A 72089-nucleotide genomic window follows, 5' to 3' on the forward strand; every position below is an offset into this window, starting at 1 on the left:
GAACGAGGGACTACATGCTCGTGTATGGAGATAAGGATTTGATCCTTACAGGATACACAGACTCTGATTTTCAGACCGATAGAGATTCTCGTAAGTCGACATCGGGGTCAGTGTTCACTCTGAATAGGGGGTTGTAATGTGACGAAGATCGCGTCGGAGCACAATGTTGCTGATCCATTTACAAAGGCTCTCAAGGCTAAAGTGTTCGAGGGTCGCCTGGAGAGTCTAGGTCTGCGGGACATGCGGCATTTTGTCTAGCGCAAGTGGGAAATGATACTGGGGTATGCTCTAGTTTATTGTATATTGTACTTGTCTTTATCTTGTATTGTACATTAGTCTCCGGAGGCATTAGAACAAGTGGAAAATTGTTGGGATTGGTGTTCTAATTCTCCCGGAGTCTCATAGTTTGTAATCTCTATACATTGTTATGAATAAAATAAGAGCTATTTTATCTGGTATTTACTCATATCCAATAAACAAAGCTCCATGGTTATTGTATGTAAACTTAAGCATGTATATGAGATATACAAGTGGATCATGCCTTAAGTGATAACCTAAATAGGTCTGCAGTATAAGGATAGGAGGGATACTCTGCAGTATAAGGATAGGAGGGATACCTAATCCTTGTGACACTACGGATACGGTCCGCTTTGTAGAGATTTGTAAATGTTGTGAACTACTACAGATGGTAGATCCTGACCATTCATGTGGAGACATGCAAGCGGGGATGTCCTATACAAAGAGTTTGTATAAGGCCAGACCATGAGATAATTCGTCTCTATATATAACGTCGTTGATACTGGAGACTTACATCTCACCTAAACGACCATAGGTGACATGACCTCAATCCTGAGTGTTTTGGGATCTTCTGCCTTTAAAGGCGGTTCTTTGATTAGTATGGGTGAGAGTGGCCAGATTGCCAACTCTACATGCCTACCATTTTAAGAATTTATCTGATTTGGGAGCTGGGAACTCAGTTACACAAGGTGGAATTCACTCCTTCCCCGAAGCAGGGGTAAGTAGATAGATTGCTCCCTTAAGGGTTGATTTCGGGTCTTGAACATAGTGGCCATAACTTCTCTTTGGAAGAGAGGACTCAGTCATAGTAAGACTATGACTTAGGTTCATTAAAGGTATTAGTGGTACTTAAGGAGTTAGATGTAACTACAGAGGCATAACGGTTATTGGCCCAATTGTACTTACGAGTGATCTATGAAGGGTTATCGCACTGTTGATTGGTTGATATGGACATATAATATATTTGTAGTAAGGAGAGATCAGTTGCCGGTCTTTAGTGGAGTGCCTGGCAGTTAACAGATGGTGGATCCCGTGACTAAAGAGTTTAGTCAGTTGTTCAAGTACCGTTGGAGCTTCGAGCTACAGGTCCATAAGGTCCCCTTGGTAGCTCAATGGATTCAAGTTGAGAATCAATTCTTGGTGTTGATTTGAAAATTTCAAATTGACAAGAGTTAATTTGATTATATATGACATGATCGGTGTGATGTATGAGATACATCAAGTAGGAGATTAATGTAAATGAGATTTATATTAAGTACCATGAAATAGATAAAGAGCTATGGTTTATATGTTTCATGAGATAAAATATTAAAACTATAGGTTATAAATATAATATGGTAAGTTGGTTATCATATATATTTATAATAATATTAATTATTGGATAATTATCTCTTTTTCTCTAATAACCAATTGAGTGGGAGGTTATTGGTAGTTTCATGGTAACCATGAGATAAAAGAAAAAATGTTTTCCTAATTTTAGTAACATTTGAGAAACAATTTCTATTCTTGGAAGTTCTCACGGAAAGGCTGTCAAGTGAATAGGATTCACTAAACGATAGCTAAAGAGAGACTAGACGATTATGGAGTGACACTACAGGATAGTTCATTCAGCTGGCCTTTAGCTAAACGATCACATAGCATTTGCTAAACGATCGCAGAGCTGTCACACCCCGCCCCAGGCTACCCTCCGAGCCTGGAAAAGGTCATGACTGACAGCAGTTATCAACCATTTCATTGACACTTACTGCCTAAAAACTCTTTGCGGAAATAACTATGATACCAATGTACAAATTGAACAGTCAATTGATTAAGTAGACCCATTTTATTACAACAATGTAACATTTATACAACTCCAAGACTTAATTACAAGTGTACAACAACAACTGTAAAAACTTCTGGAAGTGTAACTGTGGCACGTGGCAGACCTTGACCATAGCAGCACCTTGGAACTTCTCACCTTTTGCTACCTGAAGGGGGGGGGGGGGGGGGGGAGGAGAACATAAAAATGGAAAACACGAGCTATAAAACCCAGTGAGTGGTGCCTTTAAATAAACAAATAACTTTATCAACAGAAATATACTTTTGGGAAAGCAATGCATAGTCAATAAGAACATTTCCACAAGTTCAATATTATTTCCCAGCCAAACCGCTGGACAATCCCCAGCTTTACTATTAGTTATCTCTGGCATGATCCTACATTTTCCCCAGTACTTTCACACGTACACTAAAACAACAACAATTCCTGTGGAAACTTTCCCTATACCCTATTATCCCGCCAATGTGCACATCGACTATTTTCTTGCTAGCTATGCTTAGGTAACTTGACTATATTTTCTGTCGGTCGTCACCGACTATCATTTTCCGCCGACCGAAGCTGACAATATTTTCCTGCCAAGTACCCATTTTCAAGCATGCTAACTATATATCTCGGGTACAATTTCAGTTTCCAAAACATACATACAAGCAATATCTCAACAAGCATAGTAATCAGATAAACATATTTTCCTGATCATGCCAATTTAACATTATCCCCTATATATATTTACCTATTATATCAACAATACAACACACAATGACAACTCACCTTGATCGTTTAGGAACCTTTCTCTTTAGAAGTCTTTGGTCACCTCGGGCTCCCTTTTGAACCCTACCATCCAGATTCAATTTAAAACTCAGATTACTTATAGTTCTAGGCTTTATCTAGAGATACTTATAATTCTAGGCTTTATCCAAATTCAACTCACCTCTGAAATGTCTTATGAAGATTACCTCAAAATCTTAGCTCATAAATTCTCGTGGTTTGGCCGGAATCATCAAAACATCAAGACTGGCCCAGCTTACCTGACAGTTTGATCCCTCTGTCTTTTCCTCATTATCCAGCTCGATTCCTTGGAGCTTCTTCTCTGATAGCCCCACCATGAAAACTAGACTCTTTTATCTTTCAGATGGCTTTAAAATCACATCAAACACACGAGTATTTTGGGAGAACTTCTCGTTTCAAATTGATGCTACTTCCTGTCTTTTCTGCCCAACAGCATCTCCCCTCTTGGAACTTCTTGACCAAAGCATGGTCTTGCTACCAACGCATGGTCTTCTCCCAATTAGTCCTCACACACTCTTCTTTATGTCTTTTGAAGAGAATTTGAGTTCTCATCTAAAGTCCTTGGCTCTATTTATAGGTGTCCAAGATTTCTCCACGGTCGATACCTCCTTCTTGGCTGCATGTCCAAGTGTCTTTTCTTCACACTATCAACGCATTCTTACATCAGCGTAAGCCAAAGTGTCTTCTTATCCTTTCATCAACGTATAGTCCTCATCCTTTACATGTCTTCTTATGCATCCACCTAATTTGCTTAAGGTTTAAGAATTCCTCCTAACAAGCCACATGTCCGGATGACGTCCTCCATATGCTCATCCTTCCTATGCATTCACAAACCCTTGGATGTTCAACGCAAAGTATGCCATCAACACATAGTAGGCCATCAATGCATAACAACCTTTGGTTCCCCTTGTTTTTCAACACGGCACCATCGCAACCCAACTTACTCAATCATCGCAAGCCTTAACCAACGCAAGGGCCAACTACAGTGTGTCCAACCTAGCCCATCGTATGGCCTTTGTCCAACGCATCCATCGTGCAAGCCATCGTCAACCTTTAACGCATAGCAAGGTCATACAGCCTCAACGTATAGGATGGTTGCTTGGCATCAATCACATCGCTCGCATGGGTCACTTGGCATGGGCGATTGGCCAGCAGCTTAGCATCGATGCATCGCTTGGCATGGCAGCTTGGCATCGACGCATCGCTTGGCATGGCAGCTTAGCATCGCTTGCAAGGCTCGCTCGGCTACTCGATGCATGGGCACTTAGCATCGCTCGCACACCCTTGTGTCCGCATGCCCTTTGCACCGACGACCCTCGTGCCATCCCAACCTTCCAACGCATCACTTTCAACTTTCTTCCTTCAGTCGTATGAACGTATACCACCCATCCAACTCATCCATATCCAACGCATCCATTCAGCCTAATGCATTGGTCTAATCTCCAAGGCATGCGTCACTCCCACTTCAACTTCTCCCTTGGCCCAAATAATCACTCCAAGATCTTATGGCCAACGCATGGCAATGCCTAGTCCAATACTTAGTCAATTTTTCATCAATTAAAGCTTAACTCAAAGCTACTCAAGGAAAATCTATTCAACACTTAGAAATTTCCTTCTTTTCAACATAGATTTTAACTTTCACTTAGTTAATTTCCTTAACCATCTGCTTAAGTAGGAAAAATGGAAATCCGGGTTTCACAAGAGCTTTTTCTAAACGATTGGGCATCGTCTATACGATAGACTTTGTCATCTCCCACTTGCTCAATCGTTTACACAATTGTTATTCCTCCAGTCTCTTCCTCTAACCAAGTCCACACAGAGCTCACACTTCTGGATTCTCACACCAAGAATACCAAAGTAGCCATTGTGGTGGTGTTGTACTCAACCTCGACATAGTTCAAGGTTTTTTGAGGTCGTTCACTTTTTTCGTGATCTTGGAGATTGCTGTGTTCAAGTTCGCTATTGATCGTGTTGTTTTGCGGTCGAAGTGTTCGAGCGTTTGTGTGTTGCTGGCTTGGAGTCGGAACGAGCATTCATGATTGAGGGATTTTGAAGATGAGTCTTCAAAGGTATGTATAATTCTTCCCTTGATCTTTGTAAAGCATGTTGTAATTTCGTATTGTGCATGACCTGTAAGTTTTCGTTTCTTGATTGTAATTGTGTATGTTTATATATGAATGGAATTTGGAACGATCATTTCGCTGCTCATGAAAATCCTCATATCCGATTTCCTTCATGTTGATGATTCAACTTTCATTATTTTCTTTCCTTTTCCCTTGTTTCCTTTGCTTGTTGATGATTTGACTTTTACCACTTTGTATTTTTTTCTTACCATCTATTTACATAACATTAGGTTTAATAAGGTTTAATATGTACGATTAAATAGACGATGAGATGAAATGAAAAGAAAAGAGAATGATTATAACCTTGAAAAGTTAATTTGATGATAGATTGTAACTTCAGTTCAAAGGATTGCAAGAACTAACTGAAGGAAATTTTCTCAAAACACCCTTTAAGCGGAAGCAAAGATCGATCCAAATTCTATTTTCCATTGAATATAAGTTTTACAGTAAATAAGAACAAGATATGCATTACTTAAAATTACAACATGCTTTAAATAAATTGCATAGGGTTTCAGAAACACTTACATTTGAAGAAACCCTTTCTTCGAGAATTACATTGTACAAGCCACGAACGGAACTCCTTCTCCACGTGGATCTCCTTCTTCAAGAACGGACACCACCACTTGAGAATCCTCTATATTCTCTTGGGATAAAGGATTCAAGCAAGATTTGTGGCCTTTGCTTGAATCCTTGGAAGAGGAAGAGAGGGAATTTTCTATAGAGAACTTTTCTCTTAGAGAGAACTCTTCTCACAGAGTGAATTGAGGAAGAAAAAAAAAAGTCTCCAACCACCTTAAATCCCACGTATAATAATTGAGAGAATGAGGGAAAGGAGTTGTAACTCTTTCCCTTTAATTACTTTCAATTAAATTAATATTAATTATATATATATATACATTATATGTTATATCAAATATAACATATAGCTTATAGTTTTATATTGCATCAAATACAATATAAACAATAGATTTTATTTTCTCTCAACAACACATGACTTTTAATATAAATCACATTTATATTACATCCACTTATATGAATCTCATCCATATAATTGATATTTGAATCATATCCAAATATTTAATTCCTCTCAATATAAATCATATTTATATTTAATTACATGAATCTCATTCATATAATTGGTATTTGAATCATATTCAAATTCCTCTCTATTACCTTAAATTATAATGTATCAAATACATTAAAATTAATTAGATCATATATAATTAGTTCCCCCAATTAATTTTAACACTTCAAATTAATCCTCGATTAAATCCCTGTTGAGCTATAGAGGAGACCTTATGGACCTGTAGATTGAAGCTCCAACGGTACTCGAATAATCAATTAAACTCTTTCATTAAATTATCCAACATCCGTTAATTGTCGGTCACTCCACTAAAGACCGACAGCTGCACTCTTTGCACTACAGATAAATTTCTATGTCCATTGGATATAACCAATCAACAGTGCGATGATCCTTCACAAATTGCTTGTAAGTACAGTTGGGCCAAAATACCGTTTTGATCCTGTAGTTACTTCTAACTCCTTAAGTACCATTGATTCCTCTAATGAACAATAAATCATAGTGCTACTATGACCAAGTCCCTCTCGGGCCAGGAAAGGGTGTGGCCACTATATTCAAGAATCAGCTCTTAAGGGAGCAATTTATCTACTTGCCTCTACATCGAGGAATGAGTGAATTCCGTCTTGTGTAGCAGTGTTCCCAGCTCTCTAGTCAGACGAATACTCAAAATGGTAGGCTTGTTGAGTTAGCAATCTAACCACTCTCACCCATACAAATCAAAGGACTGCCTTCATGAGCAGGAGTTCACAACTCACTTAGGATTTAGGTCATGTCACCTATGGCCATCCTAGTAAAATGTAAGTCTCTATTATTAACGGCGTTATATAAAGAGACTAATCATTTCGTGGTCCGATTTTATACAAACTCTTTGTATAGGATACCCCCACTCACATGTCTCCACATGAATGATCAGGATCAGATTATCTGTAGCACTTTACAAATTTGTAACACTTACAAAGCGAGTCGTATCCTTAGTGTCACCAGGATAAGATACCCAGACTTATCCATCTATTACAGATCGTTTAGGTTATTCTTTAAATAAGATCCGCTTGTATGTCTCTACATATTTGTTTAAATTACATGAAATAACCTCGGATCTTAGTTAGGATTGAGTATATGCTTATAAAATAATACTTATTTTATTAACAACAATATGTTTATACAAAGTTTACAAAGATATTTAGGACACCATTCCCAACAATCTTCCACTTGTCCTAAAGCTTAAGGAGCTTAACGTACAATACAAATAAAGTACAAAAATACAAAAAAGTAGGGCATACATTATACCCCAGTAACATCTCCCACTTGCCCTGGACAATGGGTTGCATATCTCGTAGACCTAAACTTTCTAGATGACCCTCAAACACTTTAGCCGTAAGAGCCTTTGTAAATGGATCAGCAATGTTGTGCTCCAAAGAAATCTTCGTGACAATCATATCACCTTGAAGCACAATCTCCCGAATCAAATGATATTTCCATCCAATGGACACAAAAATATATCTGTAATGTGAAGAGTGCAACTGTCGGTCTTTAGTGGATTGTCTAACAGTTAACGGATGGTGGATATCATGATTAAAGAGTTTAGTCAGTTATTCACGTACTGTTAGAGCTTCAAGCTACAAGTCCATAAGGTCCCCTTGGTAGCTCAATAAATTCATGTTGAGAATAAGTTTTTGGGTTAGTTTGCAATGTTAAAAATAACAAGAGAGAATTTTATTATATATGACATAATTAAATCAGTTATATGTGATATAATTGATTTAATGTATCATTAATTGGTGGAATTAATATAAATATGATTTATATTAAATGCAATAAAGGAGAAAAATAACTAAGGCTTAAATATTACATATGATGTGATATTAAAATTATAGGTTATAAATATAATATGATAAATTAGTTATTATATTTATTTATAACAAAAACAATTATAAGATAATTATGGTTAGTTATTTTTCTCTATTAACCGATTGTGTGTGAGGTTTTAATCAGTTTTAATAACGGGTGAATAAAATGAAAATCGTTTTCATTTTTAAAAGATGCAACACATTCGATCGGGCAAAAGAAAATAGCTATACGATAGCCTTTGAGAGAGTAAAACGATCAAGCATCGAGTTTTCTAAACGATAGCTCCTCGCTACTCAATGATCGAGTACCCAGTCTATACGATAGACTTTCTCACTCTCCCACTTACTCGATCGTATAGTTCCTCCTTCCCTCTACCAAATCCATATAGAGCCCATACCTCCTGGATTCTCACACTGAGAATACCAAGGTAACCGAGTGGTGGTGTCGAGTTTCTTATTTGAGGGTCGAGGATCGAGTTTTACTCAATTATGTTCGAGTATCTACCAATTCGAGTTTGCTAGGTTTGTTCGTTGTGTTCGTGCACTTGATCGAGTTTGCTTGGATGCTTGGCTGATTGTTCAAGGGAATACTTGAAGAAAAGTTCTTCAAAGGTAGGTCTTACTTGATCCCTTTATTTTAGTTTGAAGCATGTTGTAATTTACTTGATGCATAACTATTATTGTTTTGATTGTAAATGTCTTGTTCTTTCACAATGGGGTTTGGAATATTCTGCTTCCGCTCATTGGTTCTCTTTGTTTAAGATTCCTTCACAAGGCTCATTAACATTCTGATCAAAGCCATAAGATTTGATCGTAGTATCAAATTTAATCTTCCAAGATCGAGATGCTTGTTTCAGTCCATAAATGGACCAATTAAGCGTGCAAACCTTTTGCTCTTAATCTTGTTCAATGAATCCTTCTGGTTGATTCATGTAGATGGTCTCTTCAAGATTACCATTCAAAAAGGCAGTCTTGATGTCCATTTGCCATATCTCATACTCATAATATGTGGCTATGGACAAAGAGAATCCTGATAGACTTTAACATGACAACAGGTGCAAAAGTTTCTTCATAGTCCACTCCCTCAACTTAGGTATAACTAGCTATAAAGGTCTGTACATTTCCATCTACACCTCTTTTTCCCTTGTAGATCTATTTACAACCACTAAGTTTTACCCCATCAAGTTGATCTATAAGCTCTCAGACAGAATTGAAGTACATAGACTCCATTTCTTGATTCATGGCTTTAATCCAATCAGCCTTATTAACATCTTCCATTGCTTGTTTATAAGACAATGGATCCTCAACTCCATCATCAGTTATGATGTTTTGGGCTTCTGTTAAACCCATGTAGCATACAGGTGGGTTCACAACCCTCCCACTACGTCGAGGCAATCTCAACTCTTGAGATGGATGACTAGATGAACTGACATCAACAACTCTTGTTGATCTATCAGTTTGTTCAACAACTCTTGTTGAAGTCTCAGCAATCTCATTAGAAATCTCACTTAAAACAAGTTTACTTCATGGTTTATGATCCCTCATGTGGTCTTCTTCCAAGAATGTAGCATTTGTCGATACAAACACTTTATTCTCACTTGGATCATAGAAGTATCCACCTCTCCTTTCCTTGGGGTAACCTACAAATAGGCACACTTTTGAACGAGGTTCCAACTTTTTGGGGTTTTCCATTAGCACATGGGCTGGACATCCCCAAATTCTGTAATATTTTTATCTTTTTACCTAACAAGTTTTCAACTTCAGTCTTGTACTCCTTGAACTTTTCAAGAGCTTCAGACTTATGTTGCATTAGGTATAAATACCCAAATCTAGAATAATCATCTATGAAAGAGATTAAATATTCATATCCACCTCGTGCTCTTACATTCATCGGACCACAGAGGTCTGAATGTATAAGCTTCAAGGTTTCTTTGGCTCCACAACCTTTTTCAGTAAAAAGTCATTTGGTCATTTTGCCTTCAAGGCATGACTCACTGATGCGTTGTAAATGTGATGAAATAATGGTGTATAATTGCGATGATGATTTATGAATTGCACATGCAAGTTTTCCTAATAAAACCCAAGTATAAATCTCACTAGGTTTCCTGTAAGTCTAGGGTCGAACACATGGACTACTGAGTTACTATGCGACAGTAAAATTGATTCCTTTGCAGTGGCAAAAACAAATAAGTTGGTTGGTGTTTTGTTTAAGTACAAATCTTATGCGACGGATTCGAGTAAAGAGTTGATGAAATCGAGAAATACAATGAGTATACGGTGAACGCGTTAAGAAGGGATTTAGCTAACACTTCCTAAGATTGCATTCAAGTTATGCGATCATGCTACACACACAACAACAACATGTCATCTCTCAATGCAAATGCCATAGTTCCTATTTATAGGACGCATGCAATGTATATGATAATGTCGATAGGACTTATGTCTAAGCCTCTATTCTTGTCTATGTGATGATGAATGATGCACACATACACAAGGTGACCACATACTATCATATCCTATTTCTAAGGTGCATGCGATGCGTAATAGCAAACAGAACTTATGTCTAAGTTTCCATCTCTTGCTTATGCGGTTCTAATCTGACTCTCTCAAGCCTAGATTCTAACCTGACTTTCTCAAGTCTAGGTTCTTTCTTTAGACTACTCTCTCAAGTATATCTAAAGGGTGAATGACGCATACATAAGACAAGATGATCGCATAAAGTGAAAATCTAAGGTCATGCTAGCTAAGTACTTCTCAACCCATTCAGAAATTTAGATACTCATGCGAAATGGGAAGAGATTGAACAAATGTTGAGATGAGAATTTCATTTTCTATAAATAATTATTTTCTATAAATATAATGGCTATCTATTCTGTGTATGATATATCTTCTATATGGCGAACTTCTCTAACGATGTGGCCTTCTATATTTATAGAGCTCAAGGTGAAGAAGCTTTTCTCTCTAATGATTGCAATGATTGGTGGTCATTAAATCTTCTGCTCTGTTGCGCCAATTAATGGTCACCGAAAAGTTGAGTGTATTTGCTATAGTGTGTCGTTAACGGCTTGTCAACTAAATTCGGATTCGACCGTCATCAGCTTTCCGTCCCATCATGATTTATTATGCTTTCATCTTGATGCGCCGTCTTTATGTGACCACCTTCTTGAGAAAATTCTTGCGAGGGCATATGATCGCAATCTTTCCATGCACGTGGACACCGAATTCCTTGGATCGCAATTTTACTTACGCTAACGCATTTTTCCTGCACAAAATAAGTAAATTAGTTGCTTTTATGTGATGGGCACATGCGATTGCAATATTCTCAGTTTAACGCTTTTGGACATGATTTTGTATATTTTTACGATCGCATTCCCTCATTGTTTTACTTATTTACGCTGTAATAACGTGCATTTCTACCCATTATCACACCCCCAAATTTAAAACAATGTTCGTCCTCAAGCATAAACTAAATATTTTCTTTAGAGAGTCAGCTGCCTTTTCCTTACCTAGATTTCTTGAGGTGCCTCATTCAATTCTTATGAACCAAAATCTTCTTAATTTCTATCCTGGTCTCTTCCTAACATATTTTTAAAACTTAGGGACCGCAAGTTTAACCTTCAAAAAGATTTTACATGTTTCTAGAACATTGCATGATTTATTTCAAAACCTTTTTTAACCGAGGTGTTTCCAAAATTATTTTTATCCTTGCGCGGTTTAGATATTCTTTTTATGACTTTGCACTGATCCAAGTGCCTCGCCTTCGTTTTGGCTTGCCCCCACGAGTGTCATGCGAGTATTCAACTACGAGCAAGAGGCTCTTTCTCAGTCTAAACTCATGCCCATTTGGCAGCGGAGTTGCAATCACTTGATTTATGCATTGATCACGATTCCTACCTTCGTTTTGGCTTGCCCCAACGGGTGTCATGCAAACATCCAACTACGAGTAGGATCCAATCTCAACGTTATGTTTTTTTTTTTAGATGTCTAAAAGTAGCAAGGTTGAAAAGAAATACTGGCACCCCTAAATTTAAACGCAGGAATGTCCTTATTGCTGATAGACTGAAATGATTCATGCGATGCTCTTAGGAAGTTTTGTAAATATCATTTTGAAAGAAAGCTGGTGGACCACTAACTTCTAGAAATATTTCATGAATTGACCGTCCTTAAATTAAGTTGATTCTAGTACATGCGATGAGAAATAAAGGCATGCATTTCATCATTGAAATCATAATTGGTACGGAAAAATGCGGTGACTGATTAAAGTAATCTAAATTCAATGATTGTGCCAACTAAAGAGGATGCGATGATAAAATTAGCAATGTTAAAATGAGATGCGAGAGTGCAAAATTTGGAATAAGAAAGTCAAAGAAAGATGCAACCCCCAAATTAGCTCTGTTGCCCGCATCATCTGTGATCGCATCCTTCTTTGCGACGGATTGATTTCTCGATTGCGATGGTCTGAACAAACTAGTCATATTTTTCGATTATCGTGTAGCTCCACCGTAATAGTTTACTACAATCGTTGCTAAAAAATCAAGAGGTTCAAACATATGAAAGACATCGTTGATAATTTTAAAGAGTAGAGTTTGTTCAAAAAAAGGTAGAGTAAGTTCCTGAAATAAAGATATAAAAAGGATACTTCAAAAATATGCGTCCCTGATGAGTTTATATCACATATTATCGCAGGGACTGCTCATTTTTTCTTCAGTCAGGAAGTCCTCAGGTCCACGGAGGTTTTCTCGCGATGCAAGTCTTCTCCGTGATACATCTTGACTCTTTGCCCGTTGACCTTGAATGCATTGGTCCCTTCTTCATTGGTTAACTCAACCGCACCATGCGGGAATACCTCTTTGGTTATAAATGGTCCAGACCAACGTGACTTTAGTTTTCCGGGAAAAAGTCGTAGCCGAGAATTGTATAACAAGACCTTCTGTCCAACCTGGAGATTCTTCTCGCACAGTCATTTGTCATGCCAACGTTTTGCGCGGTCCTTGTAGATTTTGGCATTTTCATATGCTTGAATTCTCCATTCGTCTAGCTCGATCAGCTGAAGTTTTCTCGCTTCCCCTTGCAGTCTTTAAATCAAAATTGAGTTTCTTCACTGCCCATAGTGCTTTGTGCTTCAATTCAAGCAGTAAGTGGCATGCCTTTCCAAACACCAGCGTATACGGGGACATGCCTATAGGTGTTTTATAGGCAGTCATGTATGCCCACAAGGCATCATCCAACTTCATGGCTCAATCTTTGCATGAAAGATTCACCACCTTCTCTAGAATCAGTTTGATTTCCCTGTTAAACACTTCGGCCTAGCCGTTTGTCTGTGGATGATATGCGCTGGCGACCTTATGGTGGATATTATATTTGAGCAATAATTTGTTGATGACGCCATTGACAAAGTGGGAGCCTTCATCACTTATTATGGCACGTGGGGTGCCAAGTGAAGATATTTTTCCGCAAGAATTTGGAGACTATTGTCGCATCGCTTGCGACGCACGATACCACTTCAACCCATTTGGAAACATAATCGACGGCCAACAGAATGTATTTGTGACCATTTGATGGTGGAAATGGTCCCATGAAGTCTATGCCCCATACGTCGAATAGCTCCAATTCTCAGATAATATTCATTGGCATCACATTCTTCCATGAAATATTTCCCGCGCGTTGGCACCTGTCGCATCTCATAGAATAGTCTCTTGCATCCTTGAATAGAGTCGGCCAAAAATACCCGCTTTGTAATACTTATGTTGCTGTGCGTTGACCTCCAAAATGTCCACCATACGACGAGTCATGGCATTGGGATAGTATGCGCTGGTGAGCAGCTTCTGGTACACATAGACATAAGATCTGGTCTGACCCCTTCTTGTAAAGATTCGACTCGTCCCAATAATAGGATTTACATTCGTGCATAAGCCGCCTCTTTTGGTGGACTGTGTAATGTTCCGGAAATTGTTCACAGACCAGATAATTGACCATATTTGTGTGCCATGGTAATTCTTCAATTTTGAACAGCTACTCATCCGGAAAGGATACGTTCACCTCCGACTGGTTGCGGTCAACTTTCAGATTTTCTAATCTTGATAGGTGGTCTGCAACCTTGTTCTTTATCCCCTTGTGGTCAATGATTTCCATGTTGAATTCTTGGAGAAGAAGAACCCATCGAATGAACCTCGGTTTTGCATCTTTCTTGGTCATTAAATATTTGATTGTCGAGTGGTCGGTGTGAACGATCACTTTGGATCCCAGAGAGTAAGCTCTAAATTTCTCCAATGCAAAGATCACCGCAAGAAGTTCTTTTTCAGTGGTAGTGTAATTTGTTTGAGCAGGGTTCAAGGTTCTACTCGCATATGCGATGGGGTGTAGCATTGTTTTTTCTTTTGTGCTAGCACTGCCCCCATCGCATAACCGCTAGCATCGCACATTAGCTCAAATGGCTTTGTCTAATCAGGTGCGATCAACATAGGTGCAGTTATCAATGCGTTCTTCAGTATCTTGAATGCGTTGAGAAACTGTGTACCAAAGTCAAACGCTCTATCGGCCTCCAGCAATGCATTCAATGGTCGAGCAATCTTCGAAAAGTCCTTCATAAAATGACGATAAAATCCTGCATGTCCCATGAAACTCTGACAGCCTTCAGATTTGCTAGAGGTGGAAGCTTTTCAATGGCCCCAATCTTCGCCTTATCCACCTTCAGCCCATCCTTGGAAACTTTTTTGCCTGAGCACAATACCTTCATGCACCATGAAGTGACACTTCTCCCAGTTCAGCACAAGATTTTTCTCTTTACATCTCCTCAATATCTTCTCCAGATTGTTCAGACAGACTTCATACGTTTTCCTATAATCCGAGAAGTCGTCCATAAAAATTTTCACTGAATCTTCAAGATACTCAGAGAAAATGACCATCATGCACCTCTGGAACGTGCTCGGCACATTGCATAATCCAAACGGCATGCAGCGAAAAGCAAACGTTTCGTAAGGGTAGGTGAATGTGGTTTTCTCTTGGTCTTCAGGAGCAATCATTATTTGGTTGTAGCTCACATACCCGTATAGAAAACAAAAGTAATCATTTTCTGCTAGGCCGTCTAGCATCTGGTCAATAAAAGGCATGGGGAAATGGTCCTTCTTCGTCACCGCATTGAGTTTGCGGTAGTCCATGCAGATTCGCCAGCCAATGACAATTCTCATTGGTATTAATTCATTGTTAACATTTGGGACTACCGTCATTCCTCCCTTCTTGGGCATATATTGCACGGTGCTAACCCACGTGCTGTCGGCGATTGGGTATATAATGCTTGTGTCCAACCATTTAATTATCTTCTTTTTCACAACCTCCTTCATCGCAGGGTTCAGTCTGCATTGAGGTTTGATAGACCCTTTTTGGTTTTCTTCGAGATGTATCCTGTGCATGCAATATGCGGGGTTCATTCCTCTTATATCTGCTAGTGTCCACCCTATTGCTTTTATGTACTTCTTCAGGATGCTAAGCAGCGCATTTTCTTGTTCTTCTTGAAGCATAGAGGAAATTATCACTGGCAGAGTTTCATTTTACCCCAGGAAAACATACTACAGATGGCTTGGCAGGGTTTTTAATTCCACAGTGGGTGGTTATTCCAAGAAGGGTTGTTGTGCTTTTCTCTCTTCATTCAATGTCAATTTTTCTTCTTTTTTTGCTGTTTCCATGATCACATTTCAGGTTACTACGGATGCAGTCGCATCCTCTCTTTCATCTTTTTCTTCGGACTCTTCTTCTTCATTATAACTAGGTTCATTGTCGGAATCGGATAGGTCTTTATCTTCCGAATACTTCATGGCTTTAATAATGTCAAACCTGAGCTTCTTCCTATTGACACTCAACGTGATCTCTCCCTTGTACACATATATTTGAGCTCGACCAGTGGATAAAAATGGTCGTCCCAATATGATGGGTACATATTTGTCCGCTTCGTAGTCGAGAATGATGAAGTCTGCCGGTAAAATAAATTTGTCAATTGAGACCAGGACATCCTTCAACTTTCCCTCAGGGTGAACTAGGGACTTGTCCGCCAGCTGGAGAGTCACCGTCGTGGGCATAAGCTGCCCCACATTCAACTGTTTGAAAATTGAAAGAGGCATTAAGTTTATACCGGCCCCAAGATCGCAAAGCGCTTGACCTATATATATCCCACCAATTGAGCAGGGTATCGTGAAACTTTTAGGGTCGTGCATCTTCGGTGGAATTATGGTGTTTTACTTTTGCGTTAATGCCACCGTTGCGAACTTTCTTATGCTTGTTTTCTTTGTCACCATGTCCTTCAAAAACTTTAAATATTTTAGCATTTGTTCAATCGCTTCAGTGAAAGGGATGTTGATGTGTAGCTGTTTTAACATATCCATGAAGCGATGATACTACACTTCATCCTTTTGCTTTTTCTTAAGTCTTTACGGGAATGGTGGTAGTTGTATATTCACGGTTCCCTGTTTCATAGGCTGAGAAGTGGACGCAACTTCTGGTTCCACCTTCTCATGTTCTTCTGGTTAATCTTGTGTCAACGAGGTCCTGGATTCCATCACAACTGGATTAGTCCTACTTGGTTCCGTCTTCTCTTTCGCTATTATCTTTCTGCTTTGCAAAGTCACGACTTGACGTTGCTCCTTTCCTGTATTCCCCAGGTTGCAGGGTAGCTCAGTTGAACTTGGCAACGCCCCTTGCGGTCTGTTTTTCAGTTCGCCCGCAATCTTTTCCATTTGGATCTCTAGATTGCGAATTGAAGTCGCCTGATTCTGGAGCACCGTTTCATTCTTTTCTACGTACTGCTTTAATAAGCTCTCCAGGGAAGAAGATGGCAGCGCTTGCGAGCTGCTAGCTTGATTTTGCGATTGACTGTTTGTTCGCAGGAAAAATCCTTGCAGCCCTTTTTTTTGCGCCATAGGTTGATAACTCTGTTGATTATTTTTCCATGCGAAATTGGGGTGGTTTCTCCACCCAGGGTTGTAAGTGTTAGATAAAGGATTGTTCTTTACGAAGTATACTGATTACAGGTTCCTTGGACATTCTTCCATCGGATGTGAATCTCCACAAATAGCACAACTTGTGCTTGTCTGCTTGATTGTGTTGATCTACCCTTTTTGTGTTCCCGGGCTATTGATTGCGATGCCTTGTATGAGATTCATCATCGCATTCATTTGATTTTGTAGGAGTGCGATGGCCCTATTGTTTGTGTCACCTTCTCGAATTTTTAATCGTTGATCTTTGATATGCAATCAAGAATATTTTTAGCCTCATCATACGTTTTGTCAAGCAGACCTCCAGCTGCTGCCGTATTGGCAGCTGTCTGTGATGTAGGGTTCAAACCATGATAAAAGATCTCCATCTGAAAACAGTCAGGCAAGCCATTGTGCGAACAATCTCGCACTAGTCTCTTAAACCTCGCCCAAGCATCGCTGAGCGATTCGTCAATTTCTTGTTCAAAATTTGTAATCAACTTCCTCCTTCTTGCGTTCTCCATAGGGGGAAGTATTTCTTCATGAACTTCTCTAGCGATTCGTCAATTACTTATTCCCACAAGGTTATCTCCCCTAGTTCGAGAGAATGGGAACAACGTTAGTCGAAATTCTTAAGCTGAGATGTTTGGGAACACAAAAGTATTGCAGATTTCGATGAAACTCCAGAGATAGGCGTGCGGATCTTCGACACGCATTCCACCAAACTGTCCGACTGTCTGAATCATCTGCAACATAACCGGCTTCATCTCAAACCTCGATCCGTCCAAGGATGGCTTCATGATTCCTAGGGAGAAATCATAGAGGTTGGGCGACGCATAGTCCCGGATGGGTCTATTGCGGTCATTCGCCAAGAGAATGGAGTTTTCCATGATGTTGTTCGCGTTTGTTGCTCGTTCTTCCGGTTGTTTCGCCATTCTAGGATTTCTCTCTTGTTGTTGTCAGCGGTTGTCTCGTTGTCTTCTTCGGAACGTTCTTTCAATCTCTGGGTTGTAGTTGGGCTTAGGAACGTGTCTTTCACTCATACGACACCCGCTTCTTCCCTAACCAAGGGAATGGCAGTGCACAGAGGTCGAAAGCTACAGAGAAAATCAAAAAGTTACTGTTAGCGTAATATGTAATGTCGTAGTCCCCAGCAACGACACCAAAAACTTGATGCGTTGTAAATGAGATGAAATAATGGTGTATAATGCGATGATGATTTATGCGTTGCACATGCAAGTTTTCCTAGTAAAACCCAAGTATAAATCTCACTAGGTTTCCTGGCAAGTCCAGGGTCGAACACAGGGACTACTGAGTTACTATGCGACAGTAAAATTGATTCCTTTGCAGTGGAAAAAACAAATAAGTTGGTTGGTGTTTTGTTTAAGTATAAATCCTATGTGATGGATTCGAGTAAAGAGTTGATGAAATCGAGAATTACAATGAGTATGCGGTGAAGGGGTTGAGAAGAGATTTAGCTAACACTTCCTAAGATTGCGTTCAAGTTATGCGATCATGCTACACACACACAACAACATGTCATCTCTCAATACAAATGCCATAGTTCCTATTTATAGGACGCATGCAATGTATATGATAATGTCGATAGGACTTATGTCTAAGCCTCTATTCTTGTCTATGTGATGATGAATGATGCACACATACACAAGGTGACCGCATACTATCATATCCTATTTCTAAGGTGCATGTGATGCGTAATAGCAAACAGAACTTATGTCTAAGTTTCCATCTCTTGCTTATGCGGTTCTAATCTGACTCTCTCAAGCCTAAATTCTAACCTGACTCTCTCAAGTCTAGGTTCTTTCTTTAGACTACTCTCTCAAGTATCTCTAAAGGGTGAATGACGCATACATAAGACAAGATGATCGCATAAAGTGAAAATCTAAGGTCATGCTAGCTAAATACTTCTCAACCCATTTAGAAATTTAGATACTCATGCGAAATGGGAAGAGATTGAACAGATGTTGAGATGAGAATTTCATTTTCTATAAATAAAGTCAGAATACCAAACAACAATGGAAAGTGTGGATAAGAAGCCTGATAGCAATGTTTTGCTTCCCATGGCTTTTACACTGTCTTTTCACTCCAATTCTGCCCAGAAGAATATCTTTGCTTTCGCAAGTGTCGACCCTCTCTCCGTTTATAGCACTTCCCGGTAGTCTTTCGAGCTATCCAGGAATGATCTCTCGATGTCTTCTTCTCTTCGCTTGTCTCTGCCTTCTAAGTATAAGAATAACTACAGACTAACAACTATCTATTTTGTGTATGATCTATCTTCTATATGGCGAACTTCTCTAACGATGGTGGCCTTCGGTATTTATAGAGTTCAAGGTGAAGGATCTTTTCTCTCAAATGATTGCAATGATGGACGGTCATTAAATCTTCTACTCTTATGCGCCGATTAATGGTCACTGAAAAATTGAGTGTACTTGCTACAGTGTGTCGTTAACAACTTGTCAACTAAATTCGGATTCGACCGTCAGCAGCTTTCCGTCGCATCATGATTTATTATGCTTTCACCTTGATGCGCCGTCTTTATGCGGCCACCTTCTTGAGCAAATTCTTGCGAGCACATACGATCGCATGGCTTTTCAATCACAATCTTTCCATGTGCACGGACAATGAATTCCTTGGATCGCAATTTTACTTGCGCCAACGCATTTTTTCTACACAAAATAAGTAAATTAGTTGCTTTTATGCGATCGCAATATTCTCGTTTAACGCTTTTGGAAATGATTTTGTATATTTTTACTGTCACATTCCCTCATTGTTTATTTATTTGTGCTATAATAACGTGCATTTCTGCCCGTTATCACTCACATACTGGTAAAGAGTTTTCTTCTAACCATTTAGAAGTCCACTTTTCACCTACTTCTCAATCCTATTGAGATTGATTTGACTTAACCTTAGATGCCAAAGATGGACATTTTCTTTAGGAGAAATTCTTGTCTTTTTGCAGTTGTTGCTGTTTTGAACATTTCAGTATTGGGCACAGTTTTTATGACTAAAAGCCTTAGTACATATAACTTATTTTCCATTGAATTAAAACCTAACTTTATTCCATTCTATATATATATATATATATATATATATATATATATATATATATATATATATATATATATATATATATATATATATATATATCTCGAAGAAGGATATGGAATAATTTTGTTCAATCAGACAGGAAATAGAAATTAGGTTCCTCTTGATATGAGGAACTACATATACGTCATTTAATAACATATATCGTTTATTGTCCAAAAATAACTTAAGTTTACCAACAGTAACAGTTGAAACGGCCTCACCAATACTGACTCTAAGAGTCATCCTTCTAGTTTCCAACTGTTTTCAGGAACTAAATCCTTAATGGGAAGAACACACGTGGTTAGTAGCTCCTGAATCAACTATCCAAGCAGAATCATCGTTCTCTACTAAGCACGTCTCAAGAACAAATAAATCATATTTATTTTCTTTGGAGTTCTTCCTTTTCTAGAGAATAATGGGATCAGCTCCAAAACCCAAATCATAAACTCCAAGTTTCATTTCAAAGGACAATACTCATCGAGGAACTTCATCAGAGTTGGCAACAATTGCTTTCTCTGTTAGTCCCTTGACATTCAATATGGATTGGAGATTATCTTGGGAATTAACACTACTGGTTTCATTGTCATCGATCCCCTTTTGCTTGAATATTGAGAACGTACGTTCAAAAAATTCTCGCATTAATTCCATGATCTCATGGCAATGACCATGTTCTCGAACCTTTTGGCCAACGCATCGGTATGCTTGCCAAAATGTGAACTCGGGCCCTCGAATTACCTTCATTCACACCTCATATGCATTACGAACATTTCGTGGTACATCCGGGTTTGGGACTACAGGATAATCCTCATTCATGACAATTTCGAGGTCGTTACCACGAAAAACGTTTTAATAGATTCTTTCCACGTCATATAATTGAAAACGGTCAAACTAGAAAAGGCAACTAACGAAAAATCTCTATTTGACATATTTGTTGAAAAATTAACACATTGATCTACATTAGATTTTAGCATAACTCTTTAAAAAAATCCAATCAGTTTTAGCAAAATCTAAACGAACCCCATTAAATATCTAATTTTGCAATGACACTTCAGTGATTTAGGACAAAAGCCACCGAAGGGTAGTCAGTTATTCCTTCACTGAATTAAGACACTTTCAACCAATCATTATACCATAATAACTCTTATTCCTATAACGATCAATCATCATTTATTCAGTCAATAAATCATTAACTTGCTCAATAATTTCCCGTAAGTGTGACCCTCCATTTTAGATCCTAGAGTTTCACCCCAATGAGCCAACTGAAGGGAAAAACTGATTGGAGCAAAAACTAAAGAGATCCCATCCATTTCTGGAGTTCGCCTTGATATTGTCCTACTGCACAAACCATTCGAAGGGGGATGCTCCCAGGGCACCTCGAGGCCATGCAAGAAGGTCTCATGGTGTAAACCAATAAAAGAGACCGTAGGACATGTTGACACACACCCCTCTCCCATTTACTATAAATACTCTCTCCATTCACCTTGATATTGACCCATGCAAACACCATCCGAAGGGAGACGCTCCTAGGGTGCCTTAAGGCCAAGCATGAGTCTCATGGTGTGAATATTAAGGGAGAAACATGAGTGAAAAAATGAAATATCATATATATCTTTTCTTCCCACTAAGTATTTTAACAACCTACGGTTTAATTTACGTAGGAAAAATACGACTAATTATTTTTACTAAGTGATTGTTTAAGTTTGCCCAAAAGTAATACTTACTTTGGAAAGTTAAATAATTTTGATTAATGTTCGTTAAACACTTTAACAAATATTAATCAATAATTGCATGCTTGTAGCAAATTTATCTAATTCACCTTTTCAGGTAGGTTCCCAGGTAGGGGTGTTCCGTTTCCATCAGCTTAAGTACCCCAGTCTAGCTAGAACCCGTCTTAGACAAAAGGTCTCTTATAGATATATTTGCTATAAATTTTATCTTTTATTGAAATCAATTTAATCCTATTAAACCAATTTAAAAGATTAATATAATTTCTAATCACATTAGAAATTTGTGAACTTAGGTCTATCTCAATCATACTTTAAAACTATTTTTAAAAAATTGATTTTACCTAAGTTTGCATGCAACTCTTAGTTATTGATTTTAATTTCTAATTTCATTTATTTATAACTCTTATAAAGTTAAATGAAACAAATTAAAACATACATTACAATGATTGACATGCTTTATAAAATTATAATGTTTATAAGATTACCTAAAGTAATGCCATGCATCATGCAATTTTCATTTCGTTATTACATATATATAACACTTATATATATATATCAAAGTAATGAAATTAAATAACATACATCACATGCATACATTCAAACAATATATTATAACGATTATAATATAAATTATGCATGGCTATGTTATTTATGCATGCAAGCATATAGTATAACACTTATATTATATGATGCATGAGCATACTATAAAATTAAATCATGCATATACATATATTATAACACTTATAATATAAATGATGCATGAAATTAAATGCATAACCTATGGTAGATTTTCAAACTATATGACATATATTATGACATATAATTTTAAACATATATCGCATGTACATTTACACTAACAGTTAATGGACCTGGATAGGACCTCTAAAAAGGAGAAAACAAAAGGCTATCTATTACAAAATTTGAGTCAATCGGCTCGGAACAGGTGAACCATGTCTTGAACCGCTCGAACCGAACCGCCTTTCAAAGAACCACCTTGCAGCTGATCGTGTAGCAAAAAATCTCCAACCACCTTCAATCCCACATATAATAATTGAGAGAATGAGGGAAGGGAGTTGTAACTCCTTCCCTTTAATTAATTTCAATTAAATTATTATTAATGAAATATATATATATATATACACTATATGTTATATCAAATATAACATATAACCTATAGTTTTATATTGCATCAAATACAACATAAACTATAGATTTTATTTTCTCTCAACAACACATGGTATTTAATATAAATCACATTTATATTAAATCCACTTATATGAATCTCATTCATATAATTGATATTTGGATCATATCCAAATATTTAATTCCTCTCAATATAAATCATATTTATATTTAATTACATGAATCTTATTCATATAATTGGTATTTGAATCATATTCAAATTCCTTTCATATTATCTTAAATTATAATGTATCAAATACATTAAAATTAATTATATCATATATAATTAATTCTCTCAATTAATTTGAACACTTCAAATTAATCCTCAATTAAATCCCTATTGAGTTGGGGACCTTATGGACCTGTAGATTGAAGCTCCAATTGTACTCGGATAATTAATTAAACTCTTTAATTAAATTACCCAACATTCGTTAACTGCCGATCACTCCACTAAAGACCGAAGCTGCACTCTTCGCACTACAGATAAATTTCTATGTCCATTGGATATAACTAATCAACAGTACGATGACCCTTCACAAATTGCTCGTAAGTATGGGTCAAAATACCATTTTGCCACTGTAATTACATCTAACTCCTCAAGTACCATTGATTCCTTTACTGAGCAATAAGTCATAGTCTCACTATGACCAAGTCCCTCTCGAACCAGGAGAGGGTGTGGCCACTATGTTCAAGACCCAGAATCACCCTTAAGGGAGCAATTTATCTACTTGCCTCTGCATCGGGGAAGGAGTGAATTCCGTCTTGTGTAACTGTGTTTCCAGCTCCCCAGTCAGACGAATCCTAAAATTGTAGGCTTATTGAGTTGCCAATATAGCTACTCTCACCCATACAAATTAAAGAACTACTTTCGTGAGTAGTTCACAACTCACTCAGGATTCAGGTCATGTCACCTATGATTATTCTAGTTAAAAATGATATAACAATATAATAATATAATGTGGGAATCCATTGGATGCTGAAAGGGAGGCTAGGACACAATAAGAGATAAAGTATGATAAGAATATACACAAAAATTGAAAAAAAAATGAAAAAAAAAATAAAACTGAATCTAGTAACAATATATATAAAATAATGAAAAAAGTTTAGATACAAATGAATCTATAACAAACATTTAAACAAATTGAAAGTTAGAAAAAATCATATTTGAGAATAAAAGATAATTCGAATGTAAATGAGAAAGAAAAATCAGAAAATTTTTGTTTATTGTGATTAATTCGAAAAGTAGTTAGATAAAATCTAATTTGATAATAAAATATAAATTCAAATATAATTCAGGGAAGAAAAATCAGGAAGGGAGCTCGTCAAGAAAAATAAAAGAGGGAGCTCGTCTATTTATTTATTATTATTATTTTTTTTTTTTTTTGGAATCGTTGGGCCATAATTTGATAACTGAAGCTTGGGGAATTACACTGTATTCATAATTTCATTCTCATTTAAGCTTCAACAATTACACTTTATTTATAACTCTATCGACCACAAAACCTATGAATCCATAAAAGTAAAAACAACAAGTCTAAGTCATTGTAGAGTCCTAGCAAATAATTTTGTTGAGATACTGATTTATCAAAATGTATGTCAAAAGTTTTAAAATGATATAATAATATAATAAGATGATAAGTGATAAAACGTGATCAAAATTGAAAATTCAAGAAATTTTAGTCATTCGTGAGGGATTATTGGGAATGACTAGTCAATTAGTCATTTGTTGAAGTGACTTATCATAAAATTAGTCAAAGATTTATAAATGTATTTTCATATTTAATTTAATTTGAAAATGGTTTTCTATTCCTATTTAATTTAGATATGAAACATTTTTGTATTTAATTTCGATGTGAAATATTTTCTATATTTAATTTAGAAAAAAAAAACGTTTTTGTTGGATTCTTATAAAAAGAAAATATAATTGTCAAGAAATTTGAGTTTTGGCTTATTTCTCTCTATTTTAATTATTTAGTTCTGAGCAAAATTTTCATTCAATTCAATCTTTCTTCGACGAGTGTACGTCTGAGAAAGGTGTTGTGTTAGCAACCGACTTCTGGCGATTTAGCATCGAGGTCGCATCGATTTTACTTCGAAGGCAGTTTCCATGGTACAATAATCGAGATTTAGAATTGGTTTTTTTATTTTTTTGACACTCCATTTATAACATTTGTTTGTTTTTAGATTTAAGACCTCACTATAATTGAGAGAGGACAATGTAGTTCATAATATTTTGATACTAAACCAACCTCAAGGTTTGGCGATTTAAATTTCTATCCTTTCCTTTTTTTGTAATTTAGAAATTCCATCACTTAATTATGTCTAATGTGATAAAATTGATCCTTGATGAAAAAATAGATACAACAGTTAAAAAATAAAATGGATTTTTTTCCCAACCTTTTTTAATAATCCAAAAAAATCAACCTAAAAACATGTCTTTTTTACAATAAATTGATTTTTAACAAATCTCTAGTAAATCTATTGGTGATTTAAATGTTTATAAAGTTTCCTTCTATATCATATTTATTTTTGGCATTTAAAGTTCGATGTTCCATATTTTGAAAAATATTAAATATATATATATATTATTATTATTTAAGTAATCTTTTGGAGAAAAATATATATATATATATAACAAACTCAAAGTAATTTTAATCTTTTTTGCAACATAAAAAAATAAATAATAATAAATTCTGATTTTCTTTCCTTTTCAGTGACGGAAATGGGAATCAATTATTGTTCGAATTGGAAATTTTCACCGTCCCTTCGCGGTATTACCTTTAATTTGTCTGTCCACTGCCCATTCTTCCGATCTCAAATTTACACTTTATTGTATTGCTGCTGTATACATAAAATATGGATGTTTTGAAAGACGTTGTATTAGAGAATTGAGCCGATTTTCTCTTGAAAAAGTTCAAAAAAATACTAACTCTTTCGAAATTTCACGTCAAAACTAGCTGGAGCTCTTATTGCACAACATCATCGTAGATCTTTCTTAGTTGGCTTCCTCCAAAATCTCGAATGCAAAAAACGTTTATTCTTTATTTCTCCACAACCCAACTCTTTCTCGTTAGATTTGTCGTTTCCTCCCAAAACGTGATGTTTGAATTGGAGTTGTTACTCCCAATGGTCTTCTTTTATGTGAAACCTACACCCAATCCGTCATAGGCAATGGTTTTACACTATTTGTGAATTTTCTACAAAATAATGGAAGGGTCTTCCAATTCCGAGGACCCGTTACTTCACGAAAAATATTGCTATGCATGTCCTATATTCCAACACTCCATTTCAAAATCCTTTGTTTATCCAAAGATCAAATTCCCTCAAAATGCCCTTTGCCATATTTATACGGTTGGATTTTATGTCCTAAAAACTCGCAATTTGTAAAATGATAAACATTTTCTATTATCAATATACTTGTTATTGATCTTATAAATTGTATGAAAGTCTAAATCTAATAAACTAAGACTCATGACTATTGTATAAGTACTTGAACTTTATGTGGAGACTTAAGAGTGGATCGGGTTCGAGTAAATAGTCAAAATGATCTATGGTACATGAATGATGTTGGCTACCTTATTCTGGTAACACTATTGGATGCGGCCTACTCTGTAGTTGTTACAAAGAGTTGTAAGGTGCTATATATGATGTGATCCTAATTCTTACATGTTATGACATGAGGAGTGAGGGCGTCCTATGTAATGAGTTTGTATAAGATCCAGACCAAGAAATAAGTCACTCTTAACGCTGTTTACTGTTTAAGACTGGCTATTTCACCTAGATGACCTAGGTAACTCGATTTTAATCCTGAGCTAACTACGAACTCCTGTTTATTCGGGATTGCCTTTAGATTTGCATAGTTGAGGGTTGGTTCAACAGCGCCAGCTCAATAAGACTCTCATTTCAGGGGTAAGATCGGATAGATAGCTGGGGACATAAGGTGCAAAATGGAGTTCACGCCTACCCGATTTAGGGAGAGGAGAAATGTTGTTCTCTCAAGTACTGAATCCAAGTCTTGAACAAGGGGCTCACCCTCTCACTGGGCTGAGAGAGTTTGGTTTGGTGATTGGATCACAAACCAGTATCAGAAAAACTTGAGGAATAAGACATAATCTCGGGGGTAAAACAGATATTTGACCCAGCCATTATTACAAACAACCTTTGAAGAATCGACTTGTTGGTTAAATCATGTGGACATAATATATCTACAGTGAGGGGAGTGCAACTATGGACTTTAGTAGAATGACTCATTAGTTAACAAATGGAGATTAATCTGGTCTAATGAGTTTAGCCAATTAATCTCGGATCGTTGGAGCCCTAGGTCTACGAAGTCCCCCTACTAGCTCGTAATAGACTAGCTCTAGAATAGCGTGATAAGTTAATTTGAAACGTTCAAATTAGAATTAAGGAAATTAGTAATTATATGAGATATAATTATGTTTAATTTTAAAATTAAACGTTATAGAAGAATTTATATATTTAAATATGATTTAAATATATAAATATGGATATATATTAAAATTAATTTAATATTTGATATTAAATTAATTAAGTTTTATTATTAATTAATTAATTTATGAAAATAATTAATTTATGAAATTAATTATTTTTTTTTCATTTTTAAAATCAAATAGATTTATTAAATAAAATTTTGATTTTTAGATAAAATTGAAAAAGAAAACAAAAACACATTTAAATGGAAAAATTCATTTTTCCATTATCCATCACTTAACTGAGCACTCATGAAGCAACCATTTGGCCTTGTCTTCTCCAAGCATGAGCTGCAACACATGCAGTTCTTCTCTTTACATGTTGATCTGCAATATAATGAGAAGATTTGAGCGAAAATCGGGCATGCAATTAAAAGGTTTTTTAGAGAAAAACTGGTTTGAAGAAAGGTTCTTCAACCTTGTTGCAATAGTGAGCTTTTCTCCTCCATCCCTTGATTCAAGCTTGTTTTGAGTCTTACAACTCAATCTAGAGCACCAAGAGAATAGTGGGGAAGATCTTAAGGTGGTCTACAACAAGATATGGAGAAGATTGCAACTGAAAATGGAGCTTTGAAGAAGTTTCTTGAAACCCATTTTTCTGCAGAAGCATGCTTTATATTATGTCAAAATTAGTGAATTTGAATGTTTAGATGATCCTTGTTCTTCCGCTGTGATTGATACAATCCTACACATACACCATATGCGAGCTTTTTTATTCTAAAACTTGGCGGTGGAAGCTACTAGACGACATGAAGAATTATTCAACTTTATCATTTTCCTGTTGTTTTTGCTTTCAGATCGACTCATTGGGAAATGGGTGATGGAAGGTCTATATATGCTTTCGACTTTTACTCTAAACCGTGGTCTAAAATTGACATATCAAACATGAGAAATAATGAAAAGGCTATCTGGAACATTAAACTTGTGAAGTATGAGGGTAAATTAGGAATAATGTAAGAGTTTAACAAACATGAATATTCAATAGAGTTATGGGTGATGGAAAATTACTCCCATAAATTTTGGACAAAAAAAAATAGTGATTACTTGGGGTCCATGCCTATAACTTTGTATGGATTAGAGGTTTCGATGACATGGCTACATTATAGTAAAATGGTGTTTTCTAACTTAGATACGAGTGATTGCAATTACAAGGAGTCAAAACAAATCTATTTGGGAACACCAATGGTATTTCCATTCTTCTCGGATTTTGAACCGTGGAATTTTGACCCCTGATGCATACAATCAAGCCGAAGGCCATGATCAAGATTGTTCGTAAACGTTTAATGGACATCAAAATAACGTCCATATTTTGATCTTTTTATTTTTAATTTTGCTCATTATAGTCACTACTCGTATACCATCCTAATTGTGATTATGAATTATGCGCTTCAAACTTCTTAGTTGAACTATATGATTCTTCATATTATAAGATGTATTGTGTACATAACTATTTTAATTAACCAAATTATGTTTGAAGCTCGACTATGATCTTCTCCGTATTCTACCAATAATACTTCTTGTCATTGATTATTGTAATTATATGTTGAAGAAATGTTATTAGCTTTATTATTTAGGGCATAAATTATCTTATTGATAGAGTTTTTAAATTTTTAATCAAAATTTTAAAATCGAGGAATGAATATCTTTGGAAACTAAACTCTATTTTGTTTGTTTGTTATTCTTAAATAGAATTCAAAACATATATTAAATTGGAAAAAGGTTCAAAAAAGCATGTAAATAGTGTTCATGGATTAGATGATGTAATTTAAAGTTTAAAATAAATAAAAAGATAAACATAACTTGAGATCTGGATAAATCTTATCAAATCACCATTAATTTTTAAACATGAAATTAATTAATGTAAAAGTTTAGGGCTCGTATGATTTTAACCTTTCAAGTGTTTAATTTCGAAAATAAGTCATTTTGAAGAAAAAAAAGTGAAGTGTTTGGTAATCATTTATAAAAAATTGTATGTGTATTTTAACTAGTTTTTATCAAAAAAAAATTTAAATAAAAACGAACTTTTTGATAGTCAATCCAAACATGTCTTTAACCAAGGGAGGGAAATAACTATACAAGAAATATCATGGTTTTTATGGGAGATAGAGGAGGAGGAGAATGAAAAGAAAAATGATAAAAAAAAATAGGGAGACAAACAAAGAGAGAAGGATTTTAAAATAAATAAATAAACAAATGATGAACAATAAATATATGGAAGAAAAATGAGATGAGTGATGGAGACAAAAATGGAAAAGGAAACAAAAAAACGAAAGCAATGGGGATGAGAAGTTTTTCTAGTACTACCATACTCTTCTTGTTCACACCATAAATTTGACTTTATAAATTTTCATGGACCCCACATTAACATCATCTACCTATTTATATAAGCACATTGACGTGACAGATAATGAATGGATGTAGTATGAAAAATTATTCATACAACTCTAGAGAAAAAATGATATAAAATAAGGGGCCATTCAATTTCCTTTACATTGAAGTAGATGGATTTTAATTCATTATTGTTATTATTGAAGAGATATTTTTTTTTAGTTTTATTGGACAAATCGATTCATATAGTTATTATTTGCTATACATTTTTTTTTTTTTGTTTAAATACTACTTTAGTCAATATACTTTGCCTTTGTTCAGTTTGGTGTGTGTACTTTTAAAATATTCGATTTAATAATGACGGTTTCAAAATATCTATATTGGACCTATAATTCCAAAAATAACTAATTTAGTCTATATTCGCTAGAATTAACATAAAATTTAAAAGAGAGATAAAAATGAAAATCAAAAGAACAAAATAACAACTTTTTTAAAGGTATAAGGATAAAAATATACAGTTTCCAACGACTTTGGTTTTAAATACTCCATCATCACATAACTAGTTTGAATAAGAGCAGACTCACATGATATCATAAAATCAACTAAAAAAAAAGTAAACCTTCGAATTGAACAAAATCATTGGATACACACCTAAGGAACTTGAACACTTCCCTTGCAAAGGGTTAGTCTATTGAAATTGTAGAAGCTATAGCCACTCATTTGTTCTTCAGCTAACTTGAAACTCATCAAGCCATTAGTGATAGCTCCTTGAATAAAAATAACATAAACCAAAACAGTAAACAGTCGCAATCATACACTAAAAAGTTCACAGATATATCAAAGGAACGGTCGTACTATTGAATTGTTAAGGATAAAAGGGAAGAAAGCTAAGTTTTTTCCACTCAAATGTAGAGCCATTGCATCAATGAAGCAGTAAGTTTGGTTTAATGCCATACACAATTGATTAAGAACCAGAGGAAGAGCTCTTAACATTGATCTAGTATCATATTCTAAACTTTATGAATGAAGAATGGATTCAAAAAGACTTAAACAGTAAGAGTGGCAACAATTTCCATTCCAAATATTCATTTCCTGAAAACAAAAAATGGCAACAATTTCCTTGACAAAAGACTAGCAGAGTGAAGAACATCTAAGTGACTGATCTAATGCTATATTCTTCTCCATAACTAGTATCACAGTAAGCAGAATAAACAACTTATGCTATTCATTATTTCACTTTTGAAATTTGGAATGAGGATGCTATTAGCATAACTCACTCAATACTTTTATATCAAGGATTGAGAAAAAAACAATTCTCTCTAACCTGTTTTTACTTTTCTGTTGAAAATAGCTATCATCATCATCATCATCATCATACTCTTACAGGCTTCTGTAAAACAGCAGACAGATAAACCTCAGATTTGCCTGATTCAGATTTCTCCCCAATGACCCACTTCAGTTTTTTAAATCCAAACCGCTCAATCAAGCGTGTCAAAGCTTTTTTCTTCTCATCATTAGCACAATAGAAGTTATCCAGCCAAAGCAATCCACCTGCTCTTAAGATCCGATCGATATCGAACATAAGGAACTCTAGTTTTTCAGGCTTACCACCAATATCCAATCCACTTGAAGCATGAACCAAATCAAACACATTGTCATAGAAAGGGAATCTATGATCTAAACTCAAAAAGAGAGGAAACAACCCTCTTGCAGCAATGAATTCACTGAATGGGGCATCAATATTCAGAGTAGAGGTTATGACAGTAACATTTTTCTCAGCCATTCTGGCAGCAAAAGTTCCAGACCCTCCACCAATATCAAAACCTATCCTGATTCCACCACTAGTTAAAGCTAAAACATCATCAATTGGAAAATCATTCTTCCCTCTAGCCTTAACAAATCTCTGATTCTCAAATCCATTAACCAAATCAAAGCAACCAACACAATCCCTGCCTAATTTCTTACTATTCAGACACTGAAAATTTTTACATCCAAGCCCACTCCACATAACAATCTTATCACTAACAGGATTCCATAGAGACTTGGGGAAAGGTTGTAAACCCACCTTTGGCACAGATTTGGCCAAACACCTCCGCCTCGGCAACGGCTCGCATCCACGCAGAATCAGCTTCTGAGCAAGGCTCCAATCGTCAGGACAAGGTCCAGAGACCTTGTAATTCATATACTGCGACAAAAGATCCATGGATTTCTCACACGAATGCCCCACAGATGCAACCATTTCAGTTATTCCACTTTTCGAATCCTTACCAAGAGGAAGCGGATGACGCTGGAGAAAGAGTTTAAGCTCATTTGCGACACTGGATCTGGAGAGATCGATGCTTTCATATCCAAGAATTTCCTTCTCCATCTGAGCAAGCTTCTTCTGAGAAACATCGATCTCTCTGAGAATTAAAGAAACCTGCTCCGATATGAGAGAAATATTCTTGTGTGTTCGATTAAGCGAATGAATTTCGCGATCTTTGGGAGAGTAAGTGAAGGCATATAGTGCGAAAAGATTTGTGGTGATTACGGAAATGAGCATGAGAATGTTGAGAGCTGAAGAACAAAGAGTTGCTCTCTTGAATCTTGCGGTTCCATCTCCGATTTTCAGAGAAACGGAACCCATTGAAGCTCAAATGTTAGCTCTGCTACTGCTTCTGCTGAATTGAGTGAGATTCGTAGTGTTGAAGACAGCGGGGAGGGCAGATTTGGTAATTGGGAATAAATCTGAGGGCATTTTGGGATTTTAGCGTTTTTTTTCCTTTAATTTGATTATGAGTATATTTGAACTAGGACTTTTGGCAATAAATATTGACAATTTGGGGTTTGTACATAAGATTAAAAATATAAATTTAATTTGATTTTTAATGTATTTTGTAATTATTATTTTGTGTTCCAAAAGTGGGAAAATGGAAAAAAGAAAATGTTAGGATTTATTTTTGCTTTCAAAATTGTCCCTTAAGTTTAGCAAACATGTAATAATGTTTCTGAATGAGAGATTCTCAAGTTTGACGTTGTTGGGACTTATATTTATGGAAAGGCAAAATAATGATAATAATATAATGAACAACTTATTGAAAAAAGTGGAATTTTTTGTATTTTGTCTTGAAAAAAAAAAGTCTTTAATTTTCATTTTCATTTTAAAACAATGAAATTCTTATTTATTAATTTTAACATTTTGTGTATTTTTATACTTCTAAAAAAATCCTAAAATATCTATAGACATCGACATTTTAATTATCAACCTCATGTTTGGTAAGTCCGTGTATTTCTCTAACATGTTGAATAAGTTAAGGACCTCAAAGATTTAATAGTCACAAAATTTAAAGTTCATAATTAAAGTTATCGTTGAACTTTAAATTAATAATAAGAAATTTGATTTAAACAAATAATGTGAATATAACTCAACTAATATATGTACCTTCAACCAAAAGTTTAGAAGTTTGAAACTACAACCTACATATTTTTAACTAAAAAAATAATAATTTGAAGATACTTAAAATCATGGGTTGTTTTCAAAGGGAAAATTAAAAGGATATTGTCCTTTTAGAAACTATTTAGGAAAATATTGTTGTTTTCAAACTATTTGTAAAAATATTGTTGTTTTTTTTTTTTTTTTTTAAATAAGTCGAGGGTTCAAAATCCAACCTCGACCTTCCTTTCACTTGTACATCGAACTTTGAACCATCGACCTTGCCCTTCCTAACATTATTATCGAGTCTGTTTAATTATCATTCCTGAGACCTTCCTCTATCAAAAGATCGTATTTCTAAATTTTCATAAGGTCCCCCTGAAATTTCTTCCAAAACTTGTTGAATAATTTTCACGGATTCTGTCATCTCAGCAAGTCTGATTAAATAACGAGCTAATGAATCTCCTTCTTTTTTCCACTAAACTTCCCAATCAAATTTGAGAGCGAGGTTATGAGAGAGAGCGAGATTTTGAGAGCGAGAGCGAGAGCGAGATTTTGAGCGTAAGCGTGAGCGAGAGCGAGAGCGTGAGGGAGAGCAAGAGCGAGGGCAAGAGCGAAATAGCGAGATTTTGATAGAAAGCGAGAATACCGTACAAATTTCTCTTTTTTTTCCTTTTTAATTATTACACATTCCACCTTCTTCTTTCTAATCTTTTTTTTTTTAATTTTTCATTTTATAAAAATAATTTCTAAAAATATTTTATTATTTTATTTAAACTATAAAAAAAAATAAAATAAAAAAAATAATATCTCATAAAAATAAAAAAAATGTAAATTAAATATCTCATTTATATAAAAATAATTACAAAAATCAATGTGTCCCATAAGGCGGACGTCGTCGATTTCGACTGGTTGTCGTCGTCGACTTTGAACTTGAGGTTGCTCGGGTTCTTCTCGATGTTGCTCTGGTACCTCTGCAGGCGCTTCATAATATAAATATTCATTATGCTCTCCACGACCCCGACCATGTCCATGCACGTATGAAGACGAAGGACTAGCCTCTGAGTCATAATATTCTAAACCAAATGCTAGCATCATCGTCATCGGACTAACATAATTAGTTTGACTCTGCGTCTGCGTCATAGGGGGCAACTCTTCCACATTATGTGCAACCGCATCAAACTCATCCTCTTCCCGAACAGGTCCTCTACGTCTAGGAGCTGGTGGAGGAACAATAGGTATATCGTACATATAATGAATTTCCTCCATATAGCTTTGGTTGTCACTACATATAGCAAGAACCTGATTCGGATCATTCGCAACTTCACGGAGTCTATTGTTGTTCGATCTCCGTGAATTATAAAACAATTAGACAATATTTAAAATAAATTTAAATTAAAAAAATAGATAATATTCATTCATTTACCAAATGACCCACAGCTGCTCCCGGACGAGTGATGTAGCGCCTTGTGATATTATTATACCAATTAATATATTCTGGAGTGACATCTGTGTCAAACTGTTCAAGAGAAACCCCCACTGCAATAAACCTTGCACGATAGTGCCATCGCACTACCAAATGTGTAACTTTTTCGGACCAATCTCCAGTCCTTAGGTCAATATCATGCAGTACGGGTTCAGTATTATAAGGCGATGGGATATCCTGCTGAAAACTGAATTGTCTCATCACCCTGTCAGGAAGATGCCACTCACCAATGTGAAAACATATGAGAGGACTCATCGTCTGCCATATGTTTTGACCATTCGTACAAAAATTAGGCAAAGTATGCACAATAATTTTGTACGGCTCCCAAATAACCTGAAACAACAAATATTATATTAGAGAATATTAAAGACAAATACAATAAAAATGTGAATAAAATAATCAATTAGGTTTAGTGTAATGTACCTATTCAGGTTGAAGCAGATCAAACATGTATCTATACTGGTTTACTACATGTGTGGTTGTCCTAGTCACACAAATTTTGTCTCTCCACCTAAAATTTTAAATTGATAATTTAGAATTTAAATTAATTAGATCGGTGATATAAAAATTAAATTGAATTAAAATAACATACCGAGAACCGCTCGTCCAACTAATTGAGCGTCATTAACATGATGTAGTTGTGGAGCCATTGTTGGAAATCGCTCCCAAGCCCATAGTTGCAAAAGTATGAGAGGCCCAACTATCTCTCGAACCTCAGGTCTTGTTGCTTTGCATAGTTGTCTATACAACCATACCAAGCATGCTCCACCCCACGAATACCGCCCCGCATCATGGAGGTTAGCTAACAGTGGCAGGAACATCAAGTGAACAAAATGACTTGATTTATCTGAAAACAGACTTCCACCCATCATTTGTAGTATATATGCTCGCATGCATCTTATGACGGTGTCCTCATCTGCATCATCTGTGAGCTCATGAAATTGTGTTCCTAACCATATTAAACTTAACCTCGATCCTTTAATCTTGTCGGCAGGTGGGGTCGAACCGAGGTACAGTTGACAAACTTCTAACCAGTCATCATACATCACTCTGGTGACCGGCTCACCATCAATAGGTAACTCCAACAACACTTCTATGTCTTGTAGAGTGATAGTGCACTCTCCAACATACATAGGGAATGTATGCGTCTCGGGCCTCCATCTCTCGACCAAGGCTGTGATCAGATGCCAGTCCAACTGAATAAATCCTGCCTCTCGACGTCTGCAAGATATTTCTCCAGTAGTACGATCTCGCCATACAACATATGATCGATGAATGGACTGGTCGTACAAAACATCGGGATCAACAGGTCTTGGGTTTATCTTGACGCTCCAATGCATCCCTTATTTCTGCTCTTCTTTTCTCGAAATAGTTCACGCATTTGAAGAATGTTATCTGAGCAAGAGTATTTATAGGCAACATTCGAGCTCCTTTGAGGACTCCATTTATGCACTCTGATAGATTTTTCATCATCCACCCCATATTTGAATCCTTCATCATGTGCTTGAGTCCATTGCTCTAAACTAATGTTGTCAAAAAAACTTAGACAGCTCCGATTTATTCCTTTGATATCTTCAATTGCTTTGTTGAACTTTTGAATTTGAAACTGACACCCGATACGATAAACATAATTTTTCAATGAATTAAATTTATACTTTTTATTGAAGTTGCTGACGATATGTCGTAAACAGAAACGATGGTGACATTTCAGTCCCGTCCAACCATTTGCTGGGTTGTTCACTACTGCAATTATACCAGCATGTCGATCTGAAATTAAACACACTTCTTCGTGTGTTACAATTTCTCTCAGGTGTTTCATACTTAGTGATCTCGAACAAGGCATCATATCGAGCAGTACTATTCATGTAACAAATGGCAAGCATTCGGCATTTCATGCTCGCATTTTATGGCCGTTTGCTCACATTTTAACATGAACTACGAAGATTTTATTGAAGACTACTACAAATTGTCAACGTATGTTGAATGTTACTCTCCTCAATTTCAACCTGTACCGCATGAAGATTACAGAAGACCTGGTAGATCGAAAAGTTCATGTTATCACAACGAAATGGATTGGACAGAACTAGTCACTCGACAACGATGTGGATTTTGTAACTAGTTAGGACATAATCGAAGAAAGTGTCCTTCGTTACTAAGACGGGCTCCAGATAGTTAGGGCTCGAATAATAAATAATTTTTTTATTATATATTCAATTTTTTTATGGCCATCATGATCTCGAACAAGTCATCATATCGAGCGATACTGTTCATGTAACAAATGGCAAGCATTCGACGTTTCATGCTCGCATTTTATGGCCGTTTGCTCATATTTTCACATGAACTACGAAGATTTTATTGATGACTACTACAAATTGTCAACGTATGTTGAATGTTACTCTCCTCAATTTCAACCTGTACCGCATGAAGATTACTGGATCACACACCCTAATATGTCTGTCTTACATCACCCTAATATGCCTGTCTTACATCCTGATCCATCGTTGTTGAGAAGATCTGGTAGACCGAAAAGTTCACGTTATCACAACGAGATGGATTGGACAGAACCAGCCACTCGACAACGATGTGGATTTTGTAACCAGTTAGGACATAATCGAAGGAAGTGTCCTTCGTTACTAAGACAGGCTCCAGATAGTTAGGGATTGAATAATAAATAATTTTTTTTATTATATATTCATTTTATTGTATATTCAATTTTTTTATTATAATTTATTGTATATTCAATTTTTTTTATAATAATCTACTGTATATTCAATTTTTTTTTTGTAATCAATAAAGTTTTACATTATAATAATCTAATATATTCAATTTATAGTATAATAATCTAATATATTCAATTTATTGTCTAATGATTATTCAATTATAGTATAATAATCTAATATATTCAATTTGTTGTCTAATAATTATTCAATTATAGTAAAATAATCTAATATATTCAATTATAGTCTAATGATTATTTAATTATAATATGATTATTAGCTCTTTTTTCTTTTTTTTTTATATATATATTTCTATGAAAAGTTCAAATAAAGTGAAGACTCTCGCTCTCTCCTAAGATCTCGCTCTCTCTCAATATCTCGCTCTCTTTGTTATTGTTGTTATTTTTCCAAAAATGATTACTAGCTTTCATTTCTTCTAGAACAATCACAAACATTTTTTTATTATGGATCTACTACCAATCTTAGCATTCAATGTGTATCCTGAATAATCTCATTTTTTCAATTATTCAACCATTTCATTTTACCAAGTTCAATGTTAGTCAAATTAGTCAATATAAACTAAATCTCGCTCTCTCCAACATTCTCGCTTTGAATCTCGCTCTCTCCTAAAATCTCACTTTGAATCTCGCTCTCTCTTAAAATCTCGTTCAACATCTCGCTCTCTCCTACTATCTCGCTTTGAATCTCGCTCTCTCCTTAATCGCTTTGAAGTTTCGACATGCGTGTAACCTTCGACAACCTAATATACAAAATTTTGTTCGTAGACAAAGCTAATTCGAAATTGTCTTTCATTTCAAGGCATAACTTGTATCCATGCACTTCATATTCGCCTAGAGTTCGCTCCCAGAAATATAACCAAGATACATATAGTATACCATCTCATTACTTTATTTCCTCTATGAAGGAAAAAGAAAAGTAATAAACCTACAATCTCGAGGGTGGATGTGTGTCGAAACTTCAACCTTCGACAACCTAAGCAAGATTCGCGAGATTTTCCTTGTCGAGGGTTGAAGTTTCGGCTTATGTATTGTTTCCAAGTTTTTTTCATTGAGTTCTCAACATTCGACCTCTAGCCTCGAACTCCTAAAACAACAATATTTCTCTAATAAATTTTCAAAACAATATTAATATTAAATGTGCTGTTTTCAAATATAAGAAAATAAACCAAAATATTTACAAATATAACAAAATTTTACTATCTATTTATAATAGATCGGACCGCGATAAACTGCTATTTGTGTCTATCTGTATCATGATAGATACACAGTAGTCTATCACAATCTATCATAGTCTATCACAAATAGATTGTGATATTTTGTTATTTATAAATATTTACATTTAAAATGATTTTGGGAAAATCATTTTAAAAAGCATTTTTAAATCGTCTTTCAACTCATTTGACCAAATGACATGCCTTTTTTTTTTCATTTAAACCCTTCAAACCAACTTTTCCATGGATCCCATCTTGAATTCCCAATTTAAAGACTCCAAACATTCAAAACAACTCCACTATAATAGTAATACAAAATTATTAAATTGAACACCTCATTCAACATTTGTTACTCAACTCGTTACGTCATTTTTTTCACACATTAACTAACGAGCAAATTAACTAAAACACTATCTTTTATTGAACTTGAAAAAAAAAACGATTAGTGAGGAGATAAAATGAAATCATTCTTCACTTTCTTCAAAGCAATTTCATGGGAAAATGTTTAGAACAAACAAAAGTTCCTGCACAATTTATGCTAACTCCTGAATACAATCGGACCAGCTTTTTATATCTTGGTCAATCAACATCCACAAAAGAAATGGATCAATTAATGTTACTCAAAATCTGATTATACAAAGTATATACAAGATAAATAACAAAGGACTGTCGTAATCATAAGCTTAAATATAACAAAATGAAGTAAGTCATGCAGGAGAAAGAGAGGCTGTAAAAGAGCAGTCAAAGTACTTTAAACCTTTTAAGAAACCTCCATGCAAGGATGGCAAAGCAATTGCTTCCGGAATTCCAAAGGCATTGTTGATAGGTTGGACGCCTTCACTTGCTGTAGCCAGAGAGTCGGATTTAGCATCGACTGATCCAAGAGCAACATTCAAGCCAGTTGAGATGGGGTCTGTAGTGAAGCTGAAAATCATTCCAAATTATGCCAACAATCAGAAAAGGACCATCTAAATAATACCATTTCATGATTAGATGACTCCAAGATCCTTCATAATTTGATTCTAGAGAATCAATAGTGATCAGCGAAAGAAAAATCAAGGAGAATAATGGCATAAAAGCATTCAACACTGACATGAGAAATAAATCGACCTATTCATTATATCTTAAAAGAAATCCACTTACATAGAAAATAAGCTACAAAATGTCGCTGATGTAAATATAATATAAATAATAAATATGTTAACTTTGTTTAAAATGCATAAAATGTTTATTATATGAATCTTTTTCAAAAATATCCATCGATATTGACATTTTATCGATAGTTCCATCGACATTTTTATAAAATTGGGACCTTGATATTGTTGTTGTTATCGAGATTTTAAACCACCTTACTACCTTGGGGAGAATAATGCAATTTATTTTTTGAAAAAGTTAAAACATATAATCCCATTATGGAGTAACATTGCTCAAACAAGTGAAAACTACCAGAAACCATACCTAGCCTCGAAGCTTCTTCCTTCGGAACCCATGGCCATGGCTGCACATACACTGGAAACAGCCCAGGGTGGAATATATGCATCACTAATCTCAAGGCTATAGGAGATACCAACAGATGAGGGTAGAGTGGAATCTCCATCTTTTGATGTGCATCCTTTAGATACTGCGGCAATACAGTTTGCACTTTTCATCTCCTTGAATTTGACCTAAGAAAACAAATCATATATCTTTTTACCACAGCAAATACAAAGAAAGTACAAGCAACCAGCGGCTAGAAAGCTTTTACAGAAATCAATTATAAAAAGTAGAAAAGGAAGAATGATTATAATAATAACTAATAAGCATAGCAGTTGAGCGAAGATAAATTCTCTCTTGTGGCTGTCCATGATATCTGAAACAAGTACCCCAATGAAAATGTAGTTCAACTAGATCAAACGACAATTTCTGTAACCATTTTTTTTTCTTTTTTTTAATAAACGAGGCACCCCAAGGGTGTAGGCACTAGGCACTCAATGCTTAGGCACGTTTTGTTAAACAAGGCTTATGTAAGGCGGGAACATCATGCATAAGTATAGGTTATTTATGGTAACTTTTTTTACTTTTCAACGAACACTGTTTATCTTTCTAAGATAGAGCTAAAAACACTAAACAATAAATTAACTTCATGCACCTGAGGCGAAGAAAGAGCAGCATTCTGAAAGAGAACAGGTGATAATAACACGGGAACATCCATGCCAGCCAATGAAGTCAAGAAAGATCTAGACAATAACCAGATATATCAGCCATATTCAAGGTAAATAAAATTCCTGTTATATGATATATATATATTTTTTTTTAATATGATTGCTTAACCTTAGAGATCAGAAGTAAGGTGTTTAGACCTGTTAAAATAACCAAAAGTTAGCTGCAAAGGCAAGTTTCCACAAACATTCATTTACCTGTAATTTAACAGGATATCGTACAAACCATGCACATCTTTGTTTTCGCTGAAAAACAGTAAAGACTGAGAGCTCCTATCTACATCAGAAAATGAACGAACCCGCCGTGTCTGAAAAAGATATATATTTTTAGTAGTTTACTCAACCAAGTAGCCAAGGCTATAAAAATTTAATTCACATACTTGGCAAAAACGGATTACTAGCAGGTGTAAGCTTGCTCATCCATATCTAACTTTATCATGAAATTAGATGGTTTGGTATGAATAGATAAGGAACAAATGATGAAAACATAACAAACCTGTCCTAAATTATACTTCTCTATCTCTGAAAGTTCAACCAGATCTTCAGCATTAACTTGCTCAACTTTTGAGCGACAGAGAGGCATAGAGAAACAAACGCCCTGATCCAAATTTCAGAACAATGAGAAGATGTGACGTTACATGAAGTTAAATTTTTACGATAAACTAGAGCAAGTATATAAGATAATTTTAGATAGTTCAACATTTTTCCATTAGTATTATTTTATTTTGTGGAAAAAAGGCACTTACAATCCTTGGGAAATAGTGCACAAATAACATGTCTGAGGGGGCAATTTAAAACAAAAAAAAAATTAAAATAGTAAAGAATTTTGTCTACAAGCGGATTTATATGCACCTTCATTGACACCAAATTATTTGATTTTTCATTTCAACAATAACCATTATGCATCATTATAAAGGATCAAGCTGCAAAATAGAATTTCTGCCCAAAACAACAATAATGAAGGTGCAAATTCCATCAAAAAGAATAAAATCACCATTGTTTGAAATCTAAATAAAATAAAGCCAGCTTCTATCTTAGCCTAATGTCTAAATTGGGAAAGGGGGAAAATAGTAATGAATGGGTTCGTCTTACATTCTCACTCAAAATAGACCTCAAACCTCTTGTTGACTGGGAAATATATGCATTGCACACGTGTTTGTTGCCCCCAGAGGCATCTCCACTTGTAAACATGACCACAAATTGTGATGTACAAACTGAAATTGTCAAAATCAATCAATCAAATCAGGTATAACTCAAGAATGACATTTATCTGGGCAAAGAGAAACTATATTTAAGATTGATCAGAATCAACCATGATATTGCAATATGAAGTGTACAGAGTGAAAACAGTATCTTAAAACCAATTTTAAGTAAAATGATGATAGCTAGCAGCTAAGAAGCACAAATACAAATACGAGACATGGATACGACACACCATATTTTAAAAATCTTGGACACGTTTATTAAAATATTCATTTTAAAAAAATATGTATCCTTTTCTACCAAAAGAAAATTCAAAGTAAATTGGCCCATACATTCATTTGCTTAAAAAACTTAGCTTGATGTATTTTACACTCCAAAGTTGTTATTACTGTCATATGTGTGTGTGTCTTTTTAATCTACTCAACGAGTGTTTTATGCATGTATAACACATTTATTGTACAAACAAATGTCTGATAGACTGATACTTGTCCAACAAATGTCGAACACGAACATGTCCCACACTTGGAAATGCTAGCCACACTGAAGAGTCTGTGCTTCTTAGGCTAGCCGCATTGAAATATTGTTTCATCCAACAGAAAGAAACTTAAAAAGTAGACCAAAACCATAGTCAAGAAAACTTAACCAACATTACTGAAGACGGTTACCATAAAAAACTCTACAAATATTATTCCGAAGCATATAATAAAGGCTCTGAAATGAGTCCTCCCATGCTTGTTGTCGTTTGCTAAGGAACTCAGCTTCTACTGCATCAAAGGAGAACCAATGAGTATTTACACACACAGATCAGAATCTTATGTTTTAAATAACCCCAACCTGCTGCGGATGAATTCAAAACTGAAACAAGAGAAGATGGCAAGGTAGATTGAGGATAAACCCATGAATGGAGAACCAAAGAGCCAGAGGCTTGAGAAGCTGGTGGCAATCCTCCACTACAGTTCCTAATTCGATCCTGTGAACCAATTTGTATCGAGGACTGAGGCATAGAAGCCAACAAAATTGTCTTGTGGATCCTACATTTTGGGACAGATGAGAAGGTCAGTAAATAATGAATAGCTTTTTATTCAATATTGGCAATGAAAGATATATATATACTTAGCACATTCACAAATTTAAGAAGATTTTCCATTTCATGTCAAATTAATGCTACCTACAACCGAACATAATTTAATAATAAACTCTCCATATAAAAAATAAATAAACTTCCAGCATAATGGAAATCACCAACATGCATCTAGTTCAAATACGGATAGCTTGCAAACGTTTTAAGGGATTTTAAATAAATTAATTTTTTTTATTAAATAATAATAATAATAACCCCTCATTAAAGAACAACAATATTTGTCAAATAATTCTAGAGAAAATCAATCACAAGAGTTTAAGGTTAGATCAAAATCAAATTGTTTGGATATTCAAAACACTTCAAAGAAACGTCTGCATCTTCTCAAAAGAATTGATCGAATTACTCAGCTAAGAAGTTTTTAGCTTAATAAAAGAAAAAGATTAGCTGGCACTTTCCAACACATTCACTAAGGAAACCTTCAAGCAAAGAAACAGGACTCTGACATGCTGAGACACTCACCAACTGAGTGAGGAGGAGGAGACCACTCGCATGCTAGTTTTTAAAGTAAAATCAAGTGGAGCCTTTTGACCTAGTATGCAGCTTTCACTGCATAAATCACTTGGATAAGTAGATGAAGCATCGTTGAATCTCTTGGAAGAGTCTGATGCTGAACTAGAAACTGCAGTGGTTTCACGAGCGAAAAGTCCTTTTAATGCTTTACCCTATAAAATTGCAAACAAAACTTCAAAAAAAAAAAAAATCATATGAAATAAAACAAATCAAACACTGCCTAAGAATTCTACCATATCAATGCTTGTCAAGCCAGTCAATTTGTCACCACCAGATGAGAGATCTGTGACACTTCGAAATGTACTTTGGCTACTGTTCTCAACTGTTTGAGAAGATTTAACAGTCTTATTATGGGCAACATCAGCAGGACCAGCAGAATTTCCCTTACTGCAATTAAACAGAATTATGTAATCAACTGCTACAGAAGAAACAATAAGAAACTAGAAAGCATTGAAGTAAGCAGCAAGACATAAAAATAGAGTTCTTACCATTGACTTGTATTCAAATTTGAAAGCAAAGAAATATTCATGAAATTGCTACCCTGCTCCATCTGACTATTTTCCTAAATGTTATAAAACAAGTTATACAAAACTAAGTACAATTACTTCGATACATCTAATATTAATACATTCTGCAACGAAGTCTTCAAGAGAAGTGCACTAACCTTAGGATTATCTTTCCCGGATAAGATCCTAAGCCTAGATTTTTTTACTGGAAAAACCTCATCCATGCGTGTATCGATGTATCTTGGAGCTCTGAATAACCCTGGCTTCTTGAGCCCATTGCCAGCACTGTTTGAACATATAAAAATAAGAACTCTAAGGGAATCAATAATTGCAAGCTATACAAATAAGAGACATGAGTAGGTCTCACTTGTCAGAAGCAAAAACAGTGGAAGGAGATTCGTCCAAAAGATTCACATTGTTTGATCTCTTTAACTGCTCTGCCTGCAAAAGTTCAACCATAATAAACACAAGATTCAGAAATGTTGCTTCAACCTAACCACATTGGCAACAAAACTTCATGATGTGAGCTTAACATCATTGGGCATAAAATACAAAAGTTTCATCCCATTTGGAATCAGTAATGAGGAAATGTAGCAAATACCGAAAGAGAATCTTCATGATGCGGAAATATATTTACTTAATGTATCATCTTATACCTCTTCAATCACCTTGAAACTCCGGTTTTACTTGGCATGAAGTTTGATAATAATCTTAATATGACAGAGAACAAGACAATTGAGATCTAAATATGACCTAAGTTGCCATTATCTCCCAAAACAACAACATGCTAATTAATTGATTCTAAACAACGGAAAAAGAGAGGACAGATACAAAGACAATATAGAGGAAACATCATAACTGAAATCCCCATGAATTACGACGGTTCTACTCTTCTACAGATAGTAGACCGCATGCAGGGAAAATCTAAGGAAGATCAATATATTGTCCCAATGTCTGCTTCACTATACAATGGTTAAATGATTTAGCAAGTCAGAAACTTACCCTTAGTTCTGATGGGGTCTTTCTTCTAATTGATTTCCCAGTCTTTGGAGCCCCTCCGGCAATATCACGAGACACTGGAGGCAAAGAACTTGGAGCAACGACTTCTGCCATACTTAATTGAGACCGCAGCTTCACCAATGAGAATGAGTAGCAGCATACCAGTGCCAATCACATCATCATGTCACTGGCAGATGGTAGCCGTGAAGAAAGTATTCTCTCTTTTATATGAAATCCAAGATACTGCATTTGATAAGGAAAATGAAACAAAGATGACATTTTTGCTGCAAAACTCTTCCAAGGTAAGCAGTAATAAATAAAATTGTTTAAGATGTCCTTATAGATTGGCAAAAGAGACGAAAATAACGAGGGAAAAAAATTATTTGAGCGATTAAAATATTTGGTACATTTTACAACCCCAATAACCAAGAGCGGATTGAAAGAAAGATTGCCCATCTTTAACTAATCTTAGGTTGAAAATCTATACTTCAACATATATATATATACACACATCAAGATTTGAGGTTTCTCTTTAAATTGGTCTCCTAAATTTTCAAAACTGAAAGATAATAATTAAAGAAACAATATCAAGAGTGAAATTTAGCCCCTCCCCATGTGAATTCCTGGGTCCGCTTCTGCCAGTGACTACAGTTTATGCAAGAGACGAAAGGGAAAACAGGAGTATCATGAAGGAAGATCGAGGATAAGAATTTGGGTTTCTCTTTTCTTAATTAGTAAATCTTGATGAAAATATCAACCATTTGAGTGTACATTGTGTTAATCGTGCAAGGTCGAAAATTCTACAAGTATCAAAATCAATAACAATGTCAAATTGAAACAGAAACAACCTCAATTCATACCGAAGGACAACCAAAGTAGGAAATAGTATATAAAGAAATCCCACTGACCATACCTTCAAATCTGAGCTCGAGGATAGTGAGAGAGAAAAGAGATAAAGTGCGAGGGAGAAGAAGAGGACTGATACGGGAAAGAAAGAGCGCGCGATAATAATCCCCGCTTTAAGTTTTTCATTTCGTTCAAAAAAATTTGTTTTGGAAGGCGGTGAACATCGGTTCGATTTCAGAATTTGTACTGAACCAGGAACCGAACCAAATTTTTCGGTTTGAGAAATTGGAACCAAAACAAGATTCCCAAGTCCCACAAACCGGTTTGTTCGAATTTCTTGATTAGTTCCCAACTTCCCATCATCATCAGTTCATAAACTACGACAATCTTCAAGATGTTTTTGGAGTTTGAAAGACGGAGATAGGGATTGAGAAGAGTACCTGCGATCGATCGAGAGAAGAAGAAGATGAAGACCGAAGGAAAAAATCTTAAGAGCCTAGGTCGTGAATGAAGGATCAGCAATGCTACTCACAGCGGCGGCGACGGCGGAGCTGAAGATAGAGAGGGAGGGGGAGCCGGTGGTATCGCTGATCCCTCCCTTTTCTTTTCAAGAATTCATATTCGTGGATTTGGGCGTTCAGCTGAGCCGCTGTGATTGGATCGGCTGAACCGGTTTTTTAAGTTCGGTTTTTTTGGAAATATTGTACGAATTGTTACAATTATATTATACCACTAAACTTGTAATTTGATCTAGTGGTTCATCACAAATTACATTCCTAGTCCCTTATATTAATATTGACATTGATGTGTTTATAAATAATTATTTGATTTAATTATAAAATTTTAGTTTTTTATATTTTATAGTTGAATTCGGTTGGTTACCTTTCTTTATGAATTTTAGACTTGGAAGATTACTTCAATTAAAAAAATGGTTAAAAATACTTATACAACTCAGTAACACTAATAAATATAAAATTTTAACCAACTATATTAGGCTAATTATAACAATTAATAAACTATAGAAATTAATTCATGAAACTAAAAGTTTAGAAGGTAATGGTAATAAGTTTTTCATTCATTTATAGTGTCTTTTTTATCTAGTGGGTTTGGATCGCTGGTTTTAATTTCATTTAGGGCCTTAGGCCGTATATTTAAAAAAATGTCTTTAAATTTAATTTTTTTTTCAAAAAGGTTTTTAATATTATTTTTGGATAAATTTGTCCTTTTTTATTTTTTTATTTCTGATTTTTATATATATTTTCCTATTTACGAAACTTCTTAATGATGGAGATAATTGCATTTATTATGGATGGAAAAAATGCATTTAATATGATCTTTTCCCATTTTCAAATGGAGAGAGAAAATGCATTTAATATTTTTTTTTCCATTTCAATTGAAGAGAGAAAATACATTTAACGTTTGATTTTTATATTATTTGATTTATTATATTGTTTGTTTTGAGTACTATTTGTTTTCATGTGGTATATTTCATTGTTATTTGACATATATCTAAGGTATTTTGATATGTAGGTATTGTGTCTGTAATATATTCCCCCGATGTATGATATATATGTCATTCTATAGCAATTTTTATATGTTGGTCTGATTTATTTGAGTTTGTCTATTATAGTAAATTGTTTGTTTTGAGTTTGTTTATATTTTGTGTTATTATCTCATATATACCATAGTTTAGATTCATGGTTGTTTTTAAATATACATTAGAACATTTGTCTTAGATGTTTGCAAAGATTCTAACTAATATGTGAAATATCACAGTATATATAAAAAAATCACCCTATGTATCGAAATGAATATATATATACCATAGTATATACCGAAAATAACAGTACAATATAGACCACCCCGCGCCATCAACTGTCATCATCCAGAACCTCACACTGTCGACCATCAATACTACATGAGGCAGAAGTTGTTTCAATGGCGGCGACTTCCATTTTCTGCAATGGGATTGTTCTGTTCGTCTTCCTTCTTTGGAGGATGGGGGTCTACGATGGCCAAAGAGGACTATGTGGTGCTGGTGGCTAAGCAGGGGACAGTGCAACTGGGAGTGGGGTAGCCGATGAGATTCTAACTAATGACGAAGAACATTAATGAACGGAAAGGAGTTTTTGAGCAATTGGTCGTGGTTTTGCTCACCATGCGCCGAAAGATTCGCCCCACGTCGCCCGTCTCTTATCGCCAGTCATTGATTCGCCTACACCGTCCATCTCCCGCATGCAACTCACACTGCCAGAAGGAGAAATGAGATGGAGAAGGAAGAAAAGGGATGTGGAAGAGTTTCAATATATTTTTTTTTCCAAAGAACGTTAATGGGCGTGAGGTTCTAAGCCTATGCATGGAGGAAATAAAATCCAAACTTTATATATATAAAACAAAGTCCAATAGACCTTTTTTTTAAAAAATGAAATGTTCAAGACATTAATGTAAGATAACCCTTATTTTAAGGTCTTTTATGTCAAAAGTCTAATAATTAAACATAAGTGTTATTTTGAAAGATGATCTAAAAAGACTTTTGATGAAATATGGCCAATTAATCTAAACTCTTCGTGTAACCAAATATCTTTTCATATATTTTAAAGAGCAATCTTGCACCTAAGTTTCATTCTCTCATTTTTATATATACATTAAAAAATTATTTTTAAAAAAATTGACATGTGTCAACTTTTAATTAATTTAAAAATACTACACTATAGACGGATGCAGCTAAATATTATTTTTTTAAAAATTTTAAATCTATAGGAGATTGTGATATAAAATTTGAATTTGAATTTGAATTTTTCTTTATGTTATCTTTATTTTTTGCATTCTAAATTCCTAACAAAACCATCCCTCTTACATTAATGGTAGCTTAAGCTTCAATCGAGACTCATGGAGATACCTTGTTTTCGTTAAGTGCGTGTGCCCTAGCTTGAGAGCGGGATAAAAGTTGAAGACAAAAGTAGGGAAAATAAATAAAAATGGATGAAAGGAAAAAGATGACAAAATTTTAAAATTTTCTACCCAAAATCTTTCTTATATGAAGTTTTATTTAAATATTAAAACTTTTCGTGGTCCTTTTTTATTTTTTATTTTTTTTAAAATAGATCTATTTTCTCTCTGGTTTGAATTTTTCTTTATATAAAAAAAAAAAAAAAAAAAATCTTAGTCAAATTCAAGAAAAAAAATGTTTTTAAAATTTGTTGTTTTTATTTTTAAAATTTGGCTTGATTTTTTACAATACTGATAAAAAGTATATAAAAAACCAATAAATCTAGAGGTAGAATGGATGTTTATAACTTTATAGATTTGATTTTCAAAAAAGAAAAACCAAAAACTAAGGTTGTCACATCCCTTTCCAAATTACCCTCTTAATCCAGGAAAATCCAAGAATGATGTGAAGATAGTAACTACCAACCCTTTTATGACAATTACTATCCTACTAACTCGTGTAACCTAGTACATGTTAACCGATAAACAATTCAAGATTCTCAACAAATACAACATATTCTTAAAACACATTCAAACATAAAGACAATCATAATTATATAGATGTTCAATAACATTCACTGTCAAGACTTTATCGAAACCACCCAAATATGTACAAATGTAACTAAAGCTCGATAGACTTAAAAAATAAAAAATAAAAAGATATCACCTACATTATGTCCTTGAAGAGTCCTGGCACGTGACTGACTGGCAGCTTTATTCGGCTCTAGATCGTTGACCGCTACCTGAAAATGGAAAACATTTGAAAAGAACGAGCTTAAATTTACTCAATAAGTGGCTATATAAGTAAAAACATGCTTTATACATAAAACATGAACAAACATCGCATCATATTGATAATGAACATGTTCAAGGTTTGAATATAAATTAGAATCATGGAAACATTATTCATTTAATAACCTTGAAAACGACTCATCATTACATAGTTCAACGCTTCTACTCTTTTGCCTGAACATGCGAGAAAGTCTTTTTGCTCAATCCCAATATCCTTAGTTGAGAGAGAGCCCTTTTGCTTGATCTCATCAACGTCAACTTCATAAGTCATATGTGCACGTAGAGCTAAGTTGGGACCCGACTACCTTACCATACTTTCGGTGTCAAGGTCCTAACATAACTAATTACTAGGTACCTTACTGTTGGAGTTAACATGCAACTCTCCTTTAGCCGATTCTGATACCGAATCGTATCTCTTGGAGAGAGGTGCGGAAGTTCTCTCTTTGACTCAGAAGGGCGTTCCACCACTTCGACTAATGTGGATGCGGACGCGAATAAATCAGGATCTTAAGCACTCTAATTCATCAATTTTAGCATCTAAATAAGTATGCTCATAAGGTAAAAAGAGGGTTTCTAAACATACCTTTGAAAAACTTCTTCAATCCACGAAATTAGCTTGAATCTCCACTCCAAATGGTTGTAGACCACCACTTGATCTTCCCTACTATTCTCTTGGACCTTAAATTGAATTATGAGATTCAAAATGAGTTAGATTTTTGGGAATTTTGGAGAATTTTTCTAATATAGCAGCTAAAGGATGAAGAACTTTTCTTCCACCACTTCAACCCTGAAATTCCATATGCATGACCCTCAATCTCAACTAAGTGAGTTGTTTTTGTTCATTTTTCTCAAGCAACCATATTGTATTATGGATTGACACCACCTCCTTGCCATTTTGAGTGGAATTTTTTGTGTTGAATGTTGGACAAAACCACTAAATGAAATGGATCAATTTAATTCAAAATCAATTTCTCATTTAAAATCAATTTTCACATTTTAATTTAATTTTCTAAAACTTAAATTAAAACAAAATTGATTTTATTATTTAAAATTTCATAAAATTCAAAATTTTGAATTTTAATTAAAGTCTATTTATTTAATTAAAACAATTTAATATTCAATATTAAATTAGTAAAGCACCAATTCCATAAACATGAATCTCTATTCATGTAATCGAAATTTAAATCAAATTTAAACATTAACGTGTAATTATATCATATATAATTGTTCATTCCCTTAATTCAAATTTGAACGTTTCAAATTTACTCATCACTCTATTCTAAGGTTTAATCCATTTGTGAGCTAGTAAGGGGACTTAATGGACCTATAGATCATGGGCTTTAACGATTCGAGATTAATTAGCTAAACTATTTAAATTGAATTAATCAATGTTCGTTAACTACCGGGTCACTCCACTAGAGCCCAATAGTTGCACTTCTCTCACTATAGATATATTTTTGTCCACTTGATTTAACCGTAATCGGTAAGTCGACCCTTCACAAGTTGTTCGTGGTTGGGTCAAAATGTTGTTTCACCCCCGAGATTACATCTTGCTCCTTGAGTTTCACCGATCCTCTAATGAATAATTGATTTGTGATCCAATCACCAAACTAAATTCCTCTTGAGCCAGTGAGGGTGGGGCTCCTTGTTCAAGACATGGAACCAGTACTTAATAGAACAACCTCTCTACTATCCTTATAGGCGGGTAGGAGTGAATTCTTCTTGCACCCTATGTCCCCAGCTATCTACCCGGTCTTACCCCTGAAATGGGAGGCTTATTGAGCCGACGCTGTTGAGTCAATCTTCACTTATGCAAATCTAAGGATAATCTCGAATAAATAGAAGTTCATAGTTAACTTAGGATTAAGGTCAAGTTTGTCGAGATTGGTGTCCTAAATCTCCTGTTAGTCTCGTAGTCTGTAAACATTCTTTAAACATATTGTTATTAATAAAATAAGTGTTATTTTATAAGTATTTACTCAATCCAATAAACTAATATCCGTGGTTATTTTATGTAACTTAAGCATGTATGTGGAGACATACAAGTGGATCATGACTTAAGTAATTGAAGGAAATCAAATTCGAGATTTCCATTAGCAACGGAAATACGATAATTCCAAATCACAATCATGAATGAACATTACATTTACAATCGACTTCAAAAGGAACGATTATGCAATTAATATAGAAATTACAGCATGAATAACTCAAACGAATAAAGAGCAAACTCTACGAACATTTGAAGATGCATCTCTACGCTCCTTTGAGCACGACGGCTCAAACAACAACAATCTTGAACGCTCGATCTATACGACTGCAACACCGCAGCACGAACACCACGCTCGTCCTCAGCGATCGCCTCGGCCACGAACTCCTCAGCAACACAAATGGCATCCACAGAACTCGATGGTGTCAAGTTGAGTATGACACCACCAACAAGGCTACCTTGGTATTCTCGGTGTGAGAATCCAGAGGGTGGGCTATGTTCGAACTTGGCATGAGGTAGACGAAGAAGGAAATACCAATCGTGTACACGACTAGGCAAGTGGGAGATGGCGGAAACCTATCATATAGGTCGATGTCCAATCGTTTAGCTAAAGCTATGTGATCGTCTAGCAAAAGCTATGCGATCATTTAACTCATCGTTTAGCTCGGTTTGTCGCCTACAGACACCACAAGATCGTTTACTTTAGGCAAGCGATCATGTAGCAAAACCATGCGATCATTTAGTAAATACTGCACGATCGTTTAGCTCGCCCTAACCGTCGTTTAGTAAATCTATATTTACTTGACGATTACCGTGAGATCCTTTTTTCCGAAAGAGAAATCTCAAAAAACTTTTATGAAAACTCTTGACAGTTTGTAAAACTTACTAAAATTAGGAAAACCATTTTCCTTTTATCTCACGGTTCCCATGAAAATCCAATAACCACCTGCTCAATTGGTTATTAAAGAAAAAGAATTAATTATCCAATAATTAATATTATTATAAACATAAATGATAGCCAACTTATCATACTATATTTATAACGTATAGTTTTAATATTTCATCTCATGAAACATATAAACCATAGTTCTTTTTCTATTCCATGGTACTTAATGTAAATCTCATTTACATAAATCCTCCATTAAATATATTTCATACATCATACCGATTATATCATATATAATCAAAATACCTCTTGTCAATTTGAACATTTCAAATCAACATCAAGAATCGATCCTCAACTGAATCCAAAAGAACCTTATGGACCTGTAGCTCGAATCTCCAACGGTACGTGAATAACTAAATAAACTCTTTAGCCATGGGATCCACCATCTGTTAACTGCTAGGCACTCCACTAAAGACTGACAGCAGAACTCTCCTTCCACAGATATATTATGTGTCCATCTTAACCAATCAACAATGCGACAACCCTTCGCTCGTAAGTATAGTTGGGCCAATAACCGTTACGCCCTTGTAGTTACATCTGTCTCCTTAAGTACCACTGATCCTTCTAATGAACATAAGTCATAGTCCTACTATGACTGAGTCTTCTCTTCTAAAGAAAAGTTGTGGCCACTATGTTCAAGCCCCAGAATCAGCCCTTAAGGGAGCAATCTTTCTACTTATCTCTACTTCGGGAAAGGAGTGAATTCCATTTTGTGGATTTAGTTCCCAGCTCCCATATCAGACAAGCCCCCAAAAAGGTAGGCATGTTAAGTTGGCAATCTTGTCACTCTCACCCATACTGATCAAATGACCTCCCTCAAAGGCATAAGTTCCCAAAACATTCAGAATTGAGGTCGTGTCACCTATGGTCGTTTATGTAAGATGCAAGTCTCTAGTACAACGATGTTATATACAGATTCTAGTCATCTCGTGGTCTAGGTCTTATATAAACTTTTTGTATAGGACACCCCCGCTCGCACGTCTCCACATGAATGGTTAGGATCTGCCATCTGTAGTAGTTTACAACACTTGCAAACCTTTACAAACCGGGCCGTATCCGTAGTGTCACCAGGATCAGATATCCCACCTTAATCTTTATACTACAGACCTATTTAGGTTATCACTTAAGGCATAATCTACTTGTATATCACATATACATGAGTTCACATAAGATAACCAAGGATCTTTGTTTATTGGATATGAGTAAATGCCAGAATTAAATAACACTTATTTTATTCATTAAACAATGTATATCTTTACAAAACAATGAGACTCCAGGAGAATTAGGACACCAATTCCAACAGTAATAATCTAAATGGTCTGTAGTAAATGGACAAAGGAGGAATACCTTATCCTGGTGATACTACGGATACGACCCACTTTGTAGATGTTACAAGTGTTGTAAAGTGCTACAAATGGTCTGATCCTGACCATTCATGTGAAGACGTGCGAGCGGGAGTATCCTATACAAAGAGTTTGTATAAGACTGGACCACAAAATGATTTGTCTCTTTATATAACGCCATTGATAATTAAGAATTACATTTCACTAGAATAACCATAGGTGACATGATCTTAATCCTGTGTGAGTTGGAAACTCCTGCTCATGAGGGCGGTCATTTGATTTATATGGGTGAGAGTGGTCAGATTTTCAACTCAACAAGGCTACCATTTTGGGGATTTGTTTGATTGGAGAGCTGGAAACTCAACTACACAAAATGAAATTCACTCATTCTCTAAAGCAGGAGTAAGTAGATAAATTGTTTCCTTAAGGGCTGATTATGGGTCTTGAACATAATGGTCACACCCTTTCTTGAGAAGAGAGGACTCAGTCATAGTGGAGCTATGACTTATTGTTCATTAGAGAAATTAGTGGTACTTAAGGAGTTAGACGTAACTATGGGGGCAAAACAGTAAATTGGCCCTACCATAATTACGAGCAATTTTTAAAGGGTAATCACACTGTTGATTGGTTATATGGACACAGAAATATATTTGTAATGCGAAGAGTACAATTGTCGGTCTTTAGTGGAGTATCCGACAGTTTACAGATAGTGAATATCACAATTAAAGAGTTTAGTAAGTTATTCACGTCACATTGGAGCTTCAAGCTACAGGTCCATAAGGTCCCCTTGATAGCTCAATGGATTCAAGTTGAGAATCAGATTTTGGGTTAGGTTGAAATGTTCATATTAACAAGGGAAAATTCAACTATATGTAATATAATTGATATGATGTATTTGATACATCATCATTGGAGGAATTAATATAAATGTGATTTATATTAAATACCATAAAATAGAAAAAGAACTATAGTTTATGTGTTTCATATGATGAAATATTAAAACTATATGTTATAAATATAATATGATAAGTTAATTATTATATTTATTTATAATATATTAATTATGTGATAATCAATTATTCTTTTTCTTAATAACCGACTTGAATGGGAGGTTATTTGCGGTTTTATGGTAACTGTGAGATAAAAAGGAAACTTATTTTCCAAATCAAATGATGATTCATTCGTATCGTCTAACAAAAGAAAAAACTATCGAGTAAAAGAGTTTTACTAAACAATAGTATCTCACAGCCTAAACGATCAAGTATCGAGTTTACTATACGATAGTTACTCGTTGCTATACGATCGAGTAGCAAGTCTATGCAATAGGCTTCTTCTTAATACACGATCGAGTATCAAGTCTATACGATAGACTTCTTCCTTCTCTTATTTACTTGATCGTCTACTCGATTGTTTACCTCCTTCATTCCTCTAACCAAAGTCATACGAGCCCACAACTACTGGATTCTCACGTCGAGAATACCAAGGTAACCTTTATGGTGGTGTTCTTATTTTGTTCGAAGGTCGAGGTTTATCCAGTTGCATATTGAGATAGAGTTCTGATCATTGTGTTCAAGTTCGTTCTGTTGGACGCGTTGCTGAACGAACGAGGGATACTTAAAGAAAGGGTTCTTCAAAGGTATTGCATACTTTATCCCTTATTTATTCTTAAAAGAATCATTTATATGTTCTTTTAGACTGTAATTGTTTGTGTTATTTCTCAATGGAGTTTGGAATAATCCGCTTCTGCTTACTGGTTCTCTATTTAGAGTTTCTTCAGAGTTACCTAGGTCATCGTTTTGAAACAATCAGTCTTAAATAGTAAACTACGTTATAAAACAAGAGTGACTTATTTATCGGTCCATTCTTATACATACTCATTGCATAGGACGCCTCCACTTACATGTCTCCACATGAACGATTTAGGATCACATCGTTTGTACTAAATACAAAGTGGGCCACATCCGATAGTGTTACCAGAATAAGGTATCCAACCTTATTTGTATACTATAGACCATTTTGGCTATCTATTCCAACTTGATCCATTTTATATCTCCACATAAAGTCCAAGTACTCATGTAATAGCCATGGATCTTATATTGGATTTAGGCTTTTACAAGTATAATTTATATATTCAATAACATATTAATTGAATAAGTGCAATTTATATACTCAATAACATATTTATTGAATAAGTGCAAAATATATACTCAATAACATCTTTATTTCAAAATAGAATATGTTAAATTTACAACCCCAACGAGTTTTAGGATATATATCCCAATACTTACCATACCTTCTGTAACTTACCATACCTTCTGTACCAATTAAAGGAGTGGGGCTTGTACAAAACAAAACATTTAAAACATTTCATTACATTAGCAAGATGCTTATAAAACATAGTCATGCGTCATAAATCATAACATCACATAGTGCCTTGTAAAACTTAACATGCTTATAAAATGCTTTTACTGAAAACATCATGTTTCATAACATAATCATGAACATATTGCGATTTCATGCTACACTCATTTAAATTTACATTCGTTGAAAATATAGATCATGCGATCAACTTATATAAGTAAAGCATGCGTAAAAAAAATCATGGTATAAACCAACATGTCTTTTAGATATGCGTGGGAAATCATTAATTAAAACATTGTCACTCATTGTCTTAAGTTACTTATCCAAGGGGTATGTAAGCCTTTCCTATCTTGCATCTGTCTTGAAATTAGGAAAGATCCCTTAGTTAGTTTACTAGCTCCCTTTTGAGCCTACATAACACTTAACTTAACATCATCGCATAGATTAATCTAATTGCATCATGATCAGGATCATCGCATCATTTATACTTAACCATTTTACCTCTTCCTTGGCTATGGACTAGCTACCCTCTCAACCGGGTGCACAACCTCAATGCCATACCTTTGTGACTATGCGATAATTGTTCCATATGCCTTACTTTGCGCCTATGCGTTGTTGCATACCTTAGTGACTCAGCTGCCTGCTTATTCATCCATATGATAAGTTCGAATTTCATTCTTATAAATTCCATATCTTAAAATCCAATCACTATTCAACTAAACTTTCTTCTAAGATTTCGTCGTAAGCACCTTAACATGCTTACCTTACAATTTGAGTATCAAATCTTCTTAGTTGGACTGGAAATTTCAACTTCCTTCAAGCCTGCTCAGTGTCCGAAACTGCTTTGCACTTCAAATGGTAATCTCCCTTTTTTTTAGCATAGAATATTTGGCAAAACAGTTCCCCTATTTGAAAAGCATGTTTATACTTAGGCTTTCATGGTAAACTTGCTTAATTAAATGTCACTTGGCAAACTAATCCTTAGTTAACAATTCTAAGGCTGCCATTTAGCTCACTAACCAGGTGATTAAACTGAGCTCTTCAGCCTGACTTTATTGCACAAGGCTTGCAATCCTTTAAATCCTTTCCCGTTCATCGCTTGACTCTAGCCATCACCGCATAGCCTCTTCTTTAAGCTATTGACTAGGCTTACTTATATTGCCTTCCCTCATTTACTTCTATGACCCTTTCCACTGCATAACGCGAGTGCCACTGGTCACACCCCGTCCCAGACTACCATCTTAGCCTAAGAAAGGACATGACTGCAACAATTATCAACTCTTTTGTTGACACTTACTGCCTAATAACTCTTGCGAAAATACTTTGATACCAATGTATAAACTCATATACAGCAGATGCCTCTTAGGCCAAAATTTATTAAGTTTAAAAACACAACATATTTAGAGTAATTACATTATTAGTTTCACAAGTCCCGATGCCCAAAACCTTAGTCTCTATATGAACAACTGTAACATGTGTACAATATTTACAGTAACCACCTAACAGATGGGTTACAATATCTTTGTCTTTTAGTGGTAGAGCAGATGCAGAGCTATCTCCTGAGGATTTGACCGCTACCTGGGGGAAAGGAAAAACATTTGAAAACGGGGTGAGCTTGCTAGCCCATTGAGTGACTTAAGAAAGAAAACCGATTCTCATGCAAAAATCTTAATAAGAAGATTAACTTAAATATAAATTTCTACAGTAACCTTGTACTGTAGTATAAACATTTTCCAAGCATATAAAGCTGTTTTTATCAAAAAATATTACCACTGTTCCTTAGTTAAGAATAACCCTGCTGTGGTTACATCCCAACGTCAACTGCTAGTCAAGAGAGAACCCTTTTGCTAAATCTCCAACTTTAACTACCTACGTGCACGTGACCATACTAAGTACCGTCATATCTTAGGTACTCCTGCTCAGATACCTTCTCTAAACTTGTCTTTCAGTATCGAGCTGCTCGGATACCTTCTCAACTGTCCTTCAGTATCGCATTTCAAGTAGAACTAGTCATAAATGACTTTCTCTTTAAAGCATGTAAAGCATTCCGCATAGAAAATATGTCTTTAAAGATACTAACGCATGCTGGGTGTATTTAAATACACATAAATAGTTTTTCAATAAACTATCATACATGCATGCGTTTGAAACATAACTCATGGTTTGCTTATAAATTACTTTGTAAAACTAGCTGGCATGAGAATAATCTTTCTTTAAAACATGGTTTCTTTAAAACATTCTAAATATTTAGTCAATTATTTTAGTCACTCACCTTGATTGTTTAGGAACCTTTATCTCTAGAAATTCCTTAGTTACCTCGGGCTCCCTTTTGAACCCTAAGATCTAGATTATATTTAAAGCTCAGATTACTCATAGTTCTATACCTTATCTTGAGATACTTCCTTATGGAAATATGCTCTATAATGTCTCAGAAAACTTACCTTAAAATCTTAGCGTAGCTTCTCGTGGTTTGGTCGGAATCATCAAATCCTCAAGACTGGCCCAAGCTTACCCGACAGCTTGACCCTTCTATCTTTTCCTCAATTTCTAGCCCGATTCCTTAGAGCTTATTCTCCAGCTGCCCTATCCTGAAAACTAGACATGTGGAGCTTTCAGGTGGCTTTAGAATCACTCCAAACGCATGAGTATGCTAGGAAAACTCCTCGTCCCAAGTTAATGTTATTTCCAGCCCTCACTGTCCAACTGCGTCTCCTCTTGAAGCTTTATAACCGATGCATAGACTTGTTATCAACGCATGTACTCTCTCATCAACACATAGTTTCCTCACAATCAGCTTTCACACTCTTCTTAATGTCCTTTGAATTATGATCTGAAGAGGAGTCCTTGGCCCTATTCATAGGCGTCCAAAATCTCTCCAAGGTCAATACCTCCTACTTGGTCGCATGTCCAAGTGTCTTTTCCCCACACTATCAACGCAACCTTCAAGTCACCACAATCTAAGGTGTCTTCCTCTTCCTTAGCCAACACAAAATGTTTAAATTTGCATGTCTTCTTGTGCGTATACCTCATTTGCTTAAGGCTTAAGGTTTCTTCCCCACAAGCCACATGTTCGGATGACGACCTTGAATGCGTCCATCCAACCTCATATGCGTTCATCTAGCCACACATGCGCTCATCCAATTGCCGCAACATACCTATGTCTGGACACCACCAATTGGTGCATGCGCCCATTCAATCTTACCTTGTGCATCTAATTGATGCAACTTGGTCACATATGCTAAATGCTTGCAAGGCTCATATTTGGCCGCATATCCTTCACTTCTGCATGGCTTACCTTTTTCGTATGCGCTCAACTAGGATAATGACCAACACCCTTTCAACGCATACTATTAGCCTTGTCCTATGCACCTACATGCCCTCGGATGTCCAACGCATAGCACATCACCAACGCATAGTATTAGCCTTGTGTACCGCAAGCCTTAGCAATGCAAGACGTTTCACCATGGGTCCACCATGGCTTGTCTCATCGTCGTATAGCTCATCGTCTAGTGCTGCTACTGCATAGCACCATCACATATTGTTGCCATCTAGCACCATCGCATTGTGTTGCCACATAGCACCATCGCGTAGCATTTCCGCATACCATCGCGTGGTATTGCTGCACACCATCGGGTAGCATTTCCGCACACCAACGGGTAGCATTGCCGCATATCATCGAGTAGCACTGCTTCTTTTACTACCAGATCAACCAGCACGCGCAACTCCAACACCCAGCGCCTATGTCCGTGCAACTTGAGGCTGCCGCACGCTTTGCCAACCTGTCACGACATTGGCTGGTGCATGCGTTTCTTTTTGCCAGACTTTGGTTTCCTTCAATGCCCAAATAACCTCTAAATGAGCAAGGCCAACGCATGGAACAACACTTAGTCAATTTTTTAGCTTCCAACGCATGGGTTATACTTAGCCAATTTTTCAGGTTTCTCAAGAGTCAAGCTTTCAAATTCACACTTTTCTTCTAATTTTTCACCCTTTTCTCTACGATTACACATTAGTTTCCATATCAACCTACTCACCATACTGGTCTCAGTAGGGAATATACTCAAGTAGAGAAATTAGGGTTCAAGGTTTACATTTACCTCCCCCTTATGAAAATTTCGTCCTCGAAATTTTTCTACAAGTCCGTCAATTAAACAATTACGGATACTTGTTTCTTATTTGCTCTTCAGCTTCCCATGTTGCTTCTTTAGTGCTATGGTTTCACCATAGTACCTTTATCAATGGTATTGTCTTATTCCTTAAGACTTGTTCTTTTTTATCAAGAATCTCCACTGGTTCGTCTTCGTAAAATAATTCTCTTTCAACTGCACTGGTTGCTCAGGCAACACATGGGTAGAATCTAGCACATACTTTCTTAGTATTGCCACATGAAACACATCATGGATACGAGATAACTCTGGAGGTAAATCCAACCTATATGCCATTGGGCCAACTCTTTTTATTATCTCGTAAGGTCCAATATATCTCGGGTTTAACTTCCCTTTCCTACCAAACCTGAGTATTCTTTTCCATGGAGACAACTTAAGAAATACTTTATCACCAACTTCAAATTCCAATTCTCTTCTTCGCTTATCGGCATAACTCTTTTACCTATCTCGAGCTGTCTTAAAATTATCTCTTATAATCTTAACACTGTCTGATGTCTGCTGAACAAGTTCTGGACCTAGTAGTTTCCTTTCACCGACCTCATTCCAACATATCGGAGTTCTACATGGTGTTCCGTGTCTCATATGGTGCCATTCTGATACTCGAATGGTAACTGTTGTTATACGAAAATTCCATCAATGACAGATGCATATCCCAACTACCCTTGAACTGCAATACACATGCTCTCAACATGTCCTCTAGTGTCTGAATTGTCTGTTCAGACTGACCATCCGTTTGTGGATGAAAAGCTGTACTGAAATATAACTTGGTACCCATAGCTTTCTGTAAGCTAGGCCAAAACTTCGATGTAATCCTAGAATCTCGATCTGTCACAATCGAAATTGGAGCCCCAAACTGACTCACAATTCGATCAACATACATCTTAACTAATTGGTCTAGGGTAAAAGTAACTTTAATAGGTAAAAACTTAGTTGTCTTTGTCAATCTATCCACAATTACCCATATACCATCATAGCTCGCTGGTGTCCTAGATAACTCAAACTGGAAATCCATCGTAACATGCTCCCATTTCCACTCTGGTACTGGGAGTGGATTAAGCAATCCTACTGGCCTTTGTCTATTTGGCTTAACTTGTTGACATACTGAACAACTGACAACATACTCTGCTATTTCTCTTTTCATACCAGGCCACCAGTACGATCTCTTTAATGTTATGTACATCTTCGTACTGCTTAGATGCATAGCATAAGCCGAACTATGTGCCTCTTCCAGAATAGCCTGTTTAAGTGCTAAGTTATTAGGTACACATATCCTACCTTCTTTTAATAGCACTTTTTCTGCTCTTAACTGGTAATCCGTCCTTATACCTTTACCTACTTCTTCAGCTAACTTCTGAAGATCAGAATCTTTTTACTGTTCGCGTAGAATATCTTCTATGAGTGTAGGACGTACTTGAAATGAAGCTAGTAAACCTCCTATTTGACCAATTGATAATGTTGTTTTAGCATTATACAACTCATGTATCAGTGCACCTTTCACTAAACAGATAATAGCTTTGGCTGATCTGGTCTTTCAACTTAGAGCATCAACCACCACATTCGCTTTACCTAGGTGGTAATCAATTATACAGTCATAATCTTTGATCATTTCGATCCATCTTCTCTGTCTCAAGTTTAGCTCTTTCTGATAAAAAATATACTTCAGACTTTTATGATCAGTGAATATATGACAAAGTTCATCAAACAGGTAATGTCTCCACAACTTTAGAGCCAACACAATTGCTGCTAACTCTAAATCGTGCGTAGAGTAGTTACATTCATGCTACTTTAACTGACGAGAAGCATAGGCTACTACCTTTCCTTCCTGCATCAACACACATCCTAACCCTTTTCGGGATGCATCACAATAAACTTCAAACTCTTTACCTGGTGTAGGTAAAGTTAACATTAGTGCTGATACTAACCTCTGTTTTAACTCTTTGAAACTATGCTTGCATTCTGGCGACTACTCAAACTTCACATCTTTCCTGGTCAGGTTTGTCAATGGTAGAGCTATCTTAAGAAAGCCTTCCACGAATCTCCTGTAATAACCTGCTAAACCCAGAAAACTGTATACTTCTGTTATAGTCATAGGTTGTTCTCAGTTGACTATTGTTTCTATCTTCTGAGAATCTACGCTAACTCTGTCAGCTAAAACTATATGCCCAAGGAATATGAATTGGTTTAACCAAAAATCACACTTACTAAACTTGGTATATGCTTATTTTCCCTTAGCATTTGCAACACCATCCTCAGATGTTTTTTGTGCTTTTCTGCACTACTAGAATATACTAGTATACCGTCTATGAAAACTATCACAAACTGATCTAGATAAAGATGAAATATCCTATTCATCAAGTCCATAAATACCACAGGAGCATTTTTCAATCCAAACGACATTACTAGAAACTCATAATGTCCATACCTAGTTCTAAACGCAGTCTTTGGAACATCTGTGTCTTTCACCTTCAATTGGTGATAACCTGATCTCAAATCTATCTTAGAGAACATTGTGGCTCCCTTTAACTGATCGAATAGATTATCAATACGAGGCAATGGGTACTTATTCTTAATGGTTACCTTATTCAACTGTCTATAGTCTATACATAATTTGAGAGTACCATCTTTCTTTTTGACAAAGAAGACTGGTGCTCCCCAAGGCGGCATACTGGGTCTAATGCCACAATTATATATTGTGGGGGACTCTAACAGGTTCGTTCCTCCGTTCACTACCTAAAAATAAATAAAAAAAATATTTATCGTATCCTTTTATTCTTTTATTGTGTATAAAATTTATGGTTTCAATTCTCGTAGAATCGAGAATGAAGTTTTCATTTTTTTTCGAGTTCTTTTATGAAAATGGGTTCAAAAAACGAATGTTGTCTTCGAGGAGAACTAAAAATGGAGCATGAAATTCATTTTATTCCCCTTGCCAAATTTTGCACAGAATCGCCCGCGGAAGCCCCCTTGACCCCTTATCCACAAGTTTCAGTAACTAAACTTTTAACTCCTTCAGTTCGGTTGGTGCCATCCTATATGGTGCCTGGGATATAGGTGTTGTACCTGGAACTAACTCAATAGTAAACTCTATTTTCCTGTCAAGTGGTAAGCCTGGTAACTCTTCAGGAAACACATCTAAGAATTCTTGTACCACAGGTACATCCTCAGGTCTCAACTTCCTATCCTGTGAAACTACCACATAGGCTAAATAAGCTTCACGTCCTTTACTTAACAGCTTCCTAGCCTTCACTACTGATATTAAACTTCCTGGAAGTGTTCTCTTACTTCCTACCAGGCTTATCTCTTTTTTACCTGGTTTCCTAAACACTATTTCTTTCTTAAAACAATCCACAGTGGCATAGTGTTTACTTAGGAAATCCATACCTAAGATAACATCAAACTCTAGCAACTCTAATGGAATCAAGTCAACCCATAAACTTTGATTTCCAAGAATTACTTCACAATTCCTATAATATTCATGTACAACTAGAGTATTTCCTACTGGCATAGAAATAAACAAATCCTCATTCATACACTCAAGCATTCTATCTATATGCAATGCACACATGCTAGATATGAATGAGTGCGTAGCACCAGGATCAAATAACGCATAAGCGGACTGATTACATAAAGTTATCGTATCATTTATGACATCTAGAGCCTCTTCCGCTTTCTGGTGTGTCACAACATATACTCTACCTTGCTGCTGCTACTGTTACTGTTGTTGTTGGGGTCTTCCAGCTACCCATTTCTGCTTAGCTGTACCGGATCCCTCACCTCTGGCTCTAGTCGCTTTAGGTTGGTCTACAACCTGGGTAACTCTTCTTTGTTTACCCTGTGCTCTATGACCTAGCTGGGGACAATATTTCTTGAAGTACTCCGCTTGTCCGCACTGAAAACACACATTTCTGTTGCCATAATATACTTCTATATGGCGCTTACCACAGTTTGCACATAGTGGTCTCCTTCCCATACTAGCTACTGACTCGCTAGCACGACCTGCTACTGATCTACCACTTAGTCCAGCTACAAGTCTTGACCTCTTTAGACTCAAACCCTGTTGGCTCGTGCCTCCAAAACTTCTTATACCTGACTGTCCAGAGAACGGGGGGTCTAAAACTCTTACCTCTCGTTTCTCCAGGCATCCTGAACTGTTCCACACCTAGCTGGAGTATATCTACCCTCGCTACACTCCGCTAAACTTTGATAGCGGTCTCAACTAACTGAGTGAAATTTACCCAATTAGATATAGAGGTAATGGGTGTACGTATCTTTCTTCTTAGGCCATTCTGAAATCTTTTGCATCTCTCTTTCTCTTCCGCAATGATCGGAAGGGCATACTGAGATAACTCTGTAAATCTTTGCTCATACTCAACAACCGTCATCGATCCTTGAGTTAGCCTAAGAAACTCCTCCCTCTTTGTTTCTTTAAAAGCACTAGGGTAGTATTTGTCCTCAAATACTTGTCTGAACTTAGGCCATGTCATAGTTTCTGAACTACTTATTCTGGCCTCTATCACTTTCCACCATTTCTCAACCCAATTCTGTTGCAAGAATGTTGCTAATATGACCTTACTGTCCTTAGGGCATCTCATAACATTAAAACATTTATCAATCAAGTCCAACCAGACCTCAGCATCTACTGGATCCGTGGCTCCATCGAACGCCGTGGCACCTAAAGCTTTTAGCCTCTTGATGTCAAATTTCTTTTTTGGATCGGTCTAAATCGATCCTACACTCGCTGCCAATCTCTGGACAATTCTATCAAATACTTAATCCTCCATCTGGGGATCTATATCTACCCGGGGGTACTCGACTCATTTGTAGAAGTCATTTCTTGCCCTACTGGGTCTCTAATTCTCTTCCCCTTCAGACCTGGGTTCTGTTTAACTTCAGGGCCTCCGCTGGTAGGGTTAACATTCATCTCCTCAATCTGCCTACTCAGTCTGCCACTTCTACTCACCATATATTTCTAGTTATTAAGTACACATGTTAGGGACTTACTTATGGGACTTAATCTAATGCATGAACTATCTCTTTCACCTAAAATCTTATGCTTTGATACTAAGCTGGTATAAACTCAAACTTTATACTCAACCTTTTCCCAAGTTTTACATATACCTTTGCTCTGATACCAAGCTGTCAGACCCCGTCCCAGACTACCCTCTAAGCCTAGGAAAGGACATGACTGCAGCACCACTACCAACTCATCGATCCACTCTAGACCCATACGCCTACTACTAAGCCTTTCAGCAGATACTTGATCGCATACAAGCTAACTCCACTTCTTTCGTGGACTTTCCCTTATCACAGGACATACTTAAACATTTATCCTTTCCCTTAAATACTTGGCCGCATACCACCTGACAAGATCGTCGCATACATTGGCATTCCGCTAATGCATGGTCACCCTAAAAAATTGTTGTGTCATTTCCTCTTGGCTCACCTGAGAGCCTTACCTTCAACACTTAGAATATTTCTTGCTCTCCAATCTCACCCAAGAGCTTACATTTCTATACTAAAATTTTTCCTTCCTCTTGCATACAATAACTAAAACTTTATACTTTCAAAATCGTTACTAACATTACATTTTCACGACTCATTTCTACAAAGGTATTCAACACATAATTAAAGGAACTTGGGCATACTTAACTAGTAAAACAAGTTCAGGGGTTTACAAAGGTTTCGTTTGGTAATCATTTTGGCTCTGTTTGGTAATCATCTTACAATTATTTGCATCTTTCACAAGTACAATGGTTAAATTCTTAGCCAAATTCAAAAAACAAAAACAACTTTTTGAAAGTTACTTTTTTTTAGTTCTCAAAATTTGGCTTAGTTTTTTATTGGTGGTTTCACGGTTTGTTGTCAATACCATAAATTTTGATTTTTGAAAATAAGCCTATGTCATGTCCGTTTCTTATAATTATTTGCATCTTTCTTAAGTACGATAGTTGAATTCTTAGCCAAATTCTAAAAACAAAAACAAGTTTTTGAAAGCTACTTTTTTTAGTTTTCAAATTTTGGCTTGGTTTATTAAACCATTGGTAAAAAGTTAATAACAAATGAAGAAACTTGGAAGTGAAAGTAATGACTATAGGCTTAATTTTCAAAAACAAAACCAAATTGTTAACAAGCGAGGCATAAAGTTTTTTTATAACCATTTCATTTTTTGTTTTTGAAATAAATTATATTTTCTCTTAATTTCTTGTCATGATTTGTATATTTTGTACAATAATTGAATTTTTAACCAAATTTCAAGACACAAAAACAAGTTTTTAATAACTATTCTTCTTAGTTTTCAATTTTGTTGCTAAAAAAAAAGATAACAAATCAACAAATGTATAGGTGGAACGAATATTTGTATGCTTAATTTTTAAAAATAAATAAATCAAATAATTACTAAATAGATCATAAATATTTTAAATTAAAACCAAATAATCATCCAATAAGGTTATTATAGTTTATTCATCTTTTAAAATTTAAAATCCAAATGTCATAGCTTTTGTTGAGTGTATCGTTAAGCTTTTCGATAATGGGAAATCTAGATATTGTAAGGTTTTTATCATTGAATTCGTCAAATTTAGGTATGTCGTAATTTCATTGTTGAACCTTAATCTAATTATATTGGTATCTGTGGTATTGAGACAATTGAAGTTGATCGTGAATAACAATCAACACGACCACAACTTCATGACCATTTGAAATTCAATTTATAACTATCTAGTCTCAATTTTTTTAATTTCATAATAATTTATTACATGAACTTTAGTATGTAACAATTGAGTCATCATACTTCAAAATCTACATCAATTTATTTTATGTTATTAACAATATTGTTGAAGATTTAATAATTTTTTTATATATATGTAGATTGATACGATAATTAAATATCAATTTTTTTAACTCTATAACAATTTAGTTCATAAATTTTAGTATATAACAATTGAGTTTTCATACTTCAAATTTTATATCAATTTAATTTATGTTATTAACAATATTGTTGATGATTTAATACATTTTTTTACATGTATATAGATTGATACACTAATTAAATACCAAATGTTGTAAACTTAAGTCGAGAGACTGAAATTTCACGCATTAGAGTTCGAAGACTAAATTTACCATCAATATTTTCAATTTGTTGGGCACTTGGTGTGCCATGCTATTGGTCATGAAAGAAGCATTGTCTTGTTTCAATAGCTCGTTGGCCAACTCGAATATACTAATGGATTTCCTTTTAATGTTAGTAGCCTTATCCCGAATTAGTTAATTGTCTATTTGGTTCCTATATTTTCAAAAGTGTCTAATGGGTCCACGAATTTTAAATTTTGTCTAATAAGTGTCTGGATTTTAAATGTTGTGTTTAATTAGTTCATGAACTTTTAATTATGTATCAAATACTCATTAAAAAGAAAAATCAAGTTATACGTATTTTATTCAATATAACGTTGTTTTTCCTAAGGAAGATATAGATTTTAATTTTACATCTAATAAAATCATAAAGATTAATGATCTATGTACACTAACTTGAAAGTTAATAATCTATCAATGTGTGTATATATATACAAACATTCACGACCTTTTTTTACTTTAATTTTCAGTCAGAAAAAATTAGATACAATCCAACTACATAAATCTATTGTGTAGTATTTAATGCATCCAATTAAAATATGTCACGTGATAATTTATTTTTCATATATATAAGAAAAAAGGTCATAGACTACACTTAAATATTGCTTCTTTCGGTCACAAACTACGTATTAATCGACATATGAAATTGGTAATCTATCACAAAATACATATTAAACGACGTCGTAGAAGGAGACGAGTCACGATTGTGGGTGTAAAGTCAAGTGTGGAACTTATGAGTTGCGGTGTTTAATGGGATTGGCGAAGAAGACTTTGAAATCAAAGTCAACGACAGTCTATAGTCATGATTTTAGTGACATGAAGTCCCCCACGTTATTTGACCAATTCCCTCCTAACCTCACCACCAATTTTTCAACCACAATACGTGTATTAAATTTTTTTTAATACTTTTTAATTCTTAGTGCTTTGAAAAGTAATTTATTAAATTGACTCGTAAATTTGGTCATTGTAGCTTTGGTCTTGGTTTTTGCCGTTTTAGGTTTGGTTTATTATTAATAATTCATTTCCTGCCCACATTAATAATAATAATAATAAAACTCACATATTTTAGCATAAAATCTAATATAATGATTTATTACCATCGACCGATATAAAAAGTACCCATTTGCAACTTAATTAATGTTTAAATTTAGAAAAGAAATATCTTTTAGTTCTTAAATATTGGGTTAAATTTTCATAGGTTCAAAACATTACACATTTAGTCTCTAAATTTTGAGTTAGGTTTCATTTTAGTTTATAGATTTTTAAATATTAGAATTTTATTTTGAGATTAGAATTTTGTTTTAATTTGGTCTCTATATTTCAATATTTATCCTTTTAACCTCGACGTTCTACTAAATGCTCACTTTATATTTTTAATGTTAGTCTATTAATTAATTGAAACGAAATTACGGAATTATAGTTAATTAAGTTTTACTATTTTTCATCACTACTATAATTAAATTTAATTTTTCACTTTATGCTTATTTTGAATTAGTCAATAGACATTAATGCTCATAATTTGAAGTGAGTATATAATGAAAAATCGAGCTTTAAAGTATAAACCTTGAAACAAAAGAACCAAATTAAACACAACTCAAAACCAAATAACTAAAAGCTATATATATTACTTCCGTTTTGAAATTCCTCTATTTATTATCTACTTTTTACCGATGATTTAAAAACCAAGCTAAATTTTGAAAACTAACAAAAATAGCTTTTAAAAACTTGTTTTTATTTTTAGAATTTGGCTAAGAATTCAGTCAGTATACTGAAAGAAATATGCAAATTATCGTAAGAAATGGAAAGTAAATAGGCTTAATTTTCAAAAGTCAGAAACAAAAAACAATATAGTTATAAAACATGACATTAGTTCTTAAAATTTTGCTTGATTTTTAAAAACATTGGTAAAAAGAGTATAACAATGCAATAAATTATTGGTGGAAGAAATATTCATAAGCTTAAAATTTTCAAAAAACTAAGACACTATTTAGTAACCAATTCATTTTTTGTTTAAGCATATTTACTCCCAATTTTTTATAACGATTTGCATTCTTCTTAAGTACAATGGTCGAATTCTTAGCCAAATTAAAAAATAATAATAAAAGTCACATTTTCTAAGTTTTCAAATTTTTGGTTGGTTTTTAAATCATTGGTAAAAAGTAGATAACCAATGAATAAATTTTGGAGGTAGAAATAGTGTCCATAAGTTTAATTTAAAAAAAAACAAAAGTAAGAGCCCAAATGATTACCAAAATGGGGCCTAATTGTGAATCCCGTAAAAACTAAATATAAATTTTGAGGAAAAAAAGTATTTTTTTTTTCTTTAATTTTTAAAGTTAATAATAATTTATATCAAATGTATTTTAAGGTGACATACAAATATACAATTACTATGGTACGCCAACTAGACAAATCGAGCAACTTTAACTAAATTACCAACAATTACTCATGTTCTTTTATACTCGTGATTATATTAGCTAGTGCACACTACTAGTCAAGCATGTTCTAACTAAGACTATATACATATTTTTCCGTCGAACAATTAATTATTTCTAGGTTTACAAAGTATACCAAACAAAATAAAAACTCATTGCTTTTATATTGAAAAGGTATCTAAAATAACTCATCTAGTCATTAAGACATGAACAACAATATCTATATATTGTTGTTCATATAGATATCTATATAGCCAACTGAGTGTAGCTCAAATGGCATAGTGTTTGTACTATCGATCTCGAGCTTATTAGACAAATAGATCCATTTGAATAATGTCTTCCGCATAGAGAAAGAACTCTTCAACTTTCGGCATCAAAATTGTTGAAAGAGATTCTACAAGGAACTTGAAAGGTTTTGCTCTGGACTGTTTGATTTTTGTGGCTGGGCCACCGTTATCTAAAATGAAAGCAATTGAATAGAAATAGCTGAAATTTGAGGTTTTTCAAATATCATTGTTGAATTAGACTATTTAGAGGCAATCATCTTGTTGAATGACAAATTATCTTCTCATTGTAAAGTGGAATGCTTAATAGAAGAATAGTTGAGCTTTTATCGATATTCAATTCCTATTCATTTGTACATGTAAAGAGAAACCTAAATGTTGTAGCTCATGAAGTTGCCAATTAGACTAGAGGTTTTAAGCTAACTGGTGTATGTGCTAGGCATCTATTTCCTTGCACTCAATAAATCCCAACAACACAGCCAAGAAAAACAGAGCAACAGAACTCTGATATTTATATTGATATATGAAGTAAAGAAAGTTGCTATTAAAGTATTCAAGAGCAGAAAATTGTACTAGGCAACAGATAGATCAAAAAAAGGAAATAACAAAACCAACACATTCGAGAGAGCTAGTAATCCACTCCTCAAAAAGCTTCTTCAGTCTTTTCCCCAAATGTCCCCTATTATCTAATCCACTTCCTTTCCGTTTATAGCTCCACAATGGTCCCTCTTCCTCTCACATTCCCACCTCATAGTTTTTCCCCTTCACAGTTATTCCATTCATCATTTAGAATCCTTAGTGCAATTCCTCTTCTACCCTTCCTCTTATAGGTGTTAATAATTGGGGGTTTAACAATATTGCTCGCCTCAAATTGTACCTCGTCCTCAAGGTAGAATTGGGGAAACTGTTCTGTCATTAAATAAACCGACTCCCATGTAGCCTCACTCTCTGGCAAACTCTTCAATTTCACCAGTCATTCTTTCGTAGCTAACTCCCCATTCCAACGAACCCCTAATATAAGTCCCAACCTGTAATTCAAATTCATCTATCAAAGCTGGGGGATATTGTTGGACTTGAGCATTCTATCCCTTTTTTTTTCAAATGAGAGACATGAAAAATATTGTGTATGATGGCCTTTGAGGGAAGATCTAACTTATATACCACTTCACCAATTCTCTCTATAATTTTATAGGACCCATAATATTTTGGTACTAATTTCTTACACCTTTTCTCTAGCTATGAATTTCTGACTATAAGGACGGAGCTTCAGAAATACCTCCTCTCCCACCTCAATTTGTAATTCCCTTTGATGTAAATTCGCTTGCTTCTTCATACTTTTTTGAACAATCACTAGATGCTCTTTTAAAGCATTCAAAGCAATGTCTCTGGCTATCAATTGTTGTTCCGCCAAGTTCATTCGTTGTTTTCTTCTCCCCATAAGACATTAAAGGTGGAGGTCTCCTACAAAAAATCGCTTGATACAATGTTGTCTTACTCGATGTGTGGAATGTGGTATTGTACCAAATCTCTGCCCATGGGATCCATTTACTCCATTTAGAGGGTTGTTCTAGCAAAAACATCTCAAATAGGCTTTAGGCATCAGTTTACTCTCTCCGTTTGTCCATCAGTCATTGAAAAAATTTCCTTCCAAAAATGATTGAT

General features: G+C 35.1%; 2 protein-coding genes across 6 annotated transcripts; both read right to left on the reverse strand.

Moving 5' to 3' along the window:
• Positions 1-30207: 30207 nt before the first annotated feature.
• LOC120092107 (putative methyltransferase At1g29790) lies at positions 30208-32417 on the reverse strand. Its single transcript, XM_039050315.2, has 2 exons — positions 31073-32417; positions 30208-30515 (listed from the first exon to the last, which is right to left on the reverse strand). Exon 1 carries the CDS (start codon positions 32372-32374, stop codon positions 31121-31123), a length of 1254 nt encoding a protein of 417 aa, XP_038906243.1. The 5' UTR covers positions 32375-32417; the 3' UTR covers positions 30208-30515; positions 31073-31120.
• A 6723-nt stretch (positions 32418-39140) lies between these two features.
• LOC120089856 (downstream neighbor of Son) lies at positions 39141-46645 on the reverse strand. Of its 5 annotated transcripts, none has more exons than XM_039047271.2 (15): positions 46438-46645; positions 45155-45394; positions 44520-44593; positions 44311-44437; positions 44135-44208; positions 43880-44033; positions 43596-43798; positions 42830-43026; positions 42661-42759; positions 41885-42006; positions 41289-41390; positions 40991-41100; positions 40723-40810; positions 40053-40258; positions 39141-39518 (listed from the first exon to the last, which is right to left on the reverse strand). In XM_039047271.2, exons 2-15 carry the CDS (start codon positions 45263-45265, stop codon positions 39302-39304), a joined length of 1884 nt encoding a protein of 627 aa, XP_038903199.1. In that variant the 5' UTR covers positions 45266-45394; positions 46438-46645; the 3' UTR covers positions 39141-39301. The 5 variants fall into 5 exon arrangements, with proteins under 5 accessions (XP_038903199.1, XP_090163792.1, XP_038903201.1 ...); XM_090307666.1 differs by having other exon boundaries at positions 42661-42756; positions 46438-46642; XM_039047273.2 differs by lacking the exon at positions 46438-46645 and adding an exon at positions 46065-46212 and having other exon boundaries at positions 42661-42756.
• Positions 46646-72089: the final 25444 nt, after the last annotated feature.

Source organism: Benincasa hispida, chromosome 11 (assembly GCF_027475165.1).
Source record: "Benincasa hispida cultivar pf3 chromosome 11, pf3_genome.v1.1, whole genome shotgun sequence".
NCBI classification, from domain to species: domain Eukaryota; kingdom Viridiplantae; phylum Streptophyta; class Magnoliopsida; order Cucurbitales; family Cucurbitaceae; genus Benincasa; species Benincasa hispida.

Excerpts from the sequence above, each read along its gene's own strand:
- LOC120089856 (XM_039047271.2), bottom strand. The coding sequence starts at position 45,265 with ATGGCAGAAGTCGTTGCTCCAAGTTCTTTGCCTCCAGTGTCTCGTGAT. Across the intron at positions 44,594-45,154 it reads AGACCCCATCAGAACTAAGG|GCAGAGCAGTTAAAGAGATC; the intron begins GTAAGTTTCTGA and ends GAACTTTTGCAG. Across the intron at positions 44,209-44,310 it reads CCGGGAAAGATAATCCTAAG|GAAAATAGTCAGATGGAGCA; the intron begins GTTAGTGCACTT and ends TATAACATTTAG.
- LOC120092107 (XM_039050315.2), bottom strand. The coding sequence starts at position 32,374 with ATGGGTTCCGTTTCTCTGAAAATCGGAGATGGAACCGCAAGATTCAAG.